General features: G+C 60.7%; 1 protein-coding gene and 1 long non-coding RNA gene across 2 annotated transcripts; one reads left to right on the forward strand and one right to left on the reverse strand.

Moving 5' to 3' along the window:
• Positions 1–25241: 25241 nt before the first annotated feature.
• On the reverse strand, positions 25242–42236 carry EXOC3L2 (exocyst complex component 3 like 2). The gene is made up of 11 exons (XM_077840773.1): positions 41567–42236; positions 37951–38584; positions 37423–37537; positions 36909–37019; positions 35308–35408; positions 33938–34048; positions 33312–33447; positions 32050–32172; positions 31350–31505; positions 30577–30698; positions 25242–25545 (listed from the first exon to the last, which is right to left on the reverse strand). Exons 1-11 carry the CDS (start codon positions 42234–42236, stop codon positions 25242–25244), a joined length of 2583 nt encoding a protein of 860 aa, XP_077696899.1.
• Positions 26497–27735, forward strand: LOC144278978 (uncharacterized). Its single transcript, XR_013348641.1, has 2 exons — positions 26497–26811; positions 27050–27735. It is a non-coding gene; the product is annotated as an uncharacterized LOC144278978 (long non-coding RNA).
• Positions 42237–60948: the final 18712 nt, after the last annotated feature.

Below are 60948 nucleotides of genomic sequence, written 5' to 3' on the forward strand. Positions count from 1 at the left end.
CCTTTGTCCCATGACTGTAGATGTGTTACCCATCCACTTCACCTGGAATGGTCTCTGGCAAGGCGTTAACTCCTAGCCGTCCCATCTTGCATTGAGTTGTGACTCTCGGAGTACCTTTCCCAGCCCTGAAGAAGAGCTCTGTGCGACTTGAAAGCTCGTCTCCCTCACCAACAGAAGTTGGTCCAACAAAGGATATTGCCTCCTCCATCTTGCCTCTCTAACAAAAGAAAATGTTTATTACGAGGAGAGAGAACACAGCATTCATTTTGTAAAACACCACAATGATGACTCAAAAGCAAGCAGACGATGAGAAACCCCAAGCCCCATGCCACAGTATCTTGGGCAGCGTCCTTTGCCTCAGTTTCCCATCATGAAGTGTGAAAGTCCGACAGAGGAACGGACTTTTAACACCGCCACTTTCCCTCCTCCACACCCGGCTCACAGCTGGTTGTCCAAGGTCAGCGAAGTCCCAGAGTCCAGCAGTGCGTCTCAGGTGGGTTTACCTGCCTCCCCTTGTGAGGGGTGGGAAGTTGAATGATGCCTCTGCTACTTCTGCTGCTCTGGGACCAGGGCCATGGCTCCAGGAGGTGGGACACGGACAGGGGTAAAGGGGTCGAGGCTGGGGCCACAGCTGAGGGTGGGGCCAGGGCCAGGAGCAGAGCCTGGCAGCCAGGGCCCTGGGCTAGCAACTGGGGCTGGGGCCAGGAGCAGAGCTGGTGGGGGCTGGCCCAGGCCCCAGCCATGCCCCCCAAATACTTTCCTCTGCACCCTCCACATTTTGGGGACCTCTGCCTTAGTGATGTCAGCTCCCTTATTGTCACACCCTCCTCTTGGTTGTCTTACACCATAGCACTGTCCTCACACCGCATCAAGGCTCAGCCCCTAGCCCAATAAGTTCAGCTCTACTGATCCCTGAGACCAGGTAACGGCTCTCAGACCACACTCAAAAGTGAGAACAACTCAGTAACATCCCTCAGGTAGAAAAATATCCATATATATATTTTTTTTTTTTTGGCAACACTACCCCTGCTCAGTGAGTGAGGTTCCTGTTAGGGTGATGCCCCCTAGCGAGGGCATATAAAACACAGCTCTGCTTCCCCTTAGTCATACAACAGCCATATAACACTTCATTACCCCCGTGTCCAAGACTAACATGAATTACAACCCAAAACGGCCCAGACTGATCCCCCTGCCAGTACCTGCTGGTCCCCTAGGCAGAGTAGCAATGCCTATGCAAATACCGTCTGCTCCCGAGGTCTGTTCCCCTGTTCATCAGTAGATGGCAGGGGAGAGCTACTTCAGACCCCTGCTAGAGGTTTTTAAGGTCCTGCTTGACAAAGCCTTGGCTGGGATGAGTTAGTTGGGGATTGGTCCTGCTTTGAGCAGGGGGTTGGACTAGATGCCTCCTGAGGTCCCTTCCAACCCTGATATTCTATGAGTCTATGATTCTATGTTTCTAGTGGCATTCTCAGCCTGGCGTCAGGCGGCTCCGTGTGGCCTGGGCTGCCCATACAATATGTGGGGAGAGCCAGGTGCCTGAGAGGGGTTTTCCGAACTGGCCAGCTGAGCGGGCGGTGTAATGCAGAGCAGAAGGCCAGGAGAGGAGAGGGGCTGAGGTACCTAAACAGCTGCACTGAACTGAGGGGCCAGAGTCCGGCACTGCCCTCTGCTGAACCTCCTCCCCAGCCCCAAACCCTCTCCTGGAGCCCGACACCCAGACCAGGCTAACTGCTTCGCTAGCCCTGCCCTAGTGGCCCAAACACACGATCTGCTGCTGAGCGCCTCCCTCACGCTCACCCTTTCCCTGTGCTCTTGGCTGGACGCACAGGGGTTGTGCTGCCCCCATCATCCCTGGCCTGTCCCCAGCCCGGCAGCTGAGGGCTCCAGCAGGTCTCAGAGCACGCCTAGAGGGTTGGGCCCTGCTGGCAGGATAGGCGCTCGCCCACCTCAGGTGCGAATCCGGCTCCAGGGCTTGGGCTCATGCTAGGACTCGGAACCGCCGGTTAGCTACGGGAAGGGGTCAGGGCGTAGGTGGCTTAAAAACGTCAGTGCTTAGGGGAGTGAGGCACTGATGGAGGTAGGCAGCAGCTGAGCTGCAGCTTTGGAAATGTCAGTGGTGCTTACGTGGCCAACTCAGGCGCCTAAATCCCTTTAACAATGTGGTTCTAGGCTGCAGAGTAGGGTTGCCAGGTGTCCGGTTTTCAACCGGAACGCCCAGTCAAAAAGGGATCCTGGTGCTGACCGGGCCATTAAAAGTCTGGTCGGCAGCGCAGCGGGGCTAAGGCAGGCTCCCTGTCTGCCATGGCTCCCGGAAGCAGCGGCATGGCCCCCCTCCGGCTCCTAGGCATAGGGGCAACCAGGGGTCTCCCCACTCTGCCCCAGCCCCAAGCGCCGACTCTGGAGCTCCCATTGGCCAAGAACTGCGGTCAATGGGAGCTGTGGGGGCGGCGCCTGCAGATGGGGCAGCACACAGCAGAGCCACCTGGATGTGCCTCCGCATAGAAGCCGGAGGGGGACATGCTGCCGCTTCTGGGAGCTGCTTGAGGTAAGTACTGCCTGCAGCCTGCACCCCTCACCCCCCTCACCCCCCTGGTCCCCCAACCCCCTGCCCCAGCTCTGATCCCCATCCCGCCCTCCAAACCCCTCGGTCCCAGCCACCCCAGAGCCTGCACCTGCAACCGGAGCCTTGGCCCACCCTGGTGCCCCAACCCCCTACCCCAGCCCTGATTCCCCTCCCACCCTCCAATCCCCTCATTTGTGGCCCCATCCCAGAACCCACACCTCCCAGCCCATATCCCCTCCATACCCCAACCCCCTGCCTCAGCCCGGAGCCCCCTCCCATATTCCAAACCCATCAGCTCCACCCCCAGCCCAGAGCCCCCTCTTGCACCCCAAACCCTTCATCCCTGTCCCTACGCCAGAGCCCGCACCACCAGCCAGAGCACTCACCCACTCTGGCATCCCAACCCACTGCCTCAGCCTGGAGCCCCCTCCTGCATTCTGAACTCCTCATTTCTGGCCCCACCGCAGTGCCTGCACCCCCAGCCGGAGCCCTCAACCCCTCCAGCATCCCAATCCCCTGAGCCCACCCAGTGAAAATGAGTGAGTGAGGGTGGGGAGAGCGAGCGACGGGGGCAGGGGGGGAATGGAGTGAGCGGAGCCAGGGCCTCAGAAGAGGGACGGGCGGGGGGGCAAGGGTATTGGGTTTTGTGCGAGTAGAAAGTTGGCAACCCTACTGCAGAGGGAGGCCGGCTGGCAGGAGGCCCTTGCTCAAGCTTCTCTCTGTTGAGCTGCCCCTCCTTGTAGCCTCCTGTGTTGCTGAGCGAGGAGGAGCGTGGGGCATCCCAATGTAAGCAGGGGAACAGTCCCGCTATTGTGGGGAACTTTTGTGACTTCTGCACTACCCCGGTGAAGTGGGCAAGCGAAAGGATCTGAGTCCTTGCTCCCACTTCCTTTACCCAGTGGCCTCCCTGCCCTTGAGGGCTCCCCTTCCACTCTCCTGTCTGGCAGTGTCCTTGTAACCCCAACAAGCCTGGGCCCAGGATTCCTGGGGGGCTCGACCCCCAACCCTGCTGTGGTCATGTAGGACAGGGGCTAGGGTGTCCCCACTCTGGGGTACTCTCTCTGCACTGGGCACTTCTCTGACCCACTGACCATTACATACAAGTTAAAGCAAATGCAAGTTATTTAATCAACAATTAATTTTAAAAAGAATAAGGAATAATGGGAAAGGTTCGAGGAAACACATCACCCCGCTCTGTGGCAGGGAACATCACAAACAGTGTCTCTGGAACGTCCGGGCAGCTCACAGTCTGTTCCTTGTAAGTCCCAGGCCCCTTCTCAGGCCCTGGCTGGGCTGCAGGGATGCTGTGGGTTGGACACGCGCTCTGGTGGTGGCCTGACGCTCTCAGGCTCTAAGTGCTAGGACCCGTCTTCCCAGTGTCGCCCCCGCTCTGTTGGGGCTACGATCCAAGCCTGGCCTGCAGAGCCTCTTGGCTGAGACGTCTCCCTCTGCTGGACCTGCTGCCCAGGGTCCCCCTCGCTCACCGCAGCTGCTCACCGCACCCAGCTCCAGACTGCTCCAGCCCCAGCTGCACCACTCGGTCTCAGCAATCTGCCTCCAGCTCCCTGGGCTGCTCCTCTGGCCCCTCTGGCTCTGGTTGCTGCAGCTCTGCTCCCAGGACAGGTCTGCTCTGCAGGCTGCTTCTGTGACTCTGCTCCCAGCACTGACCTGCTTCATGGGCTGCTTGTTTGGCCCCTCTGCCTCTGGTTGCTACAGCTTTCTTCCCAGGGCAAGTCTGCTGTCTCTGGGCTGTGCCTCGGGCTTTGGGGCTGCAGCTCTGCTCCCAGGACAGGGTCTGCTCTCTCTGAATCTGGTCCAGCTCTGCTCCCCAGCTCAGCTTGTGCACCTGCTTTCTCCTTAGCTTGGCCCCACTCTGTCTGACCCAGGCAACTCCAGCTCACACGGGGGATGGGACCTCCCAGGCCTCCTGACTCCCTGATTAGCCTGCCTGCCCTGTCATTCAGGCTGACCTGGAGCATTGGCCTCTCCCCATTGTTCCTGTGGACTGTCAGTCTCAGGGTCCTGATTCCCCATCGACCCTTCCCCTTTTAGTACTGGGAGCTAGCCAACCAAAACACCCCCACTGAATGTTAGTAAGGGGGCAACAGTCCCCTTACACCAAGCCACCCTGCTTTCCTGCAGCTGCTCTCCCCTGAGGGCCTTTTGTGTAGCCCTGTCTTACCCTGATCATGCACTAGATGTCACTCGTGCCCTGCCATGTGGGGCTGGCTCTGCCTGCGGCGGGATCGGAGCCTGGATAGTGCCACGCACCAGCCATGGGCGCAGCCTGGCCCAGCCTTGCAGCCCGAAGCTGGGGCTTTATCTGTCAGGCTAAAACCACCAGCTCCGGCCAGGCTGCACCCAGCCCCCAGCCTGACGCCGCCACGCTCCCTGGCTCAGCGGGGGTCGCTCGGCGCAGCAACGTTGAAGTGAGCAGAGCTGTTGTACCCCTTGGGGCGATGCTGATTGACACCAGCTGGGATCTGGCCCCATGGACTCCAGTGGTGCTATGGCCAGTTGACACCAGCTGCAGATTTGGCCCCATGTTTTCACATTCTCTGCTGTGTTTGACCTTTAACTGGCACAGCCAGTCTGATCCCTCCCCCCCCATCCCCCTTGGCTCCGACGCCCTGAACCCTCCAAGGAAAAGAAACAAAACAGGAAGCAGGAGCTGCAGCCTTGCAGGTCCCATCCAGGGTGTGAGTTTGGATGGCAGGAAGTCCTGGGCCTCTGGCCGCTGCCCGGGGGGTGAGGCAAGGACAGCAAGGCCAGCGCAGGGCTTGGGCATGTTACAGTCAGGCCCAGAGCCCTCGCTCAGCACTGATGTCAGCGGCTGCGCAAGGAGGTCAGCAGCAGGGAACAGGCCCCCCCTGCAGTCACGTCATACCCCAGAACAGCAGGATCTGCCCCGGTGCCACGTGCCCTGCCTTACACAGCACCCTACCCAGGGGGAAACTCCGCCTACAGCAGCGGGCCACATCCGCAGAGGAGGGGATCGGCAGAGCTCCATCACGTGCAATAGCCTGGAAAATATCCCCACCCCCCCACCCCCCAAAACACACACACACACACGGAGATGTTCCCATGTGAGGCTCACGCTGGCCCATACAAGGGGCCACTGAACTGAACTCTCCTGGTTGTTTAGCACACGTGATCACAATCCAGTTTCATTGGCCATGTGCAAACAGAATAACATCCCAACCAGGGATGCAGAAACTGGATGCTGCCCAAGGGCCAACTTAGCAAAAGTTGAGATCTAAGCTGCGTGGGAGTAAAAATGTAAACTTTAAGATCTGAAAAATCATTGGGAGATTGTTTTAGATGCCCCAACAGTACACAGTTCCACAATTATGAAAGAAGATTTCTTTGGTTAAAAAATCAAGAGGAGGGGTGGAAGGAACAACAACAAAAATACAAACACAATGTATCACAAGTGGAAAGTGGGGAAGCTGAAAGCACTGAGTTCAAATGAGCAGTAAGGATATGCAGACAACTGATGAGGGAAGCTAAAGGTATCAATGGATATGCCCAGTGGTGCTAGGAATGGGATAGGTCCAGAACTAGCAAGGGTGGAAAAACTGTCAATCATGATGCAGAAAAGGCAGAAGTGTTCAATAAACATTTCAGTTCTGTATTTGTAAGGAAGCTGAATGATGTATCCCCATCTTACAGTGACAAGGAGACAGGAGGATGTTACCCAGCAACTATTAAATTTTAACGTGCAACATGTTTAAATCAGCAGGACCAGATAACTTGCATCCAAGAGTATTAAAAGAATTGGCCGAGGTGCTCTATGAACTGTTAGTATTGATTTCTAACAAAGTTTGGAATTTTGGGGAAGTTCCAGAGATCCAGAAAAAAGCCATGGTTGTGCCAGTATTTAAAAAGTGTAAATGGGATGTTCAGGGTAACTATAGGCTGGTTAATATGACATTGATCCTGGCTAAAATCATGGGAACACTGGTACAGGAGTGCGTTTTAATACAGACCATGACAGTAGCATTATTATAGGTAAGATTGAAACTAGTTTACTGTTTAATAGCTGTTTGTCTAAGTGCACTAAAAGTTGGCAACCGTACTGGGGCTCTAAGCCAGAGGGTTCGTGGGCAGCCTGACATCAGAGTCAGTGAGTGGCTGAAGGTGGCATGCTATGGCCAGTGAACCTGCCCAGCACACAGGCACTGTGTGAGTCCTGCCCTTCACAGCTCTCTGAGGATCTGTGGTGTGCACGCTAGCTGCTCTCTGCCGCTCTTCTGCAGGGGCTCATTCTAGAAGTTTTGGTCTGAGAGCAAAGCGTCTGGATTAAGAGACGACATTTCAAAATGCTCTCCAGCACCCCCAGATTTTGCATTACACGTTTGGCCAAGGCAAACAGCATTAATTAGAGGGGGTATGAAAGATTCTAGGAAGCAGAAGCCTTCAGGGGCTGTAATTATGCCGTGTGCTCCTTCCTCATTTCCTGAACAACGGGACTGAATATGATCAAAGAAAACCAAGTAGCTGCGATTCATCAAAGTTGGCATGATCACAGGGGTTGCCGAGCAACAGGAAATGCACCCAGAATAGAGAGCCCTATTGTAACGACTGACGCAAGGTCAACGTTGACTAATGTGGCACCCGGTACTGTCCTCAGCCCAAATATAGAAACCATCCAAAATCCACTCAGCACACAAAGGGCCAGCTTCCTCCAAGACAAAACCGACTTCCTCCAGAAATGCTGTGACATTAGCTATCTCCCACAGAACACCAGCCTCACCACCAGGGGTGTCACCTCCCGACACACCAACATCCCTCACAGTGACGGCATTGCTGACTGCTCAAATATCTACAAGACACTGGACAACCCTTAGCTGCCCACCCCAAACACATCACCAACCTCATCCCTTTCATCCTCACCCAGAACAGTTATCATTCAACAACCAACCCTTTGTCCAAACCATGGGAACAGCCATGGGCACTAGGATAGTTCCCCAATATGCCAACCTCTTCATGGGGCACCATGGAGAAGAATTTCTGGACAAATGCACCACAAAAGCCAGTTATATACCTACGATACATCCATGATTGTTTCATCCTCTGGACAGACAATCTAAACTCCCTCATAGGTTTCCACCACAACTTCAGCAGCCACCACCCCATCCCTGTCCATTAAACTCTCTCTACAATGTTCCCACACCAGCATCAACTTCCTGAACACCACAATCCGCTTCAGCAATGGAGCCCTACAGCCAACTTTACACAGGAAACCCACGGATCCCCACACGTACCTTCACGGATCCTGTAACAACCCCAAACACCAAGAAATCTGTTAGCTGCAGCCAGGCTCTCAGATACCACAGAATATGCTGTGAAGAGAGTTCAGGATACACACCTTAACACACCCAAAACAACCTTCATCAAACAAGGACACTCCACCAGGGAAGTAATCACACCATGGAGCAGGCAGAAATAAATCCCGCTCTGACCGTACACCCCTAGTTTTCACCCACACTGGCACCCATATGGGGTATCATTAAATAATTACAACCTGTACTCGATGGGGACCCCACCCTGAAAGAAATCTTCCCCATACCCCCCCTTCTGGCCTTCAAACAACGCCCCCCCGCCAGCCTCTCCAAGCTCATCATCAGAAGCAAGCTCCCCACAGAGCTTGACCCACCAACTCAAAACAGCGCCAGACCCTGCCAGAAACAACAGATGCAAAACCTGCAGCCATATTTCCACCGCTACAATGATCCCCACAACACACTTTTCCAGATCCATAGATACTATGCATATCTATCACAACAAGTGCACTAAACACCCAAACAGTTACTATGCGGGTGTGACGAAGTGGGACTGTTCTTAATGTTTCCTCCGAATATTGTGGGGGTGCCTCAGTTTCCCCTATGCAGTTCTTAAGTATCTAGGTGGTGGGGTAAGGGTGTATGATCATTGCAGAGCCCTAGAGGGCAGGTGTGTGCAGGGGTCTGGACACAGAGAATGGCCAACACCCTGTTTCCTGGCAACTGATGGCCTGGGCCCTTTCCCCCCCCCCCCCCCCGCAAGGTGAAAGCTGAAGGGTTGGAGAACAAAGGAATCCGGTGACCACCTGGCCCGGGAAAGGAACAAAGCCCAGAGGAGGAGGGGCTGGAGGGAGTTTTCAGTTTGGGGCTGGCTGGGGACATGGAGTGAAGTGCAGACGTGGTTGTCTGGCTCACTGCCCCCCAAAATGGACCCAGCTGAGGGGTCCCGTTCTCTGCACCTGCAAGCTCTGTTTAAGACCACGTTCCTGTCGTCTAATAAACCTTCTGTTTTACTAGCTGGCTGAGAGTCACGTCTGTCTGCGAAGTTGGGGTGCAGGACCCTCTGGCTTCCCCAGGAGCCCCGCCTGAGCGGACTCGCTGGGGGAAGCGCACGGAGGGGCAGAGGATGCTGAATGCTCCGAGGTCAGAGCCACGAAGGTGGAAGCTGTGTGAGCTGTGTGTCCTGCAGACAGGCTGCTCACAGAAAGGCGACTGCCCCAGAGTCCTGACTGGCTTCACGGGGAGCAGTTCCAAAGCATCGCCCAGGGACTCCGTGACAGCGGGTAAAACCAGAAGGTCACTGTGCTCTCGAATGAACTCACACAGGAAAATGATAAAAGACAAAAACACCCTCGGCTGTGGGTGAACACTTTTCACCAAATGATCGCTCCATAGCTGACCTCTCAGTCCTCATCCTCCAAGGAAACCTGCACAACACCGTCCAAAGATGAGCCTGGGACCTCAAATTCATAACTTTGCTACACACTAAAAATCGTGGTCTCAATAAGGACCGGGATTTATGGCTTATTAAAACAATCTGTCACCCACTAACCCCCTTTTTGTCCTCTGACTGCAGAGGCGCGAACATAACAGGCCAATCCCCTTGAAATGGGCTAACCACTTACGCTGAAGGCTAAGATTTTGTCAGGGGTATTTTTAGTACAAGTCAGGGGCAGGTGACGGCAATAATGAAAAATGAAAAATTCACAGGCGCCCGTGACCTGTCCCTGACTTGTACTAAAAATACCCACATCAAAATGGGAGAGCCTGAGCAGCTGTGGGCAGCTGAGCAGCTGTGGTGGCTCCGAGCTGCGGGGGTTCCCCCTGCCACGGCAGGGAATGGCGGGAGTCCCCTGTGCTGCCCGCGGTGGCAGGGAGCGGCAGGGATCTTCCTTGCCACTGGGGTGGCCCGGAGCGGTGGCAGTCCGTCTTGCCGCCCATGGCAACCAGGAGCTCTGGGGGTCCCTGCTGCCGCTGGCAGCAGCTGGGAGCTCCAGGGAACCCGCAGCGGCCAGGAGCTGTGGGGGGTCCGCCTGCTGCCCACGGCGGCCGGGAGCTGAGGGGGGCTTCCGCTGCCTCGGACCCTGCAGCTCGTGGCTGGCGCTGGCTGAAGTCATGGAGGTCTTTGGAAGTCATGGGTTCCGACTTCAGTGACTACATCACGGCCTTGCTTATGATAAACAATCTTTTCCACCATGTATGTCTCTCTGTGCGGCTCCAGAGCTTGTCTCTCCTGCTGACAGATGTTGGTCCCATAAAAGATATTCCCTCCCGCGCCTCGGCTCCGAGCCTGAACAGCAACGTACATTTGTCACGACAAATAAACACAGACTAATGTGCAGCTTTCACCACTAATTCATGCAATCGCCGCAAACCGAGGACTCACGCTCCAGGCCCCCCTCCAAGTGCTGGGAAAGAGGGGGTGTCATGGGTTCACAGGTCGTGCCCACTCTTGGCCCCATAAGGTCCCTGGGGGGAACCCCCTTCAGTGAGACAGCCCTTCTCGCGCGTCCACTCTCTCTCTGGGGTTAAGCCCCTACACCTCCTGGAACCGCACCTCTCTGAGCCTTAGCATGCCTGTCTCTCGCCATGGGCCCCCTCAGGGAGTCCACTCACTCTGGACCCCCGGGACCCCCACACCCAGAGGGAATAATGCCACCCTGATCTCTAGACTGGAGAGATTCTCAGCCAGCATAACACAGGAGGGTTTATTGAGCATCAGAACCCAGCACAGGAAAGTCTCCGGGCCCTCAGGCCTGGCCTCCCTCAGCACAGCACATCCAAGTCCCTCCTGCATCCAGGGGTCTGCCTGCTCTCTCTCTCCAGTCCCTAGCCCCCCGGCTTCCCAGCTGTGCGTCTGATATCACCTGCCCCCAAGCCCTGCCTTTGTCCATTGTTTTCTCTCCATGTAAACAGGGTCACCTGAGCCTGCTCTCCTCTCAGTCTCTGCTCTCAGATGTTCTTAGAATCATAGAATATCAGGGTTGGAAGGGACCTCAGGAGGTATCTAGTCCAACCCCCTGCTCAAAGCAGGACCAATCCCCAACTAAATCATCCCAGCCAGGGCTTTGTCAAGCCTGACCTTAAAAACCTCTAAGGAAGGCGATTCTACCACCTCCCTAGGTAACCCATTCCAGTGTTTCACCATCCTCCCAGTGAAAAAGTTTTTCCTAATATCCAACCTAAACCTCCCTCACTGCAACTTGACACCATTACTCCTCGTTCTGTCATCTGCTACCACTGAGAACAGTCTAGAGCCATCCTCTTTGGAACCCCCTTTCAGGTAGTTGAAAGCAGCTATCAAACCCCCCCCCACACACACACACTCTTCTCTTCTGCAGACTAAACAATCCCAGTTCCTTCAGCCTCTCCTCATAAGTCATGTGCTCCAGCCCACTCTGGCTGGAACCAGCTGGTCAGGTCACCAGGGTCCTCTCTTCACAGCCCATTGTCCTCCCACTGGCCAGAACTGGCCAAGCTGGGCTTCCCGGTCACCAGGTCACCGGTTGCTGGGGGTCTCCATTCTCCAGGCCATTGGCTCGGGTCCCAAGTTCCATCGCTGGTCCTCTGGAACAACAAACTCCCTTTCCCATCACCTTGTGAAACCAGTAACACCCAGGGAAATTGCATCCCGCCCACCTCAGCATGCAAACCATTGAAAAAAACAAAAAAACACTTCATCCCAAGGGGTCCAGAGGAAATGTTAGACTTTTTAAAACAGACAGACCAATCCTGGTGCCTGGCGACTAGCGGAGCTGGTGGTGGAATGGCACTGGGAGGTTCCCAGGAAGCCCCAATCATGCCCCGCTCTCGACCGCTGCCTCCTCTGAAAACTAGGGAAATGCAGGGCCTAAAAGCTTTATTAATGCTGCGTTCGGGTCGCCCAGCAGCGCCCCAGGCCCTGCCAGGGCACTGAACACAGTTAGACAGAGCCCAGCAAAAAGTGGGGAAGAAAGAGCTAAGATTTGCAGTCACACTGCTCTGGTGCCTGAGCTCTGCCCCCTCCCTCAGACAGAGGTCACAGCCCTCTGCCCTTCCCATGGGGCCCAGCTCTGGTAAAGGCCTTGTTTCAGGTGAGTTCAGGGAGCAACAGTCCGCTCCACCCAGCCTGGGCTCAACCACGTCAGCTGCTCTGCGTGGCACTGCTAGATATTCCCCACCCCTGTGGAACATGACCTGGAAGATGGCTTGGATTGCACCCTCAGCAAGTTTGCAGCTGACACTAAACTGGGAGGAGTGGTAGATACGCTGGAGGGTAGGGACAGGATACAGTGGGACCTAGACAAATTAGAGGATTGGGCCAAAAGAAATCCGATGAGGTTCAACAAGGACAAGTGCAGAGTCCTGCACTTAGGATGGAAGAAACCCATGCACCGCTACAGACTAGGGACCGAGCGGCGAGGCAGCAGTTCTGCTGAAAATGACCTAGGGGTTACGGTGGACGAGAAGCTGGATATGAGTCAACAGTGTGCCCTTGTTGCCAAGAAGGTTAACGGCATATTGGGCTGCATTAGTAGGAGCATTGCCAGCAGATCAAGGGACGTGATCATTCCCCTCTATTCGGCGTTGGTGAGGCCTCATCTGGAGTGCTGTGTCCAGTTTTGGGCCCCACACTACAAGAAGGAAGTGGAAAAATTGGAAAGAGTCCAGCGGAGGGCAACAAAAATTATTAGGGGGCTGGAGCACGTGACTTATGAGAAGAGGCTGAGGGAACTGGGCTTATTTAGTCTGCAGAAGAGAAGAATGAGGGGGGATTTGATAGCTGCTTTCAACTACCTGAAAGGGGGTTCCAAAGAGGATGGATCTAGAATGTTCTCAGTGGTACCATATGACAGAACAAGGAGCAATGGTCTCAAGGTGCTGGGGGAGAGGTCTAGGTTGGATATTAGGAAACACTATTTCACTAGGAGGGTGATGAAACACTGGAATGGGTTCCCTAGGGCGGTGGTGGAATCGCCATCCTTAGAGGTTTTTAAGGCCCGGCTTGATAAAGCCCTGGCTGGGGAGATCTAGTTGGGGATTGGTCCTGCTTTCAGCAGGGGGTTGGACTAGATACCTCCTGAGGTCTCTTCCAACCCTGATATTCTATGATTCTATGAACATCACCTGCCTGACCCTGGCAAGGCTCCCAGCCAGGCTGGCAGGGGCTCCGTGCCTAGAACAGCTCATTGTGCTTCTCTCCCTACATACCCCGCGGAGCTCAGCCCAGAGAGGCCGGGAGCACAGGGCGGGCTGGAGCCACCGACAGGAGGCAATCCTAGGACAGAGAGGCATTAATGCCACTGTGCCAGGCATGGGCAAGGCCTTTGCTGGGAGCCTGTGCACAAGTCTGGTCAACCATGCTCAGGAAAGACCAATCCAGCCCAGCCCAGGTGCTGAGGCGAGCTAGCAGGCTGCTCAGGGGAAGGGAGGGCCTGCCTTCTGAGAAGAGGCCGCAAGGTTGTTAGCCCGGCAAAGGGAAGGCTGAGAGGGAATGTGATTGCTCCTTGTAAATACAGCAGCTGGGGGGCTAAGCACTGGGGAGGGAGGAGAGCTACCGGTGCTGGGGGTCCGAGTGGGGGAGGGGATGAACCCGGGGTCCAGGCTGGGGGTCCGGGTGGGGGAAGGGGATGAGCCCGGGTTCCGGGCATGGGAGCCAGGGTCCGGGAATGGGGGCCAGGCGCAGGAGGGGGTTTGAAGCCTGTGGGAGACATCCAGGAGGGGCACCTGGTCCCAGCTGCGCTCCTGCTTAGACCAGAACCAGCCTCAGCTTCCCAGATCAGCCCCACGCGAGCCCCTCACTCCTTCCTCCTAGGGCACAAGCCCTTGTCTGCCCCGGACAGAGCTCAGCCTCTCCAGCAATGCCAGGGGGTGGTGGTGGGGGGCTTTCCCAGCCTGGCCCCAGTCGCCAAACCCTGGAGCCGGGGACCCAATCCAGGCAGGGGCCGTGGGGCAAGCCCAGCGCGGAGCATCTAGTGGGGTGGGCGCCCTGCCCCTGTCCCCAGAGCTCAGTGCTGAGGGTCTCACTCTCCAGCTGTCTGCCCCGCTCCCTCCCTCCAGCCATCTGTCCTCATTCCACCATGCATCCGTCCGTCTGTCCGGCTCCATCCATCTACCTGCCCATCTCCCTCGCTCTCTGGCCATGGGTGTTTTGAGGTTCTCTGTGACAGGCCCCTGGTCAGGTGGCTGGTCCCCCAGTGGCCACAGCGACCATGTCTCTGCTGTTGCTAGGACACCGAAGGCTCATCCCCGCCTTTGCTGCTCAGGGCCCCCGTGTGTGCCTGCAGCAATGCAGCCGGTGTTGCCCAGTTGGGAGCCTGGCCCTGGGGCCAGGGGCAGGGGCAGTGCCCGGCGAGACGGCCGCACACCGGCTGGGCAGCCCATGGCCCATTCCCGCTCTGGGGCCCACTCCCTTTCTGCCCCTCCCTGATACTGGCCATGGCTCCCAAAGGCAACACTAAACCCGCAGGTTTAGAACAGAGGTAGGGGACAAGGATTCCGGCATCTCAAGGACCAGGGACTCCCTGGCTGAGACCCCAGGGTGTCAGCCTGAGACTGGGTTGCATGACTCCCGCTTGGGGGTCTGAGCACCTAGTGTCACGGAGTCCCCGGGCGATGCTCTGGAACTGCTCCCCACGAAGCCAGTCAGGACTCTGGGGAAGTCTCCTTTCTGTGAGCAGCCTGTCTGCAGGACACACAGCTCCCACGGCTTCCACCTTCCTGGGTCTGACCTCGGAGCATTCAGCCTCCTCTGCCCCTCCGTGCGCTTCCCACAGCGAGTCCGCTAAGGCGGGGTCCTGGGGAAGCCAGAGGGTCCTGCCCCCCAACTCCGCAGTCAGACGTGACTCTCAGCCAGCCAGTAAAACAGAAGGTTTATTAGACAACAGGAACATGGTCTAACACAGGGCTTGTAGGTGCAGAGAACAGGACCCCTCAGCTGGGTCCATTTTGGGGGGCAGGGAGCCAGACAACCACGTCTGCACTTCACTCCATGTCCCCAGACAGCCCCAAACTGAAACCCACTCCAGCTCCTCCTCTTCTGGGCTTTGTCCCTTTCCCGGGCCAGGAGGTCACCGGATTCCTTTGTTCTCCAACCCTTTAGCTCTCACCTTGCAGGGGGGAAGGGCCCAGGCCATCAGTTGCCAGGAAACAGGGTGTCGGCCATTCTCTGTGTCCAGACCCCTGCACACACCTGCCCTCTAGGGCTCTGCAATGATCATACACCCTTATCCCACCACCTAGAGACTTAAGAACTGCCTAGGGGAAACTGAGGCACCCCTACACTATTCAGAGGAAACATTAAGAACAGTACCGCTTCATCACACCTAGGTCAGGAGTGAGAGGCACCAGCACAGCTGGGGGGAAACCCAGGGCTGGGTTAGCAGAGAGTTGCATGTCGGGAGTGAGGGGCATGCAGCAGAGGTTGGGGGGGTCCCACGACTGGGTTTAGCTCAGGGCTGTGGGTCAGGAGTGAGGGGCACCTGCAGAGCTGGGTGGGGGGTCCTTGTACCCCTCTTGCTACCACACCCTGTACCCTGACACGGCCGGTGCCCACTCTGCCACGTCAGACTCACATCCGGTGACGGGCTTCCTGTCTGTCTCTCTTGTTTCCCTGCCTGCCGCTTGCCCTGTCTCCTCGTCCCGCCCGACGTCGCTAGGAGACAGGCCTGTGTCTGATTCACCCGAGCACGGCAGGCCCCTGGGGATGCGCATGGGGCGCTGCCCTGGCAGGTTAAAAATAACACCTGGCAGGGGAAGGGCGACCTCATGGCTCAGCGGCAGGCTGGGGGGGGAATCCTGGCTCTGCTGCCTGGGCCCTGGGTGACCTTGGGCAGATCCCAGCATCTTTCAGGGCCTCACATCCCAGGACGACGGGGCCATGACTTCAGAGACTGTGTGTCTGTGCAGAACTCCGTGTGACAGTGTGACCTAGGTCACTGTGTGTCTGTGCAGCACCCGGCACGATAGGGCCCTGACCTCAGTGTGACAAAGTGGGGGATGTTTGTGTTTTTTTCAATAGTTTGCAAGCCGAGCAGCTGGGACTCAGTTTCCCTGGGTGTTACTGGTTTAGCGAGGTGATGGGAGAGGGAGTTTGTTGGTACAGAGGGCCAGCGAGGGAACTTGGGACTCAAGCCAATGGCTGGGAGAATGGAGACCCCAGCGACCAGGTGGCCCGGCACAGACACCACAGCCAGTTCTGGCTAGTGGGAAGACAATGGGCTGCAGAGAGAGGACCCCCGGTGTCCTGCCCAGCCAGGTTCAGCCAGTGGGGAACAAAGGACAGCTGAGAGGAGAGGAGGCTCAGGTGACCCTGTTTACCTGGACAGAAGACAAAAGACAGAGGCGAGGCTTGGGGCTGGAGGGAGAGAGCAGGCAGAGCCCACTTGGATGCAGGGGAGACTTGGATGTGCTGTGCTGAGGGAGGCCAGGCCTGAGGCCCTGAGAGTTTCCTGTGCTGGATTCAGACGCTCAATAAACCCTCCTGTTTTACGCTGGCTGAGAGTCTAGAGAACAGAGTGGCATTATTCCCTCTGGGCGTGGGGGTCCCGGGGGTCCAGAGCGAGTGGACTCCCTGAGGGGGCGCACGGCGAGAGACAGGCGTGCTAAGGCTCAGAGAGGTGCGGTTCCAGGAGGCAAAGGGGCTTTACCCCCGAGAGAGAGTGGACCCGCGAGAAGGGCTGTCACACTGAAGGGGGTTCCCTCCAAGGACTGCATGGGGCCAAGAGTGGGCACGACCTGTGAGTCCGTGACAACATGGTAGCAGAGAATGGTTGGCGGATGCACCCTGTAGATAGTTGGCTGTGAGCGCAGGGAGTGGCTGCCAGCGATAAAACGAGGGAATTGAGGGAACCAGCGTGGAAATGGCCTAGAACCAGCTCCGTAAGAAGGACCTGGTATGTCTGTGCAAGGAGAGAGGGCTGAGTGTGGGGAGGCTCACCCAGGAGCAGCTGATTGCCCGGCTGGTAGAGAAGGACCGGTCTGAGGAACAGGCTCCAGATCCTAGGCGGGCTCCCGGGATGCCCAGAGAGCTGACCCGACTCCCTGGAGGAGCTGCAGAGACTGGAGCTGAAAGTGAAGGAGCTGGAGCTGGAGCTGGAGCTGGAGGAGAGGAGGCTGGCAGATGGTGCAGAACATCGAAAACACAAGTTGGAGTTGGAGGAGCAGCGGGCCAAGAGGGCAGACGCCAGTTCTGAGGGGAATCTAGACACCAAACTGCTGCCCCAGTTTAAGGACGGGGCGGGGGGGGGTATTGATGACTATCTCACAGCCTTTGAGAGGGCTTGTGAGCTGAACCAGATTGACCCAGCAGACAGGCTCCGCTGTCTGACCCCCCTGCTGGGTCCCAGGGCCATTGAGGTGGTCAGCCAAACGGATGGTATTGAAATGGGGGACTATGACCTTTTCAAACAGGCTTTGCTGCTGAAGTTTGAACTGACCCCTGAGGCGAACAGGAAACGATTCTGGGGTGTACGCAAGACCTCAGGTGTCACTTACAAGGAGGTCACCAACCTGCTGGGGGAATATCTCCACAAGTGGGGGAAGGGCACAGGGACCACTACCTCGAGGACATGTATAAGCTGGTGGGGTTGGAGCAGCTGTTTGACATCTGCCCTCCAGACCTTAACATGTAGTTAATGGACTGGAAGCTGAAAGGTCTGCACCAGTGCACCAGATGAGTTTGTGGACAACAGATGGGAGGGCTAAGGAGGGAGCCAAAGAGGTCGGGGGGCATGATCACCTGCCTACTGAGGTGCTAATGGGTAATGACTTGGAGGACTGCCCAGATGGCACTCAGAGCGCCCTGGTCCTTACCCGGAGCCAGAGCCAGTGGGGGACGCGGGACCTCCTGAAGGGGGGAACCGAAGCACCGAGGGTAGGGCTTGACCTGGCTGGACCAGAGCCTCCGTCCCAAGGTGGGGAAACTGAGGCACTGCCAACCAGGGCTGTATCCTCAAACCCAGCAGCTGAATTCTAGACAGAGCTGCAGGAGGATCCTTCCTTGGAGAAGCTGAGAGCCCTTGCTGGCCACAGCGGTGCAGGATCCCAGGGGGAGGACCACAGGAGAGATTCCTGTGGGAGAAGGAATTCCTGTACCGAGAATGGGCTGCTTTGGGGCAAACTGAACCTTGGAAGGCCAGGAGGCAGTTGGTCCCCCTGAGGTACCGCCACAGACTATTGTATTTGGCCCATGATATCCCCCTTTCCGGGCATCCGGGCACCCGGCACCAGGCAGAGGCTGCTGCAGATCTTTTCCTGGCCCGGGGTCTTTGACGCCGTCCAGCAGCATTGCAGGTCCTGTGACTCCTGCCAGATGGGGGGGAAGGCCCGGGATAAGTGTAAAGCAGCTCTGAGGCCTATGTCCATCATAGAGGAGCCTTTCCAGAAGGTGGCTATGGACATAGTGGGGCCCCTCAGCAAGGCGACCCAGTCGGGGAAGAAATACATCCTGGTGGTAATTTCACTACGCGCTACCCCGAGGCGGTGGCCTTGTCCTCTATCGAGGCAGACACCCTGGCAGACGTGGTGCTGACCATTTTCAGCAGAGTGGGGTCCCCAAGGAGGTTCTTACAGACCAGGGGTCCACCTTCATGTTGGTCCTGCTCCAGTGCTTGTGGAAGACGTGTGGGGTCTGGCACACCTGGGCCTCGGTGTATCACCCTCAGTCCAACGGGCTGGTGGAGAGGTTCAATGGGACCCTAAAGATGATGCTGAAAACATTTATGGACCAGCACCCCAGGACTGGGACAAGTATTTACCCACCTGCTGTTCGCATACAGGGAAGTGCCCCAGGAATCCACAGGGTATTCCCCATTCGAGTTGCTGTGTGGGAGAGAGCGAGGGGACCCCTGGACTTGATGAGGGACGAATGGGAGGGGAAGGCCTCTCCCGATGGAGAATCAGTGGTGGAGTATGTCCTGACCTTCCGGGAAAAGCTCGCAGAGCTCATGGGCTTGGCCAGGGGAAACCTGGTCAGGGCACAGAGGAAGCAGAAGGTCTGGTACAACCGCTCAGCACGTGCCGGCTCCTATGCTACCGGGGACCAGGTGATGCTTTTCATCCCCGTGAGGAAGACCAAGAACAAGCGATCGGCCCAGCAGAGCCGGGTGCTTTTGTCACTGTCTCTTTGCCCAGACGCTGCCTGCCATGGGGAGCATCCCCTGCGCAGAACAGGGATGAGTGCTGCCCGAATGAGCCCCTCAGCACTGCGGCCCTGGGGGCACTGCTGGGACATGGCCTTCACGACGAGGACTGTGCTGTCCCCACGGGGTCGCCTCTCACCTCACGGTGGGCTGTGCAGGTGCCACAGGACCGCACCGGGTTAGCTGCAGGTACTGACGGGGGGCTAGGCGGGGGGGGGGTGCCAAGACTGTGGGAGAAGCTTGTTCCCTGGATGTTGCTGCTAAATGGTCAGTAAGGAAATAGTTAACGATGCTGATGCTGGGGTTGTTGTTAGGTTCCAGAGTCAACACCCACCTGTGATGACTGGGGCAGCTACCCCCTCCCGCACAGAGCAATTGGCTCAGGCTCTCTGCAGGCTCAGGAAGCATGGCTTGGTGAGGGGGGTCTCTCTCTCTCAAACTGCATTCCCTGTGGCCGGAGTCCCCGGGGAGGGGAGGAGGGAGCCTGGGGAAGGGGTGTTCAGAGTGGGAAGGGGAGCTGGAGGGAGAGGTCACAACAGCCCTCGGTCCCCCCAAAGGAGCCTGGCTCGCCGAGCACTGTCATACTGTGCAGCTCCAGTGGGGGCTCATTGCAGCCTCACCCCCTCAACACCCAGCACGTCAGTTCAGTGCCCTGCACCCCACAGCGCCCCCAGCCAGCGCCCACTGCCCTGTGCCCCACAGCGCCCCCCCACCCCAGCCAGTACCCCCTACCCCGTGCCCCAGAGCATCCACTGCCCCTGCCCCATGTCCCCTGCCCCACAGCGCCCCCAGCCAGTACCCCCTGCCCCATGCCCCCTCGCCCGAGCCCCCAGCCAGCGCCCACTGCCCTGTGCCCCACAGCGCCCCCCATCCCCAGCCAGTATCCCCCACTCCATGCCCCACAGCATCCACTGCCCCTGCCCCAAACCCCCTGGCCCCAGCCCACCTGCCCTGTGTCCCACAGCAAACCCCGCCCCCCAGCCAGTACCCCCTGCCCCGTGCCGCACAGCGCCCCCCGCCCACAGCCAGTACCCCCTACCCCATGCCCCACAGCATCCACTGCCCCTGCCCCATGCCCCCTGCCCTGTTCCCCACAGTGTCCCCTGCCCCCAGCCAGTACCCCCTACCCCACAGTGCCCCCTGCCCTGTGCCCCACAGCATCCCCTGTCCCCAGCCAGCACTCACTGCCCCATGCTCCCGGCACCAGCCAGTACCCCCTGCCCTGCGCCCCACAGCGCCCCCTGCTGGCAGAGGCCAGGGCTGGCGGAGCTGGGCCAGGCTGGGCCCCTCCCACGCCACTGAGTTGTTTGGGAGGAAACGCGGCCGGAGAAGCAGCTTTTCCTGCGCTGCCCCGAGGACAAACATCCCCTGACCTGGGGGGGGAGGGCAGGCGCGGGAAGGCTCCGCATTTCCGCTCCGCGAAAGGGGACCCCCGTGACCCCGAGCTCCAGCCCCAGGCCCCAGGGGAGCTGCCCCAACCGGGCCGCGCAGGGGGCAGGTATTTATAGCGCCCGCCACCCGCTCCTTCCGCCCGGGGCGTCCCACGGCTGATCGCCTCGCCGCCCGCCCACCCCTTCGGACCGAGACGCCCAGCCCCTCCCCAGCCCTGGCCCTGAACAGCGGGGCAGCCTGTGCAGCGAGCCCAGGCACAATGCTTCATTGCAGGGGGACGGTCTGGCCCGGTGCGGGGGTGGTTCTGGAGGGATGGTCTGGGCCATTGCGGGGGGGGGGTTCTGGAGGGACAGCCTGGCCCAGTGTGTGTGTGGGGTTTCTGAAGGGATGTTCGGGCTGGGGGGGGGCTTCTGGAGGGACGGTCTGGCCCAGTGTGAGGGGGGGGTTCTGATCCCACACAGGGAGGAGGGGTTCAGGGAGGCCTCTGGGGCTGGGGTGGACCCAGCACTGTGTCGGGGGGAGCCGGGGGGCCCAGCCGAGGTGCAGGTCACCAGCTACAGCCCCCTCTCCCTGGAACCCACGTCCGCCCCTGGGCTTGAAGGACGCTGGGGCAGCCTGGGCATCTGGGGCCAGGAAGGGTTGGGGGGCTCAGTGATGTCTCCCTGCACCTTCCTGGGCTGGGGGGGCTCTGGGTCGGGCAGTGCCAGCCCTGCCCACAAGTGATGGTTTGGGGACCCTCTCCAGATAGTTTATTAGGTGTCAGAGTCAAATGGGGGAGATGAACCCCAGAGAACTGAACAGGCCAGCCACACCTGTGGATGGTCCCACCAGGAAAGGGGCGCCCCACGGCCCCATTAGCACCTCAGGCCCCACTCGCCACAGAATCTTCCAGCCAGGGGCTGCTTGGGCCATTCATTTCCCCCACCCCGCCCCGCCTGAGCCTCTGATCCTCCACCCCCACCCAGCCAGCCCTCCTTGTCGCTGCCAGGCAGGTGCCGTCTCCTGCAAAGGTCCCCGCGCCGCAGGGGAGCTCCGACAGACCCAGCTCACCGGGCTGGTAGCTCTGGGCTCCCGGGCTGCGGGATTAGACTTGTGAGTCAGTGCGCTCAAGGCTCACAGCTGCACCCACGTTTCCGCCAGGAGATCCCAGAGTAGCCGCTGTGCCCATGGGAGGAGCAAAGCCTTCACGGCTTGCACCCCACTCCCGTGAAGAGGAGGGGGCCGCTGGATTCCTCCCACCAGCGGAGGTCGCAACTCAAAGCAAAAGGGAGAAGGAGGAAAGTGCCTGAACAAGGAGGTGCCTGGCCTGGGCCAGCCCCAAAGGCCAGCCAGAGCTTGCTAGTTATAGCAGCATCTGCCTTTGCAGCCGTAGGGTGGGGCCGGTCCCTGCTTTAACCTGTCCCTCGCGCTCGGTTCCTTTCCCGAGTTAACACACGTCAGCTAGGCTGGGCCAGCGGGGGCTTTGGGGTGAGCGCTCAGGGGCCCGGGACTGGCCCTGTGGAACAGGGAGGCCCCTGATTGCCACTGCGATTCTCGGTGTACGGGGCCAGCCAAGGGGCCTGGCTCTGATGCTGTCCGTTGGCTGTTATAGGGCCTGCCTGGGGAATTCACACTTCATAAACCATTGGCGCAAACAAAGCATGGCGCTTACAGCCAGCGTGAGGCTAATGCCCAGCTGGCCTGAGGTTGGGACCTGCGCTTCTGAGCTGCTGCTGGCCAGCCTGATGCCGCGCAGCCCCCTGGGCACACCGCTGGGCACGTGTCGGGGCTCGGGCTCTGTGGGGCTCAGCCCCGGGCTAGGTTCTAGGAAATACGGTACAGGGTCAGGGCCCCCGACCTCCACTGGCAGCTGGTGGGAGGGGACCTGGCCAGGAGGAGGTGGGGGAGGGGAACCTGGCTGGGAGCAGTGGGGGGGGGGCGGCGCTGGCCCGGAGCAGAGTGTGTGTGTGGGGGGGGAACCTGCCTGGGAGCAGGGGGACGGGGGGCGCTGGCCAGGAACAGTGTGGGTGTGCATTGGGGGACCTGGCCGGGAGCAGAGTGTGGGGGGGTTGGGGGAGGAACCTGGCCAGGAGCAGCGTGGGGGCGGGGGCGCTGGCCAGGAGCAGTGTGTGTGTGCATTGGGGGACCTGGCCGGGAGCAGAGTGTGTGTGGGGGGGAACAGGAACCTGGCTGGGAGCAGTGTGTGTTGGTTGCGGGGATGACCTGGCCAGGAGCAGTGTGTGTGTGTGTGTGTGGGGGGGGGGGAACAGGAACCTGGCTGGGAGCAGAGTGTTGGAGGGGGGGACCTGGCCGGGAGCAGAGTGTGGGGGGATGGGGGAGGAACCTGGCCAGGAGCAATGTGTGTGTGGGGGTGGTGGGGGGGACCTGGCCGGGAGCAGAGTGTGTGTGTGTGGCGGGGGGGAGGAACCTGGCCAGGAGCAGTGTGTGTGTGTGTTGGGGGACCTGGCCGGGAGCGGCCGGGGGGGAAAGACCTGGCCAGGAGCAGAGTGTGTGTGTGTGGGGGGGGAACCTGGCTTGCTCCCTTGCTATTCTTCTGCCATCAGCACAGTTTACATCTGGCAAGATAAATGGCCTCCTGCCCTCGCCCTGTTTCCATGGGGTCGGGGCGGCCAGGGGCTGGCGGCTGAGATGGATGTTTGTGTTTCTGGCTGGATCTCAGCAGCTGCATACGTCAGGCCAGCGCCGCCCCCATGGTGAACTGTTGCCAGGGCACAAGGGCAGAGGGCAGCCAGCGGCCTGGACAGGGACACACCTGGTTTGGGATTCCTGGGAGGCCAGGGGGCTGCCTTATGGGATTGAGGGGCACTGTGTGGGGGAGCCCAGGGCTGGACTAGCAGCAGACTGCAGGTCTGGAATAAGGGGCACCAGCAGAGCTGGGGGAGGGGAGGCTGGGAGCAGCGGGGGGCTGTGGGTCAGGATTGAGGGGCACCAGCAGAGCTGGGGGCGCTGGGGGAAGCAGGGGGCTGTGGGTCAGGATTGAGGGGCACCGGCAGAACTGGGGGGCTGGGAGCAGCAGGGCCTGGGGAGCTCAGAAGAGGCCACGGGGTTGGTCTGAGGTCCTGGCAGTGGGGCGATGGGAGGGGCCTGGGGGGTGACTGAGAATAACAAGCCCTGGCCTGCCACCCCTCCCCCACACCTGGACCTCAGGGGCCCCCTCTCCTGGGTCCTGCCCCCTGCGGCCCCCACTCCTGCCTCGGGCTCCCCATGCCTGGGCCTGCCCTAGGGCCCCACTGCTGCCCCCTCCTACTGGGGCTCCCCAGAGCCCTGCCCCCCCTGGACACTGGCAAAGGCCAGGTGGTAAGAGTACTGTTGTCCCCTTCCCCACCTCCACCCCAGATTGGCCCCAGCCCCCCAGGTCCCACTGCCGGCCCCCCCAGGCAGGGCTGGCAGCAGCGTCCTGATGACTTTCCCAGCTTCACTCCCCTCACACGCAGGAATTTCCTTCCTCCAAGCCCCCTGCCGGCTTCCCTGGAGTGAGCCAGGGGTAAGGGGTGGGGGGGCTGGGGCAGGGGGGCCCTGCAGGGTGGAGGAGGAGGAGGCGCCTTGGTGGGGGGGGGGGATCCATGTTGCCCCCGGGCAGTGGGAAGAGCCGAGCCCCTTTCCCTGCTGCCACGGTGTACATCGGTGTGGCCAGGGACGGGTTGTTCCTGGAAAACGCAGCCAGCTTGGCCAGGATGCGCCGTATGGTGGAGGGGTTCCGGCGGGGCAGGGCTGGGACAAAGGGTCACACAGTGCGTGTGAGCCGGAGCTGGGCAGGGACAGTGGGGGGGGGGAGACAAACCCATCGGTGCCAGGCGCTGCCCCAGGCACCGCCAGGAAACCCGCTGCCCTGGCACCAGCCCCGGCTCCGTGTCCCTCGGGGCCAACTTTTGTGCCTGTCTCTGGCCTGGAGAATGAGCTGCCTCGAAGCGACAACAGCCCGAGAGATGAGGCAAAGTGGGGAGGGAAAGAGCCCTCCCTCCCCACTCAGCCCAGCCTCCCCCTCTGCAGCCCCTAGGGAGCCTGGCTGGGCAAGGCCCCAATCGGTGCAGATGGACCCACACACCTGAGAACGGCCTTTAAATTAATGTTTATTCCTTATCATACAGTTACAGACTGATCTTGAACCCCAGGCGAGCCAGACCGCATGACTGGGCAGCCCGGGGGGGGGGGGGGGGAGGGGAAAAGCTGTGTGGAGGGCCCCCCAGGTGAAATGAGCACCCTTCCTGCCTTGGGACTCTGCTGGGGGGCATAGGGGTGGGCACCACAACTGGCTCCAGCGCCCAGGGCTCTGGCATAGACCCAGTTGCAACTGCTGCCCAGCGCTCAGGGGGTCAGAGGTGGCTGGCTGGCTCCTTTGGGGGGCTGGCAAGTCACAGCCAGGAGGAGCCTGGAGGGTATGGCGTTACCCTGCTGGTGGGCACTGGGAGGTAGGCAGCCGAAGGGGAGCAGGGCAGCTTGAGGGGCAGCGGGCTGCCAGCCCCAGGGGAAGGTGGCCAAGGGGCACAAAGGGTCAAACACCCCCCCAGCATGTCCCACCCACAGGTCTGGCCTTGCCCCACCAGCTGCAGCACCATGTGCGGGGCCAGGGTGCATATCTGGGGAGAGCTGCCATAAATGAACATCCCAAACTCCTTGCTCAGGGCAGCGCTGGGCACCAAGCTGGGCACCAGGGTGAGTTCAGGACCGAAGCATTGGGGCCTGAGGGGGGCTCACAGGCAGCAGGGCTGGATGCCTGTGTCCTGGCCTCACCCACCAGGCTGCTGGGACTGAGGCCCAGTGTCTTTGGGTGCAGGCTGGGTGGCATGGCCTTGGGCCAGTAGGATGCAGGGACCTGCCCGCTGGCTCAAGGCACCTGGCCTGGTGCGGCTCGGGGGCTGGGTTCTGCTGGAGGGGCTCAGCTCACACCTGGGTCTCCGCCTTGTGCTCACTGGTCTGTGGCTGGCACGCGTCAGGCTCAGGGCCCAGGCACCCCCAGGGCAGCCGGCCCAGGCAGGGCAGGTGTGCGGGCGACAGGCGTGGCAGGGCCCTGGCGAAGCAGCGCACCTCACGGGTGGCAGGGATGTCCGAGAAGAAGGCCCGCTCCCGGCACAGCGGAACCTCGCCCTCGCTCAGCTCCAGGTCCTTCACCACAGCCAAGATCTCCTGGCGCTGTGCCTGGCCCCGCAGGCCCCGCACGTCCAGCAGGGCCGCCACATGCTTCCTCCTGCAGAGACAAGGAGAGGGTGAGGGGTGCTGCTCAGAACAGCCCCCCATGGTACTGGGCACATGCCCACGGAGCAGAGCCATGCCATTGCTGGGGCCATTGCCATGCCCACCCATGCCACTGGGCACATGCCCACAGGGGCAAAGCTGTGCCCAGAGCCAGCAGCCAGGGCACCACCCAGAAAGCCGGAGACGGGAGAGGCCAGGCCAGCTCCTTGCAGAAACCCGGGAACAAGCTCTTGACGCAGCCCAGAGAGGGGGCAACTCCTCAGACTGGCCTCGAGGGGGCGCAATCTCTCCCTAGCCCAGCCAAGGTCACGGGGAAGGACCCAATGTGAGTGGGGCTGGGGATGCAGCTGCCTCCTGCCATGGGGCAATGAAGGGAGCACCCCTCCCTTGACAGCTGTGCCCCACCTGGGCAGAGGCACTTACTGAGGGGAGCCGCAGAGCAAGTGGGGGAGGCATTCACCATAGATAAGTGGACTCACCCCCCTGGCAGTGTCAGCCTGTGCCCACTGGGAGCTGCCCCGTCAGCAGCCCCTGGCGATCAGCCTGGTGCCTAGCAGGACCCCCCCCTCAGCACACCCCAGCGGTGTCAGCCTAGTGCCCGCCGGGTCCCTTCCATCAGCAACCCCTGACGGTCAGCATGGTGCCTGGCAGGCCCCCGCCATCAACTCCCCCTAACAGTTCCAGCCCAGTGCCCGCCGGGGCACACACACACGCTGTGTGAGGGCGGCTGGCTGCACTGCAGGGCAGGAGTTTATTTAAAGCTCCTGCCGGCATTTTCAGGATGTTGGCTAAGCGCCCATGTAATCAGTACAGCCCCGGCCCCCCCTCCAGGCACACGCTGCTCCCGGGCAGCTCCTGCAGCGGAGAGGGAGGTGGGGGGCAGCCTGGTGCTTCTGCTGGTGCCCGACCCGGAGTTGGTTCTGGGGAACAGCACCGCTGGTGTCAGCTCTGGACCCCACAACTGCTCCGGGGCCCTGCCGTGAGCTGGCAGCTGTCCCAGAGCACGGCCCAGCTCCAGGCGGGAAGATGCGCCCGGCACAATTGCAACACTTCCTTCCTTGGAGGCTCCTGCCACGGCGCTGAGCCTGGGGGCCAGGACCTGTGAATCCCACTGCCGGGAAAATGCAGCCAGCTGACGGGGGGCTGGCTTAGGGGGATCTTTCCAGAGGCAGGTGTCCCAGATCCATTCCCAGGGCAGCGCCAGGCCAGTCCCGACAGGGGCAGAGCAGTCCAGCCCCTGGCAATGCCAGGCCAGCAGGTGGGTGTGTTGTGTGGTGCTGGGAGGGGATGTGGTGGAGGGTGGGGGGGTTATATATGTCTGACACCCCGTCGCCCCCCACCGAAGGTCTCTTGCGGAGCAGCCTTCCACCCCTAGCCCCTTTTCCACAGGTCTCCACTTCCCTGGTGGCCACAACCACAAATTGCTCCATGGTGGCAGCCAGGGGAAGTCACTCCCGGGCCCCTTCCTGTCTGAGCCGCTTGTTTTTCTCCTCCAGCCCTGTCTTCAGCCACTCCTGCTGGCTGCCCCGCCCTGGCCGGCTGCAGGAAACAGCTCGCAGCCACACTTCACAGGCGATCCGTCGCCTCCCAGCCCTGAGCCCGGATGCCATCAGCGGAAGATGGAAAGAAGAGCCGCGCCAGGAGCGTGATAACCCCCCTTCGCCCCAAGAGTGATGCAGGCAGCCGTGGCAAAGTCCAGCGCCAGGCAGAACCACGGATGTGGGCATTTCTATCTCCCCCCATCCCCATCCTGGGAAGCGGGTTGTGACTCCGGGTTCAGGAAAGTGCTGCTGGGAGCATGGAGGAAGGGGAGGTATCTTGTGACGTTATCAACATATGCTGGGACCGTATAGATCATTGTTGCAATCAAAGTCCTGTAGTGGCACCAAATCTTGTATAAAGGGGGTCAAATGAGGTGTCTAAGACAAGGTTATGGTTTGCTGATTATGATTATGCTGTCTATATGTGTGTATCATTTTTGTAGTTAAAGTTATGAATATTGGCTCTATACTGTCTGTATTTCAAACTTGTGCTATGCTTCTGGGGAGCACTCCAGACAAGCTGGTGTCAGCTCTGCCTAGCCTGCTTGATGGCCCATTAAGGACCATCAGCTACACAATCAATGATGGAGTGAGCTGTAGCTCACAAAAGCTTATGCTCAAATAAATTGGTTCATCTCTAAGGTGCCACAAGTACTCCTTTTCTTTTTGCGAATACAGACTAACACAGCTGTTACTCTGAAAACAATCAACCCATTGAGAGAAGGCAGACGCCTTAGGACTCAGCAAGGTGTGCAGGGACCTGCCTATGGACAGAACTCGGAGGTTTTTCCAGGCCACAGCTTGTCTTTGGGACAAAGAAAGAAAGATCACATGACAAGAGACTATTAAAAGCTGCTGCAGCTCCTCCATCTGGTCTTCAGTCCTGCTTCATCCCTCTGGAGGGACTTTGCTACACTGAAGCTTTGAACCAAGGACTGAATGACCCATCCCAGCTGGGGATGTTTTCCAGAGACTTGATTTGAACCCGCAGTATATTCGATCGCTGCCGCAAGCCTGAACCAAGAACTTGGCCATGACTGTATGTCATTGATTCCATTTCACCAATTCTAGCTCTCATCTATAGCTTTTTCCTTTTATGAACAAACCTTTAGATTTTGGATTCTAAAGGATTGGCAACAGCATGATTTGTGGGTAAGATCTGATTTGCATATTGACCTGGGTCTGGGGCTTGGTGCTGTGGGATCGAGAGAACCTTTTTTCTTTTCCTGGGGTATTGGTTTTCATAACCATTTGTCCCCATAACAAGTGGTACTGTTGGGGATCCTGGGAAACTGGAGTGTCTAAGGGAATTGCTTGTGTGACTTGTGGTGAGCCAGTGGGGTGAGACCAAAGTCCTCTCTGGCTGGTTGGTTTGGTTTGCCTCGGTGTGCATAGAAACCCAGGCTGGGGCTGTAACTGCCCTGCTTGAAGCAATGTGTCCTGTATTGGCACTCTCCGTTGGGTCCCGCCAGAACCAGCATCGTTACAGGGTCCCACGCCCAATGGCCTGCTTAGCTCGATCAACCTCCTAATTCCGGCCGCAGCGCCGGGGGCCAAGCTGGGGGTGGGGGGAGTTCTGACCGCTGCTGGGATCAGCCTGTGAGCTGGCAAGGACGTGCTGCGGGTGCTGTTGCCCCGGATCAGGGCCTGGCTCCCGGCTGGCGAGCGCTCTGCGGCTGGGACTGTCCCTGGTTATGCACCCATGCGGCGCCTGTCAGGCTGGGGCCCATGCAGGTCCATGCTGCCCCTATGTGCCAGACAGGGTCTCGCCCCCACCCCAGCAGAGCACACCAAGGCCAATTCACTGGTATCCTGCTCCTTGGCACCAGCGTGTGCCACGTGGGGGCAGCCCCTAGCCTTCCCTACGTGGTGGGAGCAGCGACCGAGGGCAGCAGGCAGAGTCCCTGGAGCACGGCAGGGATGGGGGGGGAAGCAGAGGGAGGCCAGCTGGGGCCCCTGGAAAGCACATTGCCAAAGGCCTGGCCCGCCTGCGCCTGGTGCCAGGGGGAGGGCTGGCTGAGCAGGGCATGGGCACGGGTACGTCAGCACCACCTGCACCCACCGGGCAGCCAGTGTGTGTCACTGGTGCCCCCTGCTGGAGAGGGCAGGTGTGTCAGGGTCAAATGCAACAGCCACCACAGAATCGGGACTGGAATCCGACCCCTGTGGGGCCAAGCAGCTGGGGGATCCCTGCGGGGGGCTGCCAGCATTCAGCTCTGCTGGCGCACGGGAAGCAGCTGGGGGGCGTCGCCCCAGAGGGCATCTCCCGGGGCTGCATGTGGAGCATTTCGCCCCTGCCCCAAGCAGTGGTGCTGGCAAAGCCATTTGCCCTTTTCCCACCTGGTCAGAGCAGCAAGTTCACGCTTGCGTCCGCCCTGGAGCCATCTGACCCTGGTCAATCTTCTGTCTCAGCCAGGGTGACCTGTGGTACTCTCTGCCACAGGAGGCGTGCGGGCACATGCTAGGCCCGGCCTTCCCAAGAGCTGGCTGATTTCAGGGCCAGGAGCCAACCCCCAGCGGGGGAGGGGGAAGGACCGTGGACCTGCATCGCACCCCTGGCCAGGTGCATTATGGGAGCTCACCGTCCCTAAGAGCACCATATACTGGACTCGCGCGCTGCTCGGAGCTTGCCGGCTCTCTGGCAGAGCATGGCCCAGCGCCCCCTACAGGAGAGGTCCCAGTGGGGGGAGCTTGGGGTCTGTGCGGACCCAGGGGAGCTAGGAGCCACCCGTGCTGCCTCAGGGCAAAGTGCAGCCAAGTGATGGGTGGCCCCCCTTCAGTGGCAGCGCTCGTCTGGCTCCCCCGGGGCTTTGCCTGGGGCCACGCGGCGGCCACTGCTCAAGCCAGCCCGGGGCCCTCCCGTGACAAGCTCTGAGCACTGGGGTGTTTGTTCTTCTGTTATGGACCCAGACGGCAGCCACGGCCCTGTGCCACGGAGCTCAGGGCTCTGCCCGGCCCTCAGCCCGCCTGGCTCTGTGACGCTCAGCCGGGGCACAAGGAGCGAGAGGGGGAGCGGAGAGGGCAGCCCAGCTGTAACCCCAGAAGGGTCTCCCCAGCACTGCAGTGCAGCCAGGGCAGCTGTTTAACACGCCCCAGGGACAGGGCAGGACTGTGTGTGTGTGGGGGGGATTCATTAGCTGAGCTCCAGCTCAGCCGAGACCTTTAACAGCCTCAAGAGCACAGGGGCACCCAGATCTCCCATCCGACCACCCACCGCACCCCTGCTGACGTGGGGAGGCCAGACAGCAGCATGGCCCCCAATGCGCTGGGAGCAGGAGTCCAGGGGGGTGCCAAGGTGCTGGCCCCCTCACTGACGCTTCAAGGGATGGACCTGTTCCCCCCAGCAGCCCCCCGTGGGCCGAGGATGGAGCGACACTGGGGGATCCCCCAGAGGGAGGATTTGGGGGAACCTTGCCGGGGGAGGTGCAGGTTGGAGGCTGTGCACAGGTCCCATGGTGCCCCCTGCAGTGCCCCCCACTCACCGGACGTCAGGGAAGTCCCGCACCAGCACCCCCACCTCCATCTGGATAGAGGGCGTGTCCTCCAGCCGCAGGATCTCGGCCAGGTGAGGCACCGCTGCATTCAGCCAAGATGAGGTCGACTTCTGTGGGGAGGGGCCAGTCAGGACAGGGCAGGGGCTAAGGAGATTCCCCCCCAGCCCCGCCCAGCCATGCCACCAGTGAGACTGAGGGGACAAACCAGCTGGAGCTCAGCTCCCCCGAGTTCTCCAGGAGAACCCCCAGCACCCAGGGCAGCACGGCCCAGCAGGCAGGGCTGGAGGCTGGTGCTAATCCTGGCTCCTTCACCGCCCCGCTGGGGGAGGCTAGGCCCATCGCTGCCCTGCGCCGTGCCTCAGTTTCCTCTTCCACCCCTGCGTGAGCAGACGTGGGAACTCCAGTGGGCAGGGCTCCGTGTCCCGATCTCGGCACAACCCTGACACATGGCAACAGGACGTGCGGGGCACCCCCGCTCCACCTTCACTGTTTTACCCTAAGCCGGGCCCAGCTGGCTCTCCCAGGCTCTCCCCTCCGCCAGGAGGGCTGCACCCGCCCTTTCCGCTGTGCCTGGCGCTGCCCAGGAACCCCCCTCTGGGCAGCCTGCAGCTCAGACACCCTCCCCTCTCCCAATCCACCACCCCAGTTTAGCAATCTTGGAGATTCAGCCCCATGGGGGGGTCCTCACAGGGCAGCCCACCCTGCCCCACCGCGCAGCTACAGCGTGGCCCCCCACACCTCCCAGCCTCCTCCCGGCTCACAAGCTGGCCGAAGAGCTCCTGCAGCTGGCGGCCTTCGTCCTCCAGCCGGGCCGCCACCTTGCCTCTCATCTTGTTCGAGCTGCAGACGAGCCGGACCTGCAGTAGGGGCCGGACGTACTCGACCAGCACCCGCCGGTGCACCTCGTTCACCAGCGCCTGCGGGGCACACGACAGGCTCAGCCACGCAGCCTGTAGGGGAGGGGCAGACTCCCCCCAGCTAGCCCACCGCGGTGGGGGGAGCCCCCAGGGATGCTGCCGCACACTGCACTGTGGCTATTCCCTGCCCCCAGGGCCCATGGAGGGCGGATCAGGGGCTTGGGCAGAGAGCATTGCACTGTGGCTATTCCCTGCCCCCCAGTGCCTTCAGATGCAGAATCTCAGGGAGAAACCTCCCCTGGAAGTTGTCCCACGGCGTCCGGCTCAGCAACTGGGAGGTCCCTGGGAAGAGACGCCAGCACCATGGCAGGGGGTCGGGGCTGGGTCCAGGGCCATGGCAGAGGGCCGTGGCCTGGAGAGGCACGAGGGCTGTGGTGGTCGGGGGGGGGGGGGGGGGCTGGATAGAGGGGCAGAGCCTGATGAGGGGCAACAGGGCCGTGACGGGGCAGGAGGCAGTGGGGGCGTCCGGAAAGCAATGGCTGCTCTCCCTTCTGCCCAGGCCCCGTCCCATGTGGCTTCTCCCCACACCCTCAGCAGCACCCACCTTGTACGGCTCCGGCTGCATCGTCCGCAGCTTCTGGGCGTAGTCCGTGAGCAGCACGACGATGGCGTCGAAGCTCTCCGAGCTGGTCAGCCACTTCCTCTTCATCAGCTTGTGGAAGTAGGGCTGAAAGGAGAGGCCAGCCTCAGCGCCAGAGCAGAGACGGGTACCCCCAGGGGGCACATGGGGACCAGGCCAGGTCCCCTCCCGTCTGCTGCTGCAGGCAGGCCAGGAGTGGGCCAGATCTCAGCAGCGCCCTCTCTGACGGGCTGGGCAGTGCCTTGGCCAGGCTGCTGGCCTCACCCCGCTCACAGCTCCCCTCTGTTTGGATCCAGGGGGCTGGGCAGTGGGGGGCAAAGGAGGACAAGCCCCAGGTCTCCGTGCAGGAAAGGGGCAAGCTGCCATGACCCCCCGCAGCGCCCGGCCCTCTGCCCCCTTCCTATGCTGGCAGCACTGACATCTGCTGGGGTGAATGGGGGCCTCTGCCACCTCGCCCTGCCCCCAGCTCAGACAGACCTACCTGTCCCCCAGCTAGGAACATAAGAGCGGCCAGGCTGGGTCAGACCAATGGCCCCACTAGCCCAGTATCCTGTCTCTGACCGTTGCTGGTGCCAGGTGCTTCAGAGGGAACGAACAGAGCAGGGCAATTATCGAGTGATCCACCCCCAAGCTGTCGTCCAGTCCCAGCTTCTGGCAAGCAGAGGCTAGGGACACCCAGAGCATGGGGCTGGGTCCCTGCCCTCTTGGCTAATAACCACTGATGGACCTGTCCTCCAGGAACATTTTTAAACCCAGCTACAGTTTTGGCCTTCACAACATCCCCTGGCAGTGAGTTCCACAGGTTCACTCTATTGTGCGAAGACTTCCTTCCTTCTGTTTGTTGCCACCTATTAATTTCCTGGTTCTTGTGTGATGTGAAGGGGTAAATAACACTTCCCTAGTCACTTTCTCTAGACCAGGCATGATTTTATAGACCTCCGTCATATCCCCCTTAGTCGTCTCTTTTCCAAACTGAGCAGTCCCCATCTTTCTAATCTCTGCACTCGCTGAAGCTGTTCCACCCTCTTCTCTGCACCTTTCCCAATTCTAACCTCTCGGATTTGAGCTGGGGCGACCAGCCCCGTGCACAATCTGCCAGGTGTGGGTGTACATGGACTGATAGAGGGGCAGTATATTGACTCTCTCATTATCTGACAGATCCACCTTACCCCCACAGACAGACCCAGGCCAGGTCCCGCGAGTGCCCCGGCCTGCCCCCCACATACCCGGAGCTCCTCGAAGAGCTGCTGGGCCAGGACACGGTTGCAGAGACGGGTCACTTTGTCCAGGGCGGCGTTGGCCTGGCGCCGGGGGACATTGCTCTCCGGGTGGCCAAACTGCACCAGCTTCTCCACGTACTCCCTGGGGAAACGGTGCCTGTCAGCAAGCCGGCCCACAATGCACTGCAGCAACGCCCCCTCCAGGCATGGGCCCCAGGCCCCGAAATCCAACCCTGCCCCCGGCACCCTGGCAGGGGCCCAGGGGACAGATCTTGCCATGCTCTTCACCCAGGGGACCTTGGATATGGCTGAGGGGAAGAGGGGACCTCAGGGGAGTCCAGCTGGGTGGGAGTCCAGCAGGGGTTCTTGGTGGCCTGACTAGGGAGGGAGCCCAGTGGGGAGCCTGGGGAGGGCACAGCACAGCCATGGAGGGTAACCAGCAGGAGGTGCGGGGGGGGGGGGGAAAGGGGGGGTTGGCCACAAGGGACCTAATGGGGGGTTTGTGGGCAGGCACAGCCACATCAGGGGACGCAGGGCGCCTGCTACAGGCTCCGTAGGCCCCTGGACCTGGGTCGGGGAATGGGCTGGCTCACCCCAGCCCTGGGCAGGCAAAAGGTATGGGGGCCCCTCACCTGAAGGGGGGGCAGCAGTTGACGAGTGTGATGGTCCTGCCCACATAGCTGTCGGTTGGGGGGCCGCTCTCGCCTGGCCTCTGGTGGAACTGCTCCACCTTGCTCTGAAAGCTGCAAAAGGGGAGAGATGGCCCATGCTGAAGGGGTGTCCTGAGGCTCCAGGGGGATCCCCACCCCCCCATACCAGGGACAGCCCTGGCGGGAGGGATCCCTGCCCCTCCCTGCCCAGGAAGGGCATCCTTGTACCACCAGGCACACGTCCCACAGTGATCCTCTCTGACGGACCCCAGTGGAGGGACCTGCACCCTCCACCCCGCTCAGCTGCTACCTTCCAGACCCCTTCCTCCCCCAGACCAAACCTCACCCAGCATGGGGAGGGGAGAGAAACCTGGGCCAAGGGCTGTAGCCCACAGGGCTGGCTTGGCCTTCCTTGTCTTCAGCCGTAAGGCAGGAAATCTGGAGGCCTGGGAGATGCTAGCCTAGGCAGGCAGCCTGAGCACAGCTCAGGCCAGGGGGGCTGGACAGACGGCCTGATGGCTGCCCCGAGGTCTGGGGAACGCGGCGGAGGAGCCTGCTCAGTGGGAGATGCCACCGCAGGGACAGGGGAGTAACGACTGTCCATCGGCCGAGCAAGACGTGCCGGGGCTGAGCTGAACGGGCCTGGACAGGGATGAATCTGTTACCCTGCAGGAGAAGGGCACCTCCCTCCTACGCCGGGGAAACGGCTGGATTTGGGCACTAGCCTGACTATCGCTAACAGGGAAACCACCATGCGGAGCAGGGTCTTCAGTGATTAGCTGGGCGTCCCCCATCTGACCCTGCAACCCGCTGGGCCCATCAGAGCCATTGGCACGCCCAAGATGGGACCGGCTGCTGCCTCGCACCGCCAGGCCGCCCAGGAAGCGCTTCGGCCCAGGGCAACACCCCAGCTGGTGCTGCGGGCTGGGCTGGGGGCTCCGACCGGGTCACATGGCTTGGAGCCCTCCTGGCTTCTTCGCCGAGCCCAGTGAAAGTCCCCCGGGCTTTGCTGCGTGCTCAGCGTGAGCGCCCTGGTCCCGCACCCCAGGCTCTCGCCAAGAGACAGTTCCTGGGTTTGAGCCCGGCAGAGCCTGATGCTGGAGCCAGAGCCTAGGGACCCTCTGACCGACTGGCAAGTAACACAATATTATTAACAGGGCCGATCTCTCCACGCAGCCCATGGGTCTCCCAGCCCAGGGGGGCTGGCCGCGTTGGGTGGGGGTGTGTGGCTGGGAGCCCTCCGCGATTCCCCCACAGGGAAGCCCCCCCGCCCCCATCTGCTGTCCTCCCCATGAGTTCTGCACGGCACCCCAAAGCAGGCCCCTGGTGTAGCCTCCCCCTCTCCCCTGTACCTCTGCAGGAACTCGGCCAGACCAGCCAGGCAGCAGAGCACTATCTGCTCCCCAAACTCCGGTGTGATCTGGGGGGCTCTGTCCACATGGGCCTTCAGTACCTGCAGGGAGAGGAGCAGGCCACTGAACTGCTGGGGGAGTGGGGAGCCTCCTCCCCCCCTGCCACCGGGCGCACAGACTGGCCCCAAACCTCCAGCGGGCACGACTGACTCACCCCAACCGCAACAAAGGGGAGACCCCAGCAGGCCCTGGCCGAGCCCCAGGCACCATCAGCTGCACCCAGCACCGCCTGGGGAGGGGCTGCGAGCTGTCAGCCCAAGGCAGGTCCAGCCAGGCCCCAGGCACCCAGCACAGCCCAGGCCTGGCTCAGCAGCTGTCTGCTCCCATGGGGCACGGCGCTCAGGGGGCTGGCCAGTGGGCAGCCTGGGGGGGTGGCGCTGGCTGCCTGGCAGAGGGGAGCCCTGCACGGGGCCCATTGCAGAGCTCACGGGGGGCAGAGGACTAACTCTCTGGCCCAGGGGACCTGCCCCGGGGGTACTGGGGTCGGAGCTGCCATCTGCTGTTGGCAGCTTTCCCCTGTGGCCCCTACAGCCTGGGGGAGGGGGCGGGGGGGAGGCGAGACTGGTAGAGCCCACCTGTGCCCTCTGCCAGGTGGGAGCTGGAGCCGGAGCTGATCAGCATGAGCCCCAGACAGCACCCCCAGGGCCGGGCGCCCGCACAGGGGCCAGCAAGTGAAGAGCTCTGGGGGCAGCCAGTGGGGGGCCAGCGTCCCCCCGGGACAGCCGTGTCTTGACAGGGATTGGGGTCCAGGATGGGTGAGCCCGGGGGTAAGCCTTGCCCTGGCTCTAGGGGGATGGGCACATGGGCCCACTCCACACCCAGGGTCCAAAGGGAGCTGGGGGAGCCAGGCTGTGGCTCCGGAGGAGGGGAAGGCTGGACCTGGCCACCTGGGGGAGGGTGGGGGAGCCCGGATCAGGCCCCAGACCAGCTCAGAGGCTCCCACGGACTCCCTCTTTCGGCTGGGCCATGGGCTGCCCCGGCCATACCAGACACCCCTGGGCCCAATGGGGCGACTTCTGGCCCCACTCAGCCAGCATGACAGGCCCGAGACCACCAGCACCCGGAGGGTGAACAGCTGATTGCATGGGCGGTGGGGAGGGTATGCGTGTGGCAGGGAAGGCCGGGGAGAAGGGGGCCAGGGAGGCCCAGAGGCCAGGCACAAGGGGTTCCAGGTTCGATGGGGAATGACCATGGGAGGCTCCGGGGGCCAGGCACAGTGGGGAAGGGGTGTGGGGGGCTAGAGGGCCAGACACGTCATGGGGTGGGGGTCCAGGCACGGTGGGAAAGGGGCATGGAGGCCCCGAGGGCCAGGCACGGCGGGGGCAGGGCTCGGGGGCCAGGCGTGGCGGGAGGGGGATTGGGAGGCCAAGGGGGGCCAGACACAGCAGGGAAGGGGCCTGGGGGGCCAAGGCACAGCAGGAGGGGTATAGGGGGCCAGGCACAGCAGGAGGGGTATAGGGGGTCCAGGGGCCAGGCACGGCGGGGAAGGAGCGTGCCCAGGTGGAGCCGGGTAGCGGCAAACGGCCCTGCCCTGGACGCACCGAGATCACCCGGCTGGACAGCTCCAGGTGGCCGTGGTCCCGTCCAGGCTCCTGTGCCCAGCGGTGCTCCTCCTCCCGCAGCTCCCGGCTCATGTCCGCCGCAATCTTGGTCTAGGTGGGAATAGAAGCTGTCACAGGTGGGGGGAGCTCCGTGGGGGGTGCATGGGCTGCCCCAGCACCACCTGCCCTATGGCCTGGCATCCAGCCAGCCGGCTCCCAGACAGGCCCTGCAGCTCGGCGGGAATGTAAACTCCTCCCCCCACGACCGGCTCATTAAAGGACTGACACCCCCAACCCCCTGGACTATTTGGGGGGGGGAGGAAATCACCCACTCCCAGCTCAGAGGCACCACGGGAAGGGGAAGGGGGTGGGTAGGTGCCATGGGGAGAGGGTGGGGCAGATGCGGGGAGGCGCCAGAGGGGAGGGGAAGGCCCTGGGGCTGCTGCGGGGAGGCAGGGCGGGGGGCGGGGAGAGGGGTGTGCCTTGGGGGGTGGGCACCAGGCCCCACCGTTACCTTCACTGCTGTGGCGCAGGCCTCCTCCAAGCGGCGCTGGGTCTCGGGGGGCAGCAGGGGCTCTTGCTCGTGGGCGCTGAGCAGCGGGGCAATGTCCAGCCGCCCCAGCACCGCCCTGGGGGCAGAGACAGCCATGAGGGCAGGGCCCCCCCGCAGCCTCCCTGCGTGGCCCCCTTCCCAGTGACAGCTCACAGGGCGCCAGGGCCAGGTACCGGCCCCTCTCCTCCCCCCACCCCCCTGTGCCAGGTACAGCCCCCCCCACCAGGGCCAGGTACCAGCCCCGCCCCTACCCCCCCCCAGTGCCAGGTACAGCCCTGCCCCTACCCCCCACCCCCCAGTGCCAGGTACCAGCCCCGCCCCTACCCCCCCCCCCCCAGTGCCAGGTACCAGCCCCGCCCCTACCCCCCACCCCCCAGTGCCAGGTACAGCCCCCCCCCCCAGTGCCAGGTACCAGCCCCGCCCCTACCCCCCAGTGCCAGGTACCGGCCCACCCCAGAGCCGTCCCGTCCCCCCGCCCCGCCCCCTCACCTGGGGTAGGTGTTGCTGTGCCAGTCCAAGAGGAAGTAGAGCTCGGCGATGGACAGGCTCCTCTGGGCGACGCTGCCCAGCAGCTGGGCCAGCCCCTCATGGTAGCTGCGGGCGTAGACGCCCAGGGCCTGGTACTCGGGGGGATACGCCGGCAGCAGGTGGCTCCTGAAGGCGCTCAGGTCCTCCACCAGGCAGCGGGTCAGGCGCTCCACGTGCCCCGCCAGGGGGCCGCCACTGTCCTCGGCGCACTGGCCCAGCCGCTCGCCCACCGCCCGCTTCACCGCCTCGGCCCACCTGCGGCGCATGGCCCGGGGCCGGGGCCCGGGGCCGCCCCCCTGCGCCTCCGGACACCGCCGGTCCGCGGCCTCCTCCTGCTCGATCACCCGCACCACCAGCTCCAGGGACGGGTAGGTGCCCCGGGCCGCCAGGGCCTCGGCCAGCACGGCCCACAGCTGCTGCAGCAGGGCCTCGTAGAGCAGCGCCACGTCCTTGGCCTTGCGGCTGCCGGCCTTGGCCCCCTCCCCGGCCTCGCCGCTCGGGGGGCCCTCCCGCCCGCACTCCGCCTCCAGCTCGATGATGTGCTGGTCTGCTGCCAGCAGGTCCCGCTGCTGGATCAGGTTCAGGATCTCCAGCACTGCGGGCAGCGGAGCAGAGAGGTCAGCCCGGACCCCGGGGGAAGGGGAGCCCCAGGCGGGCACAGCCGGGGGCTGCGGGTCAGGAGAGAGGGGCACCGGCAGAAAGCCCAGGGCTGGGGCAGGCGGGGCTGGGAGTGAGGGGCGTCGGCCCCGGGCTGGCACAGCAGGGAGCTGTGGGTCAGGAGTGAGGGGCACTGGCAGAGCTGTGGTAGGGGGGACACAGAAGAGGTGTGGGTCAGGAGCGCTAACCCCACACACACTCCAGCTCTGGCCATCTGCCCAGCGCAAACTCCGCCCGGTGGGGGAAGCGGAGCCGGGAGGCAGAACCCCAGCTTGGCTCTACGTTGGCCCCAGCCCTTCTGGAGAACCTGGACTCTGGGTCGGAGCCAGACGTGCCCCTTGCTGCCCCCCTCCCCCTGCTAGGGCTGCCCCTCTGCCCTCGAGATCAGCTGAAGAGCCAGCAGCCAGCAACCCCAGCCCAGTGGGGCGGGTAGAACAGGCAGGAGAGGCAGGCCCTGTGCCCAGCTGGCAGGGACACTCCGTCCCCCATATGGGTCCCTGCCCCACACGCTGGCTGGGAACTGCCCACCTCTGTGTCCCATGGGCCCAGTGGGGCAGGACACTCCATCTGCCGGGGCCCACTGGCTGCTGGATCAGTGTCCGGGAAGGCCAGGAGCAGAAACAATAAGTCAAACAACAGCTTGGCTGGGCTGGACAGGGGACGACCACAAACGTGGCCATGAGCCGCCCCACGCCGAGCCCCAACCCAGCCAGGGGCTGGCCACTGTGCCCTCATGGTGTCCAGCCACCTGGCTCTGGGGCAGAGCACCCACACAGTGTTGGGGGCAGGCAAGGCCCTTGGCTGGGGTGAGGGACACAGCACATGGCCCAACACCTGGGGGGCACAGCTCTGCCCAGCCCTTGGGACCCACAGCCAGCCCAGGTGGGCTGGTGACATGGGGTGCTGGGCCTGCCGGGGGAGCAGACAGCACCCTCCCTTCTCCTCCCCTGCCAGGAAGGGGCGCTCGGCCAGCTGCAGAGAACAGGGATGGGAGAGTCATGGGGGGGGGGGTGCTCTTGGGTGACCTCTGACCCCCTTCTGTGACCTGTAAGTGACCCCCCCACCTGCCCTTGCCCTGCAGCAGGGAAAGGGACACCGAGCGCCATGCGGCCCTGGCAAAGCGGAACACCAGGGTCATCTCCTGCTTCCCCCCCAGCCTGCCTGCTCCGAGAACACGTCCGATTCACTGGCTCCCCACCAGGCTAGCTCCTGCGCCCACCAAACCTCGCCCCCAGCGGGACAGATCCTCCCATGGGGCGGCACACGCTGAGCTCTGTGGGATGCCCGCCCCGGGGGCACAGCAGGACTTCATTCCACACCCCTCCCGGCACCGTGCCAGGGGAAGCTCCACTGGCATTCGGACAGAAACATCCCACGCCCAGCCCTGCAGCGGGCAGCTGGGAACGTGGCCCAGGGAGACCGAGAGACGCAGACGCCAGGGGGCAAAGCGGCCCTCGGCATGGCCACCAAGGGCAGGGTTCCTCGGCCCATCTCAGATTATCCATAGCACCTGACTCTGAATTTTCCAAGGGTTTTTGGAGGGGGAGCCTCAGAATTGTTCCCGCAGCCCCCCACCCACGGGTAGAGATCTAACCCCCTGCATCTGTATCGGTCCCTACCCCCCTCTCCTCAGACCAGCGTCCCAGCACCTCCACCCCGGGTGCGACCTCCCAGCACTAGGGTCTCATGGCCAAAGGATCCCCCCAGGGACCGCAACCAGGAACCGGCTGGCTTTAAAGCAGAGACATGCAAGGGGGCGGGGGGGGGGTGAAGGAGGGGGGGATTTGCACCTCAAAGGATCCCTAATTGGTAGGTGTTTGCTCTCTATCCACTGGGTTTGGTGCCCTAGGGTGGGACAATGGGGCCTCTCTGGAGCCGGGGGCAGACAGGGTGGCTCCATGGGGTGATAAGGGATCTGCTCAGAACTGGCTGTTCCAGGCCCTGGTGCCGTGTTATCTTCCAGTTCCCCACTGGGCCTCATTCCCCACAACCCTGGGAGTGGGGCTGGGCTCCCCCCGGGCAGAGCCCCAGGTCAGGCACCAGCCGGGGCATTGCCGGGCCCATCCCATGCAGCTGTGTCCTGTGTCATTCACAGCACCTCTGTGGTTTTAGAGGCTTTGCCAAGGACCATTAGCCACAGCATGGCTGCCCCGTCTGGGAACCCCACTCCCAGGGACGGGACTTACCCCATGCAGAGCGATGCCCTACAGCGAGCCGGGCCCTGGGAAGAGCCCACTGTGCAGATGGGGAAACCGAGGCAGAGAGGCAAATGGACATACACAAGGCCACAAGAGCCAGGGACAGAACCCAGGGTCCTGGCTCCCAGCCCCCTGCTCTAACCACTAGACTCCCTCCCAGAGCCAGGACTAGAACCCACACACATCTCAGCTGGGAGCATGTCACGGCCGGCACTAAGGTCCCACTCTGCGCACAGGATGCCCTGCGACGGGCCCTCACCACGGCAGCTCCTCTCAGCACCGGGGCCAGCCGGGAAGTGGGACCGACCTGTCACCCACGGGCAGGGTGCATTGCGGGGGAGTGGGGGGGGGACGACGACAGAAAGAAGCAAGGCTGGGGGGGGGGGAGGAGCTCCGGAGGGAGCTCCCCCGTGGGCTGAGGCTCTTGGGAGGGGGTAGCTGCAGGGGCTCATGGGCTGGGAGCTCAGGGGAGTGCCTGCGAGAAGTAGGGGGGCAGACAGGGGGCAGATCTATGGCTCCCCCCCCCAGCTCCTCACAGTCCAGGGGAGGGGGTGCCCCGGGGACATGACTCGGCCCATCAGCAGCTCCGTCGGGCAGGCTGCCTCCCCGGGACGTACGTGGGCACACGCTTCCCCACATCCCCCCCTCGCAGCAGGGCCCCCCAGCTGCAGCTCCCCACCCGGCACGGAGGGCCCGGTTCCCACGGCCGCGCGCCGGCTCACCTGACAGAGGCTCCTGGGCCTTGGCGGCGGTCTCCACCTCCTGGGCGGCGCGCGCCGGCTCCGGGGCCTCGGGGGGGCTGGTCTTGTCCACCAGCGAGGCCCGGTGCGCCCGGCCCCCCAGGCCCAGCTTGAGGAAAGTCATGCGCTTCCCGGCATCAGGGGCGCCCTCGCGCTCGGCCGGGCAGCTCTCCGGCCCGCCCGGGCTGTCCTTGCGCCGCCCATTCAAGCGCTGCAGGAGGCTGAAGTCCTCGGAGCTGCGCCGCGCCTTCCGCTTCTCCGGGGCCCCGGGGCCCAGCTCCCCCTCCAGCAGGCGGCCCAGGAAGGAGCGCCGGTCAGGCCCCTTGTCCCCGGCGGGAGCCTTCTCCTTGCCCGCCCCTTTCTTGCCTTTGCCCAGCCGGAAGGGGGAAAGGCCCACCAGCCTCTCTAGTGTTGCCCGGCGCCGGTCCAGGCTGCCATTGAAGAGGTTGTGTTCAAAGCCACCGCCCTGCTCCTCTGCCTCCTCCAGGAAGGGGTTCTGGTCCCCCAGGATGGAGTCCCCCGAGTTCTCCTCCAAGTCCTCCTCGAAGGGGTTGGTGCTGCTCTCCTGGGCCAGGATCAGCTCCCCAGTGCCGCCTGGCGCCCTGTTGGTCTTGGCCATCTTCAATTTGTAGGGGTTCTTAAGGACCGGCATGGCCGCCACTGCCTGGGACCTGGCAACACAGGAGACACAGGAGACAGGGTCAGGCCCCGAGTGCGGGACGCGGGGATCCCAGTGCCACGGGAGGAGAAGCAGCTGGGGACACGGAACACCCAACCGCTGCCTAGCGACATATACCGCCATGGCATGCCCTGTCCCCTGTATCGCACATACCCTGTACCCCATGCCCTGTACTCCATTGCACACCCTGTATCCCATATCATAGAATCAGAGAAGATAAGGTTGGAAGGGACCTCAGGAGGTCATCTAGTCCAACCCTCTGCTCGAAGCAGGACCAACACCAACTAAATCATCCCAGCCAGGGCTTTGTCAAGTCTGACCTTAAAAACCTCGAAGGATGGAGATTCCACCACCTCCTGAGGTAACCCATTCCAGTGCTTCACCACCCTCCTAGTGAAATAGTGTTTCCTCATATCCAACCTACATCTCCCTCACTGCAACTTGAGACCATTGCTCCTTGTTCTGTCACCTGCCACCACTGAGAACAGCCAAGCTCCATCCTCTTTGGAACCCACCTTCAGGTAGTTGAAGGCTGCTATCAAATCCCCCCTCACTCTTCTCTTCTGCAGACTAAACAAGCCCAGTTCCCTCAGCCTCTCCTCGTAAGTCATGTGCTCCAGCCCCCTGATCATTTTTGTTGCCCTCCACTTGACTCTCTCCAATTTGTCCACATCTTTTCTGTAGTGGGGGGCCCAAAACTGGACACAGTACTCCAGATGAGGCCTCACCAGTGCCGAATAGAGGGGAATAATCACTTCCCTCGATCTGCTGGCAATGCTCCTACTAATGCAGCCCAATATGCCGTTAGCCTTCTTGGCAACAAGGGCACACTACTGACTCATATCCAGCTTCTCGTCCACTGTAATCCCCAGGTCCTTTTCTGCAGAACTGCCGCTTAGCCAATCGGTCCCCAGTGCCTGGGATTCTTCCATCCTAAGTGCAGGACTCTGCACTTGTCCTTGTTGAACCTCAGCAGAGTTCTTTTGCACCAATCGTCCAATTTGTCTAGGTCACTCTGGACCTTATCCCTACCCTCCAGCATATCCACCTCTCCCCCCACCTTAGTGTCATCTGCGAACTTGCTGAGGAAGCAATCCATCCCATCATCCATATAATTAATGAAGATGTTGAACAAAACCGGCCCCAGGACCGATCCCTGGGGCACTCCGCTTGATACCGGCTGCCAACTAGACATGGAGCCATTCATCACTACCTGTTGAGCCTGACGATCTAGCCAGCTTTCTAGCCACCTTTAGTCCATTCATCCAGCCCATACTTCTTTAACTTGCTGGCAAGAATACTCTGGGAGACCGTATCAAAAGCTTTGCCAAAGTCAAGATATATCACGACCACCACTTTTCCCATATCCAGAGCCAGTTATCTCATCATAGAAGGCAATCAGGTTGGTCAGGCATGACTTGCCCTTAGTGAATCCACGATCAGGAACAGTCAACACCTTCCTCTCCTCCAAGTGGTTCAAAATGGATTCCTTGAGAACCTGCTCCATGATTTTTCCAGTGACTGATTCTCCTTCTTCCCTTTTTTAAAGATGGGCACTATATTTGCCTTTTTCCAATCGTCCAGGACCTCCCCCGATCGCCAGGTGTTTCTCTGCAATCACATCAGCCAACTCCCTCAGCACCCTCGGATGCATTGCGTCCGGCCCCATGGACTTGTGCATATCCAGCTTTTCTAAATAGTCCTTAACCTGTTCTTTCACCACTGAGGGCTCCTCACCTCCTCCCCATACTGTGCTGCCTAGGGCAGCTGTCTGGGAGCTGACCTTGTCTGTAAAGATGGAGGCAAAAAAAGCATTGAGTAAGAACATAAGAATGGCCACACTGGGTCAGACCAAAGGTCCATCTAGCCCAGCATCCTGTCTTCCGACAATGGTCAATGCCACGTGCCCCTGAGGGAATGAACAGGACAGGTAATAATCAAGTGATACATCCCATCACCCATTCCCAGCTTCTGGCAAACAGAGGCTAGGGACACCATCCCTGCCCATCCTGGCTAATAGCCATTGATGGACCTATCCTCCATGAATTTATCTAGATCTTTTTTTAACCCTATTATAGTCTTGGCCTTCACAACATCCTTTGGCAAGGAGTTCCACAAGTTGACTATGCGTTATGTGAAAAAATATTTCCTTTTGTTTGTTTTAAAACCTGCTGCCTATTAATTTCGTTTGGTGGCCCCTAGCTTTTGTGTTATGAGACAGAGTAAACAATACTTCCTTATTTACTTTCTCTACACCAGTCATGATTTTATAGACCTCTATCATATCCCGCCTTAGTTGTCTCTTTTCCAAACTGAAAAGTCCCAGTCTTATTAATCTCTCCTTATACAGCAGCTGTTCCATACCCCTAATCATTTTTATTGCCCTTTTCTGAACCTTTTCCAATTCTAATATATCTTTTGTGGGATGGGGCAACCACATCTGTATGCAGTATTCAAGATGTGGGCGTACCATGGATTTATATAGAGGCAATATGATATTTTCTGTCTTATTATCTATCCCTTTCTTAATGATTCCCAACATTCTGTTGGCTTTTTTGACTGCCGCTGCACGCTGAGTGGATGTTTTCAGAGAACATCTAAATCCACTGTATCCCCCTTGTCCACATGGTTGTTGACCAAAGAATTCTAGGAGATTGGTGAGGCATGATTTACTTTTATAAAAACCATGCTGACTCTTCCCCAACAAATTATGTTCATCTATATGTCTGACAATTTTGTTCTTTACTATAGTTTCAACCAGTTTGCCCGATACTGAAATGAGGCTTACTGGCCTGTAATTGCTGGGGTTACCTCTGGAGCCCTTTTTAAAAATTGGTGTCACATTAACTATCCTCCAGTCATTAGGTACAGAAGCTGATTTAAATGATAGGTTACAGATGACAGTTAATAGTCCTGCAATTTCACATTTGAGTTCCATCAGAACTCTTGGGTGATACCATCTGGCCCTGGTGACTTATTATTGTTTAGTTTATCAATTTGTTCCAAAACCTCCTCTAGTGACACCTCAATCTGGGACAGTTCCTCAGATTTGTCACCTAAAAAGAATGGCTCAGGTTTGGGAATCTCCCTCACATCCTCAGCCATAAAGACGGATGCAAAGAATTCATTTAGTTTCTCTGCAATGGCTTTATCATCCTTGAGTGCTCCTTTAGCATCTCGATCGTCCAGTGGCCTCACTGGTTGTTTAGCAGACTTCCTGCTTCTGATGTAGTTTCAAAAAGTAATAGCAAAATTTTTTTTGTCTTTGGCTAGCTGTTCTTCCAATTCTTTTTTGGCATTCCAAATTACATATATATATTTTTAAGTACTTCAGCTTTTTCCACATCATGTGTCACTAGGTTGCCTCCCCCATTCAGTTAGGGTCCCACACTTTCCCTGACCACCTTCTTGTTGCTAACATACCTGTAGAAACCCTTCTTGTTACCCTTCACATCCCTTGCTAGCTGCAGCTCCAATTGTACTCTGGCCTTCCTGATTTCACTCCTGCACGCTCGAGCAATATTTTTATACTCCTCCCTCGTCATCTGTCCAAGTTTCCACTTCTTGTAAGCTTCCTTTTTGTGTTTAAGCTCACCGAAGATTTCTCTGTTAAGCCAAGCTGGTCGCCTGCCATATTTGCTATTCTTTCTGCACTTCAGAATGGTTTGTTCCTGTGCCATCAATCAGGCTTCTTTAAAATACAGCCAGCCCCCTGGACTCCTTTCCCCCTCGCATTAGCCTGTACGTACCCTGTACCCCATCGCACGCTCTGTACCCAGTATCGCACGTGCCTTGTACCCTGTACTCCATCGCACGTCCTGTACCCTGTATCTCACATACCCTGTACCGTCACACGTCCTGTACCCCACAAACGCTATACCCCATTGCACACCTTGTACCCTGTATCACACATGCCTTGTACCCCATTGCACACCTTGTACCCTGTATCACACATGCCTTGTACCCCATTGCACACCCTATACCACACATGCCCTGTACCCCATTGCACATGCCCTGTACCCCCAATCACCCAGCATACCCTCAACCCACACGATATGCCGCATCACACACCATGTACGCCCATCCCACGCCCGCCATACCGATCACACTGTGTACCCCATATGATCCTCCATGCACACCCATCCCATGTGCCCCCACCCCATGCCATGCCACACTTCTGTCCCACTCTAGGCAGCCCCCTCACCAATACACCCTGCTGTGCACAGTACCTGCACAAATTCAGGACCACTTCCTTACTGGGCTTCAGTTGTATCCAGAATCAACTCTGGGTCAACGGATACATTTTCAACCATCATAGGCTGACAGGCTTTTTCTGTCTGCTCTACAAACAGAAAAGAGCTGGAGAAACATTCCCCTTTAACAGCCAAACAGCTTGGGATCTCATTTCAGGCTTGACAAAGCCCTGGCTGGGATGATTTAATTGGGGATCGGTCCTGCTTTGAGCAGGGGGTTGGACTAGATGACCTCCTGAGGTCCCTTCCAACCCTGATATTCTATGATTCCCTTGTCCCAGCACACAGGGCTGTTCACAGACAACTGCTTGGAGACCAGGGTAGCTCCCTCCATAGGCAAGTCAATACCCCTGACAGACACAGGCACGTTTCCTTCACTGTCCCAATTCTCCACCCAGGTAACAGGTAAGGTGTAGGGATGCTCATATTCCACTAGCCTCACCTTCCCAAACTGCTGACTAGCTAGACAAAGCCACCAGCTCAGAAGGCTGCCTAGGCTCATCTAAACTCTCTTTGCCATCCCCTCCTTTAACAGATGAGCTGCTGTTTTCACAACTACTGTCTTACTACACGGAGCTACTTTAAGCACATCACTTTTACCTGGGCCAGGCTTACTTTCCCACGCTTTGCTAGCCAACAGTGTATCACTCACCAAGACTGTCCCCCTTCCTTCCTCAGTTTGGGCTTTAACCTGATCACCAGCTTTAATTTGCTCTAGAGAAACATTTCCCTGAGCCTTATCTAATGCCAGATTCACTTCTGAGATACCAGACAGACACTCAGAAATGTTTTCCACATATACACTGCTTCTTTGCACAGACAAACAGCCATCTTCCTCAGACAAAACATTTGGAGAAATCCTCTGTAGGCAAATCCTTGCCCGTAGTGTAGACAGGTTCAGGATTATTTCTTTCCTGTGACTGATTTATGTCAACTTGACTGAACAAAGCTTTAATATCATCCCCAATCCTTAGGCAATAACATCCTTACACCAGCTATAACTTCATGTGTAATGCCATTCCATTCAAGATAGATTCTGGCTAAAGGCACACTTACAGCAAACTCATAGGGGATTACACTATTCACACTCTTATTTGGTAAATAATCCTCCTCTTTGACAAGATCCGCTTTAACAAGAGTGACGTTAGAAGCTGTAATTTGCCCTAAACAGCTTTACCATTGACTTTTACATTCTCTGCACAAGTTATGGGGTTACCTTCACCTGAGCTCACAGTAAAAGCATTTACATAAAAGGTGGCAGTGTTGGGGTAAATTGGGTTACACACAGACAACTGCTTAGAGTCAAACAATGTACCAACTGGATAGATTCTATCCCCATCTCTGTTGTTGAGAGGAGCTGGCTTTCCAGGATGATACAGTCGGTTCCTGTTGGTCCTTTATTCTTTTGATTTGGAGCTTAAGTCTGTCCATTTCTGCCTTAGCTTCTAGTTCCTGCAGTCGAATATATGCCATTCTTTGTTCACATTCAAAACACCGACGTTCTCTTTCAGCAGCTTCTCCTTCCATATCAGCTATTTTTTGCTTTTGTTCAAGTTCTAGCTGCTGGTTTCTCACTGCAAGCATTTTCGCTGGGTCTGCTTCCTTATCATTGGCAATCAGGGTGACCAGATGTCTCGATTTTACAGGCACCGTCCCGATATTTGGGGCTTTTTCTTATATAGAGGCCTATTACCCCCCACCCTGTCCTGATTTTTCACACTCGCTATCTGGTCACCCTACTGGCAATTAACCGATTTTTCAGTTCCTGCTCTGGGGCCTTTTTCTTAAAAGACCGCGCTCTCTGTATGCACAATGGCGGGGGGATTGCCCAGGAAACTGTCAGTCAGGCTTCCCTAAGTTGACTTTGCCTCCTCCACAGCCAGAGCTTCTCGTCCATCCGGCCACAGATCCTCTCCCCCTCCCCCCACCGCCCACGGTACCCCAGAACCTCAGGTGGAGTCACTGATGTCCTTGGCTCTCAAAATGAATCACGTCTCAGCAGATCCATCATTGGCACGAGTTCAAACCTGCAAGTGACCCATGTCCCAGGCTGCAGGGGAAGAGGAAACCCCCCCCAGGGCCTCTGCCCATCTGACCTGGGGAGGGGGGGGGGGGAATTCCTTCCTGACCCCACCTCTGGCACTCAGACCCACCAGCTGGACAGCTGGGAAAGGATTCTCTGTAGTAGCTCAGAGCCCTCCCCGTCTAGCGCCCCATGTCCAGCCATTGGGGATATTACCTAAGAGCAGACAAGGCTGGGCCACATGCCATTGCAGGCTGCCTCATGGTCTCCTCCTCCCCCCGCCCGCCCCCCATCAGCCTCCTAGTCCCTTCAGCCACCATCAGCCTCCTGGTCCCCTCCCGCATCAATCTCCTGGTCCCCGCCCCCCACCCGCCTCATGGTTCCCCTCCCCTCGCTTCCACCTCTTTGTCCCCTCCCCTCAGCCTCATGATCCCATTCCGCCCCCCACCATCAACCTCATCATCCTGTTCCACTCCCTACCCCCACCAGCCTCTGGGTCTCCTCCTGGCATCAGCCTCCTGGTCCCCTCCCTTCCATTTCCGAGGATTGGGTTTGGCTTTGAAAAGACAGAGGTAAAAACAAAATCCTGTATGTGCATCTGTCCCCCGCCCCCGTCTTGTGGTTGGGTTCGAACCCTGGCCCCTCAGCACCATCACCCAGACTGCGGGCACTGGCATGTCAGGACTAGCTGTTATCTCTGAGGGGAGAAGTGCTGGGTACACAGGCGGGCCAGGGCACCCAACCCAGCTGTCTCTCTTCCTCACCCCCAAGGAGGGGGCTCCTGCCCTGTGTGGTGCTCCCAGGGGAGATGAGACGCTGGCAGAGGAGTAAGCCTGGGCCCAGGGGTTCCCAGTGCAGTGTCCAGTGGTGGTGTGAGCCCAGCCTGGGAACTGCCCACATTTCAGGAGCCCCCACCCTGTAGCTCAAGCCTGGGCTACGTGGGAAGTGTTTGCTGCAGGTGTGAATTTAAAGTGACCCACTCAGACGGTGCCATCCCTGGGGACGCTCTTTGCACCCATACAGCTCTTGTCAACAGTCGGTTTCAACGTGCTACCCAAAGTAGGTTGGTGTCATTATCCCCAGGTGGGGAAACTGAGGCACCGAGGGGCAAAGTGACTTGCCCTGGGTAACACAGCAGGCCAGTGGCAGAGCCAGGAACAGGAATGAGTCTATCGACGAGGCTACGCTGAGGACGCCGTCTCAGTGTATCCCTGCTCCACATGCAGTGTCTGTCCCAGTGCAACCACATGGGTTCAGGGCTGATTTTCACCAACTTTGTCGGGCATATCCCGGCACTGGGACAAAGGGAGAACTCCCTCCCCATCCAGCATGGCAACAACTCTGCCAGGCCCAGCACATTATCCCAGTATAACTGCCCTCATCCTCACAGGGCTGGACGGCTTTCACTACACTGGGACGAGTTTCTGGTGTAGACAAGCCCTGAGCTCATGTCCCTGGGGAAGGGGGTTGAGATAAACCAAACCCAGGTGCTCCTACCTCAGTGTCAGTGTGTGTGTGGGGCGGGGGTGGGGGGCTGGGAGGAGGGGACGGACTCCGCAAGGGCCATTCTAGGTCATTTCCCTGGCTAGGCAGGGCCTAGTTACACCTGTAGAACTGGTCAGACTCTCCCATGTAGACAAGGATCAGCCACATGGGAAGGGAATTTCTGGGAGACAAAGCAAAGGCCCAAGGGGTCCATTCAGCTGAACAGCAAAGATCTGCTGCAAACACTGGCGGGGGGAGAGCAGGTCACAAGAATTCTTTGTACTGGAGTGCGAGAGACAAACTAAGTCTGTCTCCGACACTGCCCCGCCCCACACACCTCTCTGCACCGCCAGCCCCCTTTCCACACCCTTCTCTCTGCACACGCACACCCCCACACCTCCAGCCCGCAGAGATACACAGGCTGGACTCAGATTGGGAGCTAGAGCTGCCCTACCGGGAACGTGGATTCTTCCAACCCCTTTCACAGATGCTCATCACCACCGGACCCAGCACAGCTGCAGCCTCCCCGTGCACCTCAAATGCACAACCGGGAGGCTGAGCCCCCCAACCCCACCCCCAAGGTCTGGGTGAACTTTCAGACAACAGCAGTTCTAATAACCCTAGTACGGGGCTTCTCAACCCTCGATCTCCAAGCTCCTCGCCCGGGCAGGAGCGCCCCTCTTTCGCCCAGGGCCAGATGGAGGCCCAGAGGGGGAGTTGCTTGCCCAGGGTTGGGGGGCTGAGCAAGGCCCAGTGGCAAAGAGAACCAGATTCCATGGGGGCTGATCTTCCCCTTACCCCCAGTTCTGCCAGGGCTGTTGGGGAGAGGCAGATGGGATGCCAGCCATGCCCAGGGCGGTGCCTGGCAAGCTCGGCCTGCTGGGGGAGGCTGACAAGCACTGGGAGACTGGGCCGGGGAATGCTGGGGGGAGCTGAGTTCTGCCTCCATTTCCAAGGGAGAAATGCCCCCCTTCCCCACTCTATAGGCAGCCAAGACAAAAGCGAAACTGCCGCTCCCTGGGAGCAGAGCAAACACCCTGGGGGCCCCAGCCACGCAGGGGACAAAGGGCTTCTGCGAGCAGATGCCCATCTATACTGAAGACAGCAGATTGATGCCCGAGCGCCAGGCCTGAGCACAGGACTTTGCCCCGCTCTGCCCGCAGGCTCCGCAGTGGCCTTGGGCACCTGCCTCTGCCCGGGCCGAGAGCAGAGCCCAGCCCTGCAGGGGAGGAGTGGCGGGAGGAGGCTTTTCTGGGCACTGACTGCGACAGGATCCAGCACAGGCTAATTTATGGTGTTGCCAACTGGCACAGTCTGGCCGCATGCCAAGCCACAGCCCAGCTGGCCACGGCTCTGCATCAGCCCAGCCACGCTCCTGGCCCTCGCCTTCTGAAGCCACTTGCCCCGGGAAGAATCCCAGGCAGGAGAGCGGGCGCTGGTGTACGTGGCCGTGCGAGGGGAAGGCATCAATGGACCCGACTCCTTGTGCTTGGCACTGGCCTGCTAAGCCCTGCACCGGGGGGGGGGGGGGGGGGGGGTGGAGGGCGCACGCATGGAGATAAAACTGCATCCAGCTAATCCCGGACTTCCCACCCCCAAACCCCTCCCCCCGGGAGCTGGTCCCATCAGGGTCAGCAACAAACCTCTGAACTCAGGAGGAGACACCTGGAGCTTCGGACAGCTCAGCCCCCTATTCCCCTGGGGCTGCCAGGCCAGCCCAGAGCCCCTGAACCCCTCCCCTGCCCCCCAGCCAGCACACAGCCCCCCTGAACTCCCTCCCGCACCACCCAGCCAGCACACAGCCCTTCTCAACCCAGACCAAAACAGAGCCCCCCCACAGCTCAGGCCAGCACAGAGCCCCCCCCCCCCCATCCTCCTCTCCCCTAGTCCTGCACACAGCCCCCCTGAGCCCCCTTCCCGCACCCCCAGCCAGCACACAGCCCCCCTGAATCCCCCTCCCGCACCCCCTCCAGCCAGAACACAGCCCCCCAGAACCCCTCTCAACCCCGACCAAAACAGAGCCCACACACACGTCCAGGCCGGCACAGAGCCCCCCTGATCGCCCCCAGGCCGGCACAGAGCCCCCGCCGTCAGCGCCCCCCGGGGAGCCCCCAGCCCCTGACACCGTGACCCCAGGCTGCAGCAGCGGCACGGGGTGGGGGGCTCCCGGGCACCCCGAGCGGCTGCAACCCCCCCCCGGCCCGGCCCCTCGGGAGCCCAGCGCGGGTGTGGCCCTGCGACGGTCCCCGCTGCCCCAACCCTCGCCCCGAGCAGTGTGGAGCCGGTACCTGGGTCTGCATCGCGCCTCTGAGAGCGGCCCCTACGGCCGGGGCCCCCCGCGTCCGGCTCGGCAGGTGGCCACCCGGCGCCACCGGGCGCCACCGTCCCTTTGACCGCTGGGGCTGGGCGAGCAGCTCCGGGAACTCCTGGGCAGCGAGCCGGCCCCGCCCTCCCTTGGGGCAGGACAGGGGCGGGGAGCAGCCAGCGCTGAGCCGTCTGGGGTTATGGGGCAGGGAGCCACCCCCACGGAGCCGCCTGGGGCTAGGGGGCAGGGTGCTGTGGGCACTAAGCCACCTGGGTTATGGGGCAGGACAGGGGCAGAGAGCAGCCAGCACTGAGCCACCTGAGCTATGGGGCAGGTAGCAGCCCGCACTGAGCCATGCCGGGCTATGGGGCAGGACGGGTGCGGAGCTGCCCGCACTGAGCCATGCCGGGCTATGGGGCAGGACGGGTGTGGAGCTGCCCGCACTGAGCCATGCCGGGCTATGGGGCAGGACGGGTGCGGAGATGCCCGCACTGAGCCATGCCGGGCTATGGGGCAGGATGGGTGTGGAGCTGCCCGCACTGAGCCATGCTGGGCTATGGGGCAGGACGGGTGCAGAGCTGCCCGCACTGAGCCATGTCGGGCTATGGGGCAGGACGGGTGTGGAGCTGCCCGCACTGAGCCATGTCGGGCTATGGGGCAGGACAGGTGCGGAGATGCCCGCACTGAGCCATGCCGGGCTATGGGGCAGGACGGGTGTGGAGCTGCCCGCACTGAGCCATGTCGGGCTATGGGGCAGGATGGGTGCGGAGCTGCCCGCACTGAGCCATGCCGGGCTATGGGGCAGGACGGGTGTGGAGCTGCCCGCACTGAGCCATGCCGGGCTATGGGGCAGGACGGGTGTGGAGCTGCCCGCACTGAGCCATGCCGGGCTATGGGGCAGGACGGGTGCGGAGATGCCCGCACTGAGCCATGCCAGGCTGTGGGGCAGGACGGGTGCAGAGCTGCCCGCACTGAGCCATGCCGGGCTATGGGGCAGGACGGGTGTGGAGCTGCCCGCACTGAGCCATGTCGGGCTATGGGGCAGGACAGGTGCGGAGATGCCCGCACTGAGCCATGCCGGGCTATGGGGCAGGATGGGTGAGGAGCTGCCCGCACTGAGCCATGCCGGGCTATGGGGCAGGACAGGTGCGGAGCTGCCCGCACTGAGCCATGCCAGGCTGTGGGGCAGGACGGGTGCAGAGCTGCCCGCACTGAGCCATGTCGGGCTATGGGGCAGGACGGGTGTGGAGCTGCCCGCACTGAGCCATGTCGGGCTATGGGGCAGGACGGGTGCGGAGCTGCCCGCACTGAGCCATGCCGGGCTATGGGGCAGGACGGGTGCAGAGCTGCCCGCACTGAGCCATGCCAGGCTGTGGGGCAGGACGGGTGCAGAGCTGCCCGCACTGAGCCATGTCGGGCTATGGGGCAGGACGGGTGTGGAGCTGCCCGCACTGAGCCATGTCGGGCTATGGGGCAGGACGGGTGCGGAGATGCCCGCACTGAGCCATGCCAGGCTGTGGGGCAGGACGGGTGCAGAGCTGCCCGCACTGAGCCATGCCGGGCTGTGGGGCAGGATGGGTGAGGAGCTGCCTGCGTTATGGGGCTCCCGCATAATGGTGTGAGCATGCACACAAAAACACACATACGCATGGACACAGTTTTATGCTCATGTGGACATGCCCAGGGCACAAGCACAAACATGCCACACGCTCATGTACGCACATCTGCGCCCAGACACGCCCCCCCGCCCCCCGTCAGGGGTCGGCTACAGTTGCTGCGAGTCCCTGGGTGCTCCCAATCCCCCACCCCTCAGCCAAGCTGTCTCCAGCTGCTCTCACCTCCCCCTTGTGTGGGTGTTTGTTGGTGGGGGGGCGGGGAGCGTAGGGCCCATCACTGGTACCTGAGCCCCACAAATGGGAATGCCCTACATGCCCTGGAGGGGAGAAGCCTCACTGACCCCAGCACAGCCCCCAGCCGAGCCAGCCTCAGCTGCCCGCAGATCCAAAGGGGCCCTCAATTTGGGGTGCAGGTGACTGGGACCTTGGCTGATTTCCAGTGGGGCCGCGCTGCAGGGTCATCTCCCCACATTCGGGTGCCCATATCCGGAGAGCGTCCCAGGGGCAGTCTGGACGAGGCCTGAATTCCTCACAGGGGAGGGTCGGAGCCAGAGTCTGAGCCCTGGGTGTGCACACAGGCGTGATAAGATCTGCAGAACCCTGGTGTCCTTTCTGTTTTGCCACAAGGCGCCATCTCTTGGGAACGCTTGGCTCCAAGAACCCCAGATTGGGACCACTCCCTTCTCAGAGCTGGAGCTCCCAGCCCCCCACTCTAACCACCAGACCCCACGCCGCTCTCAGAGCTGGGGCCAGAACCCAGGAGTCCTGGCTTTGAGCCCTCCTCCTTTAACCAATTGCCCCCACTTCCCTAAGCCAAGAAAGGAACCCGGTTGTCCTGATTCCAGGTCTCTGCCCACTCTAACCACTAGACCCCACTCCCCCGCCAGAGCTGGGTAGGGACCCGCCTGCACCCATAGATCACAGCCATCAAGTCAGCCAGTGGATTTTAGAGCACTTAGAAAACCCAGCTGGTGAACAGCGAGGAGCCTAGGGAAGGACAAGCCCTTCCCAGCCCCTTCTTGCCCGTCCCTGCAGCTAAGGCTGTGTCCACACGGCCACTTTCGGCACTAAAACTTTAGTCGTTCAGGGGTGTGAAAAAGCACCCCCCCCCGTGCGACATGGACAGCGCTTTATGGCGATACAGCGACCCCCCCTCATTCGGGGTGATTATTTTTGATCGCCGGGAGAGCTCGCCCCCGGCAATGGAGCGTGAGGACACTGCCCACGTCACAGCGCTGCCGCGGCCGTACCATAACGTAGGCAGCGTAGGCCCCACGTCTGCGCCCTGCGATCGGGGCAGGCAGCACTCCAGGCTCTGCTGCCCCCCAAGGCCTGCCAGAGCTCCCAGCCAGGCCTGTGGGGCAGGAACTCTCCTTGTTCGGACTCGCCCAGAGGCCAGCAAAGCTCTCCGGGGAAACGCCAAGTGTGTGTGTGGGGGGGACGACATGGAGCGAACCCGTTTTCCAGCACACACCCGGGGATTGAACGGCGAAAACTCTGCCATGTCTCCCCCTGTTTGTGTCTAACAGGCACAATTGCAGCCCCCCCCACACACACATACCACAGCCCCGTGGGGCTCAACACCTTGGGGTGCCCCATGGAGGCCTCTAGACAAAGGGGAAGCCAGGTCGCCCCTCTGCAGCTTCCTGCCTGGCTCAGACGCCAGCTGTGCCCAGGCCAGCAATGGGCAGAGCACCTGTTGTGCCCAGTGCCACACAGGTCCTGAGGCTAGGAGCCCTGCCCAGCGGCTGTCCCCCAGCAGCAGGACAGGAGCCCTGCTGGCATGGCACTGGGACCCTGGGGGGCAGGGAGCCCGTGAGTCACATCCCCAAGCTCCGGAGGCGCCGACTGAGACCAGGAAATGACCCCCAGGCCGGAGGGCTGCAGACGGCAGGAAACGGGGCTGGCTCCCTCTGCGCTGAGCTGGCAGCCCGGGCAGGAGCCGGGGAGGGGGCAGCGGACCGCAGCACACAGGGCTCAAGTCCGCAGGAGGAAGGACTGGGGTCTCGCAGCTCTAGAAAGAGCTGGGGAGCCAGGACTCCTGGGTTCCAGCTCCAGCTTTGGGAGAGGAGTGGGGTCTAGTGGTCAGAGCAGGGGCGTGGGAGCCAGGACTCCTGGGTTCTACCCTCGGCTCTGGGAGGGGAGTGGGGTCTAGTGGTCAGAGCAGGGGCGTGGGAGCCAGGACTCCTGGGTTCTACCCTCGGCTCTGGGAGGGGAGTGGGGTCTAGTGGTCAGAGCAGGGGCGTGGGTGTCAGGACTCCTGGGTTCTATCTCCAGCTCTGGGAGAGGAGTGGGGTCTAGCGTATGCCTACACTGCAAAAATAACCTCGCAGCAATGAGTCCCAGCGCCCAGGTCAATTGACTCGGGCTATGGGGCTAAAAATAGTCGTGTAGACTCTGAGCCCCACCCACCTCCCTGGGATTCAGACTACACTGCTGTTCTTGTCCTCACAGTCCGAGCCCCGCGAGCCGGGGTCTGTAGAGTGGGGTCTGAGACTCACGGCTGCAGCGTTTGTTCTTTGCCACTTAGACCTATCGTGATGGCTTAGAGCAGGGGACAGGGACAGGACTCCTGGGTCTCCCCCCCACACACACCCCCCATTTGCCTTGCTTTGCAATCTGCAGTGACCCTCTGCCTGCCCCTCTCTGCAACAGGGACAGGAGTTAATTCTCCAAACCTGCTCCCTCGGGGCACCCTGGCGCCTCTGCTGAAAAGTGCCCGGCAGGGCTTGGGTTGTTGGGCCTGCTGGGGGCTGAGAGCCCCTGGCTGGGGGCCGAGGGGGTATTCCTCGCCCTAGAGCCTGCAAGGAGCCCAGCTGTCTCACTTCTTACTACCACGCCAGCTGGCAGCTTTCTGTGCAAGTCTGGGCCACCCCGCACCAGTGGGGCAGAGGCACCGGCTCCTGCCATCAGGCTGGCAGGCGAGTAGATGCCCCTTTCCAGTCATACAAGAGACGAAGGAGACCCCTGCCCTGCGGAGCCGACAATTGGGGGCAGGGGCAGGGCACAGGGTATGGGAGTGGCTCTGGGGACAGTGACAGGGGCAGATTAGATGTGGGCCAGGACTGGGGAGGCCCCTCGGGAGAGGAACTGTCTGCCATGTGTTTGTACAGCACCTAGCACCAGAGGGGCGGGGGCTGATTTGTGGCTTCTGGGTGATACGGCATCACAGATCGTAATACAAATGTGCTCCCCCCACCCTATCCCCAATCCCCCCACACACACCCATGCCCCCGTCGCCCTTGCACCCCTCCCTGTCAGGAGCGGCTGCTCTGGGCTGACAGACAGGAGGCGCCCCCCTGAGGCCAGCACAGAAGCAGGGGCTGCAGGATGGCCCCCGGACAAGCCCAAGGACAGAGACCTTGCAGGGTGCCCAGGGAGAGGGGGGCAGACAGTGCATCTGGAGGGTAATACAGTAATTACCAGCAGCCAAAGCCAATGTGCCTGGAAGCTCTGCTCCCAAGGCAGGGCAAGCGGGGGTTCCCCTCTGCACAGCATGGGAGCAAAAGTCCAAAGGTCCAGGGATCAAACTCCTGCAGAGTCTGGCCACATTGCATGGTGAGGAACATTGACTGAGGTCTAGTGGTTAGAGCAGGGGGGCTGGGAGCAGGGACTCCTGGGTTCTAACCCAGCACTGGGATGGGAGCAGGCTCTAGTGGTTAGAGCAGGGGGGCCAGGAGCCTATCCCTGGCTCTGGGAGGGGAGTGGGGTCTAGTGGTTAGAGTGGGAAGCAAGGACTCCTGGGTTCTATTCTTGGCTCTGCGGCAGAGAAAGCGTCTGTAGACTTTTCTCCCCCTATGACAAAGGGGCGCTGGCACTGGCTGGCCTCCTAGGGCCACGAGATTGGCAGGTGCCAGGTTTCCTGCCTCTGCCCTGCTGTGGGGTCCTGGGTGAGTCCCTGAGCCTCAGGCTCCCCGGGGTCAAACTGTACTTTGATGCTGGATGGGGATGGGCAAAGTTGGGAGAGAGAAGGGGGAAGGGGAGCAGAGAGATAAAAGAGAGGGGTAGTTGGTGGGGGGGCAAGAGCCAGAGGGATGGGGGGATGGGTGACAGATGGGAGGAGGGAGAAGAGGGATGTGGGGGTGGGGCAGCCATGGGGAACGGGGGATGTGGGGTGGGCAAGGGGGGCTGGGCAGGCACAGAGGGACATGGCCCAGTCTAGCAGACACATGGACGGGGGAGGACCTGTTTTCCCTTCCCAGGGTCCCAGTCCCACTGGGCCCCCCCAAGGGATGCAGCACCAAGACGAGGCCAGTAGGTCCAGCCTGGCTGGGGAGCCAGCCCCACCCCGCAGGGACTGGCTTGAGATCAGGGACCTCCCGCCACAGGGCTGGCTGCTGCCGGGGCTTGTGCCCATCTGCCTCATCAGGGGAGCCCTGCTTGGACCATACCAGGACCAGGCTGCGTTGGGCTTGCCAGGATGGTGAAGGCAGCAGCTGGGCAGAGACTTGGCTCATTCCCATTCACCTGGCACCAACAACTCCGATCAGCTGGACACGTACCCAGCACCGGCTCCGGCTCTCTCAGCCAGCAGGGCACGTACCCAGCACCGGCTCTGCACCCTGCTGCACCCCCGACAGTGGCTTAATGATCCTGACCTACCACACAACCTGCCCCAGCCCTGTGGCACCCTGCTGTGAGGCTCATGGACACACAGAATCCTGGGGGAGAAGTGGGGTCTAGTGGTTAAAGCAGGGAGTTAAGCTGCAGGACTCCAGGGTTCTGATTCCTGGCTTAGTCCATGACCTGCTGTGAGACACTGGACAGCTCTCTTCCCCTCCCTGTGCCTCAGTTTCCTCCCTCCAGTGGGCCTGGCATCTGGGGATATTGGTGAAGCGCTTTGGGCTCCTTGGCTGGCTGGAGTGAGAGCTGGGCAGGGGCAGCAGGTGGGGGGAATGGGGATAGCGGCTCATGGGAGCAGGAGTCCCGCACACCCCCCTTACCGTGCTCTGAAGGTGACTCTGGGGCTCACTCCATCTCCTGCTTGCCGGGACACAGCCGCACTGGCCAGTGGCTCCACAGTGAGCTGGACGCCTGGAGGAGATGGAGGGTGTCGGAGCCGGGGGGGCTGGTTTCCTGAGAGGAAGCCCTTCCCTGTGGCCCTGGCTGGAAGCCTCCCACGCCGCAGCAGGGTAATCACCGGTTTTTCTGGGCTCGGGAGACTGCACCGGTGTCTGTCTGGAGAGCGGCTGCCCCCCCCGCCATGCCCCAGGGGAGCATCAGCACAGGGTTAGCTCTAGGAGGCGCTGCTGGGGGGCTGGCATCAACGTGGGACTGCGGATCTGGGGAGAGGCCAGTCGGGCTCCCAGGGGCCTGGTCCCAAGTGCAGCCACCGGTGCCGGCTCAGGCTGGGCCCAAAGAGCTGCCGTCGGGCTTGGGGTGCGTCACTCCTGGGTGCCAGAGAACGGGGCCCAAAGGAGCTGCCTTGGGCACCAGGGGAGGGCTGGAGCAACCCCAGGGCATTCTTTATGGTGCTTCCAGACACAGACCTGCAGCTCCCCCTGGTTCTCCGGCTCCCCTCACCACAGCCACCTCTCCAGCTCCATCCTCAGATCAGTTCGAGTCTGTGCCCCCTGCTCCTGCTGGGAGGGTGGTCCAGACCTGCCCCCTCCATGGGGTGACAAACATCGATCCCTGGCTAGCTGCACTGGTGCCAACACTGTCCTTGTGCTTCACTAGCTCTGTGCCCGCCCTGGCGTTCACCCCTGCTCCGGGCAGCCAGCACTGCCAGCCAAAGAGCCCAGCTGTGCCCGTCTCCTGCTCTCCAATATTAATTATTGTCATGGCCGAGTGCCAAGGAGCCCGGCCCAGGACCCCGCTGTGCTCGGTGCTGTACAAACCCAGGACCAAGGCATGCATGGTGCCCGAACAGCCCAGCAGCCCGTCCCAGCATCTGCGCCGGTCTGAACTCCTCGTCCTTGCACACGGGTGGCCAGATGGGCACACGGGGTCCAGAGGGGCGTGACCACTGCCCTGTGCAATGGCAGCAGAGGGAAAGGCGACCTGGGTGGGAAGAGGGCACCCAGCGAAGGCCCCAGTGTGGGGCAGAGATGGGCTCTCCCCAACTGCGGGTAGCAAGGTCCCCTGGCCAGGGTTCCCACCTGCTCCCCCACACACACCATGCGAACCCCCATCGCCCCAGCCAGTGTCCAGCATTGGAGCCCCCCACAGGGTTGTGGTACATGAGGTACCCCCCTGAGCAGAGCCCATGAAGCCCCTGGTGCCCCTCCCCAGGCTGGTACTGCCCCAGCCCTCTGAGCTCCACCCTGCTGGGATAAAGGGCAGGTGCCCGTCTATCAAGGCTGATCCCCCACTCCGGCACTTTGAGTGCGGAAGGTGGGGACCCACAAGGATTCAAACAAAATTAATATTGGCCATTCCAGGCTGGTATCAAACTCCCACGGTTACAGCTTCTCTCTGACCTTGGATGGGGAGATGCTGCCACCACCCAAGTGCAAAAAAACCCCTTTTTAGAGAACCCAGAAAGGCGCATTGGGAATTCCTTCCTGTGGGGTGCCCTCAAGCCCTTTCACACACCGGGAAGAGCTGAGACTGGAAAACAAAGGAAATCAACTGTTGCCACCAGCTAATGAAACAACATACGCACAACCTCTTAGGACACAAACTCCCAGCCCTGTTCTTAACAAAAGGTAACTTTTATTAAAAAACAACAAGAAAGAAAATACATCGGGAAACTTAGGCTTTTTTAATTCTCAAAAAAACAATTACAAAAATTCAGCATCAAGATCTCTCTCGAGGCCCAGCTTAAAGGTTACAAGCAAAACAAAAGCACCTGGGGTTAGCACAGAGCAGTCCACATGCCATAAGGAAGTAAAAGAGAGAAACCTGATGGCGTCTTCCTAGACATTCCCTGATCTACTTACATATTTGAGGTTTCAGATAAGTAGGTTTGAGGAATGGTTTGATGATTTGTCATACCTGGTTTAAAGCTTCTTACATTGCCGCTCCGGGTCTCCTCTCTCCGGAGAACAACAGACAGACA

This window comes from Eretmochelys imbricata, chromosome 23 (genome assembly GCF_965152235.1).
Source record: "Eretmochelys imbricata isolate rEreImb1 chromosome 23, rEreImb1.hap1, whole genome shotgun sequence".
NCBI classification, from domain to species: Eukaryota; Metazoa; Chordata; order Testudines; family Cheloniidae; genus Eretmochelys; species Eretmochelys imbricata.

Excerpts from the sequence above, each read along its gene's own strand:
- EXOC3L2 (XM_077840773.1), bottom strand. The coding sequence starts at position 42,236 with ATGCCGGTCCTTAAGAACCCCTACAAATTGAAGATGGCCAAGACCAAC. Across the intron at positions 37,020-37,422 it reads CCTGCGCCACAGCAGTGAAG|ACCAAGATTGCGGCGGACAT; the intron begins GTAACGGTGGGG and ends ATTCCCACCTAG. Across the intron at positions 30,699-31,349 it reads AGGAGCTCTTCGGCCAGCTT|AAGTCGACCTCATCTTGGCT; the intron begins GTGAGCCGGGAG and ends CCCTCCCCACAG.